General features: G+C 39.3%; 1 protein-coding gene across 1 annotated transcript; it reads right to left on the bottom strand.

Moving 5' to 3' along the window:
• Nucleotides 1-32771: 32771 nt before the first annotated feature.
• ALKAL1 (ALK and LTK ligand 1) lies at nucleotides 32772-68200 on the bottom strand. Its single transcript, XM_059836011.1, has 4 exons — nucleotides 67861-68200; nucleotides 38829-38882; nucleotides 35130-35210; nucleotides 32772-32836 (listed from the first exon to the last, which is right to left on the bottom strand). Exons 1-4 carry the CDS (start codon nucleotides 68198-68200, stop codon nucleotides 32772-32774), a joined length of 540 nt encoding a protein of 179 aa, XP_059691994.1.
• Between the last annotated feature and the right edge of the window lie 3889 nt (nucleotides 68201-72089).

Here is a 72089-nt window from a genome sequence, read left to right as displayed (position 1 = left end):
TGTGGGTGCCTGGATTGCCCCTAATGCCAATTGTGTTACTTAGGACTGCAGATATGGAGCTTAAGCCAGATGATAGTTTCTATTTTTCCTCAATTAAACTTGCCAGGCAGGCTTCATTCCAGCTCTTGTCTTACAACAAGAAGCTTAGAATGTAGCATTTTGGGGTTCCAGGAGTTAATATGTTTTTTCAAAAATTTGTTTTATTGGAATACGCTGGCTGGATCTCCTTGATCCTTCAAGAGCAGACAGCCAGCACACACTATGAAAGAAAAGAAAAACTCACTATCTTCTAACCAGGACTCTTCAAGTTCTTCTTGCAGATTTTCTGCTTTAACAGACACTTAATTCCAAATACATTTTATAAACACTGTATGGTGGTCTTGCAGAGTCATGTCTGCTTAGCGTAAATAGATGACTCTCTCATGTCTAAAAAGCTATAAATGTATGTCATAGGAGAAGAGGACTGCATGGATTCATGCCAGTGGAAAAAGAATTTTTATTCAAGCTGAAAAATGTGAAGGTATACAATTTTTGTTTTAATAATACTTCCCCTTCCTTCAGGTGTAAGTGTGCAACTATGGGCAGGTAAATCCTTTTGTCTGAGATACTTCTATATCACTTTGCAACACTACCTTAGGTCTGTGATCAAATGGCACCTGAGAGCATTTTTTATGTGAAACTATGGTTCTTTTTTTCTTTTTCAACACCAAACCAAAAGGAAATATTTCTTTTCCTCCAAGTGCGTTCAATGTTCACTGTTCTATTTAGGTGCAATCTGTTGTGTGTTTCAAAGCTGCATTTGAAACTTGTGAATTAGCCACACTACCATGTGAAGGCCAGTTTCCTAACGGTGGGAAAGAGATTAAAAGAATGACAGCTCTCAAGATTTAAGTGGTGCTGCGGGGTATTAAGCTCCATAGAAGACTTTGAACATGTCAGAAGTGTCAGGTACTTTATATTCATGGACAATTTCACAAAAGAGTCAATCGTGCTGTCCTTACGTTATGGAAGCCAATAGGAATGGCATGGTTACCAGTTTAAAGACTTTGTAGAACTGGGCCTGTCACGCTGGCTGCTAGAGAGCTCTTTGTATTGAAGTGTTTCAAGGCAAACATTCTTGTAGGTATTTGCTATTAATTTGTTTAATAAAGAACACATTGAGCTTTTAATCAAGCCCCGTAATGTTCTGAAAATGCTGAAAATTTGCATGAAAGCCTTGGGGCAAAACGTTAAGCTGATATAAGTTAAAACATCTATTGCAGGATCTAACCCTGGGTAATTAACTAGAGTTGGCATAATGGAAAGAAATAGATTTACCACTCAGCTATATAAACCTGTGGCAGGGAAATAACTGCTGAACTTTTCTTCTTCTTAATATTTTCCCTAAAATCATATGCAGTATTTTGTTTCATTAAAATGAAGAGGAACATGGGTATCCTGTATACTAACACAGAAAATTACAGGTGGGTTTCTAGTATCTTTTTATTTCAAATTCCTGTTTGCAACTCTTGCATGTCATATGAGGAAATGTGCAGATTATTAAAAACTACGAGTTATTCCAGGTTGGGTCTTACTCGTTATCTCTAAGTGAAGCTGTCCCACTTCATGTGAAACACTTAACACACCACACCAGCAACCCTGGATGTTACATCACTCAGTTAATTTGTTTTCCCTCTGTGCAGTTGGCCTATCCCTGAATGGAACAGTTTAAAGCAAAAGAGCTGAGAGACCCTGTCCACACACAACTTTACCCTCTAACTTGGCAGTGAGGAGTATGTATCATCCCAAGAAATTGAGGGATTTCAGGCTGGATCTTAGAGTGATCAGAACTGACCTAAGAGGTTATATTTTTCTCCCCTGCTGTGTTTTATTTGGGGATAAGCATTATACACTTATCTAACAGAATGCCTCACTTCTCCGCAGGGTCTGGAGAAACATATATAAATCTACCCCACACATTTGCCTAAGACATCCGAGAGTTCTTCTGCCAGCTCTCTGAGCTCACAGACACAGGCCAGCTGTGGCCTGGAAGCTATAGATCCATTTTAGCATGGCTCTGTGCCCAAACTAAAACATCTTGCCTCAGCAGAGCTGTGTTAACGCCTAGATGGCAGCTGGTAAAATTGACCAGTTGCAGTACACTTGCTGTGTGTTTCCTTGAGACATACCTCTGTCTGCAAGTCCCTCAGCTATTTAGGCTAAAGGAGTTCACCAGTTCTGTCAAGGTTTCAGTGGTGCTGTACATGCCAAGCAATAGATGGGCAGGCACCCCTGGGAATTGTCTGCTGGAAACTCTAACACCTAGAGAAATTTAGTCTTCCCCAGGCATCACAAAGGTTTTGGGTGCCAGGTAAGTGCTCAGGACAAGAGCATCTTTGCCCCCTTTGTGCATGTAGTCCATAGTCTTGTGAAGCAGCTGATTAACCCTAAATTTAAGGCACATGTGGTGGGTTGACCCTGGCTAGACATCAGGTGCCCAACAAAGCCACTCTATCACTCCCCTTCCTCAGCTGGACAGGGGAGAGAAAATATAACCAAAGGCTCATGGGTCGAGATAAGGACAGGGAGATTCCCTCACCATTACCGTCACAGGCAAAACAGACTCGACTTGGGGAAATCAGTTTAATTTATTACCAATCAAAATCAGAGTAGGATAATGAGAAATAAAAACTAAATCTTAAACACACCTTCCCCCCAACCCTCTCCTTCTTCCCAGTCTCAGTTTCACTCCTGATTTCTCTACCTCCTCCCCCTGAGTGGCACAGGGGGACAGGGAATAGGCGTTGCGGTCAGTTCATCACACGTTGTTTCTGCCGCTCCTTCCTCCTCACACACTTCCCCTGCTCCAGCATGGGGTCCCTCCCATGGGATAGAGTTCTTCATGAACTACTCCAGCATGGGTCCTTTCCATGGGGTGCAGTCCTTCAGGTGTGTTTAAGATTTTCCCCAAGTCGAGTCCGTTTTGCCCGTGACAGTAATGGTGAGGGATCTCCCTGTCCTTATCTTGACCCATAAGCCTTTGGTTATATTTTCTCTCCCCTGTCCAGCTGAGGGAGGGGAGTGATTTAGTGGCTTTATTGGGCACTTGGCATCTAGCCAGGGTCAAAGCATCACAGCACATTAATGCATTATAAACTTGAATAGCATTTAGACTATATATTCTGTCTATACAGTATATAAACTAGTGTATTCTGCTCAGCCTAATTAGGTTGTTAATGATGCAAATTTAGAGAAAATATCAAATTGTTAGACAAAACAAAAACTGTTTTATTTCTGCCCAGTTTGTGCACAACTACTGCATATACTTCAGTGACTCCATATGGTAGAAATGCTCTTGGTTTTCAGAATCTTCCCAGACAAGAAAAGTTGACATTTCCAATATACTGTGTGAATAATTCTGAATACGGAGTCAGCTAGGGGGGACATTTATTTGCTTTTGATCTTAAAAAAATTGCATGAAACCAACACCCTATCCTAGTGACATGACTGACAAGAATTTAATGTTTAATTTTTCTGGTTGGGACAGTTCTACTGAGTATTCTGGGATTCTAATTGCAAGTTGCAGATTCAAATCTGTCAGTGATCAGATTAAGCAGTAATTAATTTGTTCACAATTTAGGTGGATTAATGAAAACAAAGAACAATGCCTGCAGATACTTGCATGATAGTGTAATTGCTTAGTAGATCACAAGCATTTCATATAGGCCTTAGATTACTGCTGGAATGCTATTTGCCTATACGGAGGTGTTGCAGCCCTGATATATATTAGGAATGTGTTCAAACACTCTCACTTGGTGCATTATATCAACCAGATAGTAACGAAATAAATAACAGAAGTATATTATTTTATTCAGTAGCAACAGTGTAGCATGACTGAAGTTTACATAGGTACCAGAAAATCTCAGATGTCTGAGTAGACAGCATTAGTAATCAAAACTGTGCACATGCCATTCTTAGTGCTGTGCTTGAGGAAAAAAACAGACTAATTGCTACGACACCGTGACTGATATATTAGCTATTGCTGTCATTATCACTTTGTTATTTTGAACAACCTCTAAGGATGTTATTGCAAAGAATTCAGACACTTTATATTTCATGTATGATGAGGCATGCAGATCAGATGGGTCAGAATGGTAATAAATTTTTAAATGTCTATGAATACTCAAACACTATTTGGGTAACACCATAAATATCTGAAAATTCAATTATTAGATTGCTCAGTGGAGTTCACTGGTCTTTTTCCAACATTTTCTATATTCCTATGTCTCATAAATGGTCATATGCATATAAGCAGCATATCTGCAGATACTGCCTGAAATAGACACAGCATAAGTTTTCAACAGATGTTTATCTTTGTTTTAGTCTGTTCTCTAATCCAAGACAAGTTGTGTTTTTCCTTACACTACCAAGTGAGAAGAAAATATTACCATCCATAATCATTTGTTCATTCCCTGAAGACAAAATGATTAAAAATATAAATTAAATGTCAAAACATGACTAGTCAGCCAACAACAACCTAACTTCCTGTGCAAAGGAATTTTGTTAAATGTTATGTAGACACCTGAGATTCCAGTTCTATACACTTGCAAAAAAACCCCAAACATAAAACTCAGTACTACTCTACTAGTAACCTACTCAAATATGAAATATTATTTCTGTTTATAAAATAATTTTTAATAACTGGAGAATAAGTATGGTTTTGTTTTAGCTATGCAACATAATTTCATTAGAACTTGACAAGCTGCAATCAATATAGTGGGCCAAAACTGATCTTGATTTTGTGAAGGTGTTCAAGTCATACCACTAAACTAAATCTATGTAAATGAATCAGATTTTGATCCAAACTTGGTACGACTAACAAGGAAGTGTTTTAACAATAGGAGGAGCAGTATCATTTTAGACTCCCACAGGTATGTGGTATGCATTGGGCTAGCAAGTATGAAAGAGGACCTATGAGGAACCTCATGTTTCTGGATTTGGGACCAAGTAGGATAACCAAGGGCATCTAGAATGATATGAGATTCCTATCTTTGAGTCACCTCCTTCATGGTCTGCAAGAGGAATCATGCTTAAATAAATCACTATAGAAATCACTACACCTCAGTATTTAAGAGATTGCTCCAAATACTTCAATACTGTTGATGAAATAAAAATTGAAAAGCTAGTTAGAACATGCCAGTTGCTTTTAAGTTACAACTGTAGGTTTGGTAAGATATCATTTGAAAAAAAAAATGGAGGAAATACAGACAAAATCCGTAGCAATTTTTCTTTACTTCAGCAGAAACAAAAACTTACACAATCCCTCTGAGAGTTCTTTTTAAGCATTGTTGCTTTCTTCTTTTCTCATACATGGAAGTGCATGAATATTTTGTTGCCCCTGATCACATGCATGAAAACACACTTTAATCAGGAAACTTTAGACCAGTTTGTACTTAGTTTAACTTCAGCTTTGCCACTGCTTGTGTTTGAGTCTCTGTCACAATCTCAACTCAGGTATTAATTCTTATTTGATTTTAATAATCCTTAATTTTAGATGTGCTGCAAATATTACAAACACATTATTCTGTGACTATCTGCTGCCAGCCTTCTAACCAACTGGTGTCCTTCCATCAACATATACCCAAACATAATAATATACCTTAATTTCCACTGGCGCTTTACCACTGCTACTCTACTGTCATATTTCTCTCATATTAGTGGCTAAGTTTCTGGAGTACAGATTGTTTTATGCTAGACAAATAAGCTTAATACAATATAAACATTTGTGGATGCAAATACAGTTCCAACATTTTATCAAGCTGGCCAAAAGCTACTCATTGATCTGGTCCCAGGGATTTGACTACTGGACTTTGAAATGTTAAAATGATTGAGTTGATCGGCAGTCTAAGAAGGTAGACATGACAATGACTTTGCAGGACATTGTCACAGAGATACAACTGAAAATAAACTGCTACTCAGACTCAGGAACATAACCCTATGTGAGGTGGTTTAGAGAAAGAAACAGATTATTGAGCAATATCTTAAAGAATGGATTCCTACTGAACCACAGAAAGCATTGCTCGCCTACTGCTTCTTATGTTCCCGTGCTATTATGAGCTTAAAAGGATAAATTCTGAAAGATACAAATGTAGAGATATTTTCAGTGTTTGTTCTACTGTTGAGGACTGCAGAGAGTATGCTTGTGAGCCTAGAACAAAAGCAGTGACTACAACTCTTGGCAAAGCACAGGCCTTATTACAGAACAGAAACCAAACAAAGTGCTCCAAGGACAGAAACAAGATCCTGGAGCAGCCAGCAGCAGTTTCTCCTTCCTTCTCTGAATTGCCTCTGTGGGTTTGCAGCTTGGGCAGGGAAGAAAGCATGGCCAGGAAATCTTGGGAAAATCCTGTGATCCCATCAGCCTGCCCTTAGGCAAGAGAATGCAAGTGCAGTCACTCTTTAGCTCCAATTTCTGCTGCAGATTGGGAAGAGGGACTAGAGGAGATTGGGAGAGGGATTGGGAAGAGGGCTTGGGCCAGGGAAGAGAGCAGGACATCTATCTCCAGGCCTCTGTGGAGACAGCTGAGGAATGAGTCCAGTTCATGCAAAAGCTTAACCTTACCCATCTTCTACATTTCTTATGTAATCAAACTGAGCTCTGCAATAGCATGTGCAATCTTGAATGTCTTATTAACGAAATTAAAGAGAGACATTGTTTGCCAGCTGTGTTTCTGCAATCTCCCTCAGCTCAACTCTGCAGCATCTGTCTTTAAATCATAAATATACTAATAACATTTATCCTTTCAAATTCTAATCATCTAGGCTCGCTGATCTCTATGTTATTGTTGATTATTTTTTGACATTGCATGTCACCCACTCATGGGCTGCTGTTGGACTATCACAAAGAAAATGAAGACACTTAAATGAAATTAATGCACAGTCATTGGACCCCTTAAAAACTCACATACAGACCTTTTCATATATAACACATTGTATTGATACCCCACTATTTTGAATAGCCCTCAGATCATAGACTCATACCCAGCGCAAGCCCACTGCACAGACCAGGTGCAGCAAACAGAGATAAGCTCTTCAAGATTTTGTTGGTGATGAGAGCTTCTGAGAGCAGAATCTAATTCAGAAGCAATGGCTTTTAGGTCATGGTATCCAGTTTTTGGTAGCAGGACTGATCCCAACAATATATTTTTCTAGGTATTTGTTCAATTAACATTTAAATATTCAAGCAGTAAGGCTTCCACTGTTTTTCCTGGGACATTATTCTACAGAAATCTCTACAAAATGAAAACTTAAATGAACTCAGTTCATGATTTTACTTTAGTTTTTATGGTTTTCCTCATTCCCCAATTTGAAGTAAAAAATGCCTATACAAATGCTAAAAAATTTAGGAGGCAGCTGTATCACTCAACTGTTTTAACACTGTATTGTTTTTAAAACACTTCACTGTCTACTGTAGCTCCAAGTCAGCTTCTGAAGAGAGAAGCAAAGCAGGAAAAATAAGAGGCGGAAGAATGCCAAACAGAGAAAATTATCTCAGCCTCTTTATACCTTCCTGTCAGTACTTCTAAGGCTAGATTTAGCTCCTAGAAAGTCTGCTTCTGACATGGTAATATTTCCTGTGCAGACACACGTGTAGGGATATACACATCTGCATAAGACAGGAGAAACAAAGTAGCTATCCTAAAGTAGAAAGGATACACAACAAGCAGAAAAGCTGTGAAGCTGAAAAAAGACTGAAATAAAAGGCCTGAAGAAAAGTTAGCCTCAGCAGAATGTACCCAAATATTTATATTCACTCCCTATGGAAAAACACACGTTGCATCCTCCTTATTGACAGTGAAGCAAGTGTGCCTTTTTCAGTATATGTGACCACTTATGATAGTGTAAGCAAAAAGATAGCTATGTAAAAACAGAAAAGGAAGAGTAAACTCAGTGTAATTCTCTCCCTACTTTTCAAGTAATATTCCTTGCACCTGGTAAAGTTGCAATTTCAGCTGTCTTCCCCAGTCCCTAAGCTTGCTTTTGATGGCAAACATAGCTTATTCTGCAAAGAGCACTACCAGAGCTGCTGGCTTGTATTCTTCTACTCTTCTTCATAGTTAGTATTTTTAAATTGTTTTAGAAATTTTCATAAGCAAAATCCCTCATCAGTCACATACAAAAGACCTATTTAGAAGATCCTGTTACATGAACTGGTGACACAATATGAAAGGCAACGAATGAAGAAAAGCACTGATGGGTAAACATCCATAGATGAGATGGAAAATGAAAGACAGACCATTGCCTCTTCTGTGTGAAGGTTTGCTCAGATTTACTGTATTTGTTTTGAATTATATCTTATTCCTTTTGAATGTTTTAAAAGGAGCACCTTTTTCCCTGAAAGAAAATTTAAAAGCTTGGGTTTATTATATTTGAAAATATTACTGTTATCCTATTTTTATATTATTAACTTATTCCATGCTCAAATGTTTATTGTGGTATAATTAATAATTACAGCACTTAGGCAGATTATAGATTTATATACTTGCCAAAGTAATTACACAATACTAATTCAAAGCCTGGTTTCCATGCCTGAATTAGAAGAGAAGACAACCAATGACTTGTGGTTCAAATCAATCTTGAGATACACACACTATATTTTGTATCAAAGTCTATATTGTTTTCCTCTGTACAAAATTTAAAATCATGTATTGATATATTATTTTTTTAATGCTTCAGTTTCATTCTGAAAGCTATGGAACCGGATTCAAAATCATTTATCCTCAAAGTTAAAAAAAACCCATTTTTAAACATCCTTTCAGTACTGAAATTTTAACTGCTGTTTCCCAGACCTAAAATGCTTTTCCGTTTCAGTTTTTCCAGCTCTCAACAGCTAATTAGGGCCTGGCTGATCTGGGCCTCCCTGACCTGGCCAGAACAAACTTTCACATGGCTTTCAGGAAAGGTCTGATTTGACACAGTCCTACACAAGGCCTGGGAAAGTGCTGACTCAACACAAAACTTCTTCCCTCACCAGAAACTATTCCAAACTTGATATCTGAGATTCAGGTCTACACTTTTGAAATTTGTCAGAGAAAATGGTCTTTCCAACAAATAATAATCTTCTTTAAAAACATCACAGAAGACAAGAGGGCTTCACAAACAAAGCTGGCACTACCAGCTCTGCAAATCTCTTTCCATCACATAAAATGGTTATGATAATAGCATGGAAGTTTTTTTCTTCCGTGTAATGCATGCTGAAATGTTGACCTATACAGATTTCTCTTGAGATTTACCATATTGTTAACAGCACTGAAAAAATATTCTGTGTCAGTTCTAAAATATAATGTAAACTGAAAGGTTAAAGTTATGTGATTTCTTCCTCTGCCTAGTAATTGAAACAAAGCTCAAATATCAGGAGCTCAAAAAAAGCTCAAATACCTGGAGTGGCTGACCAACCTTTTTAGATAGGAATAGGGATTTCTAGTTCAGTTAGAGAAAAGAAATGCACAGCCAAGGAAAAAAATCTGAAAAGGCAGAAAAAAATGTGTTTTCCTCATGAAACAAAGTAGTACATGTCCAAAACCAAACATGTCAAAAACACAAAGTAGAGATGTGTTGTCGAGGGCAGTGTTTACCAATGACAACTACGTTCTCTCTCCTTCTTCCCTCTTCTCCCTTGTGCAGCATGGGGGATGGCTCAGTTTGTGTGAGAGGAGCAATTTCATGGCTCCGTGGCCACCCATCCATACAGTGGCACCCAGTTCTGCAGAAAATGGGAGCTTCAGACAGTCTCCATCCTGGGAGCTGAACTGCAAGTGTTTCATATCTTTATTTGAGCAGGGCTCTGTCTCCATTTCCTGTAAAGCCTCATGCTTTTCCTCCTCACTGACCCGCTGAAATTCATCATAGAAAGCCATATGTGCAAAGTTTAAATAAATTTGTTGGTTTTATCCCTGAACTGTTAAATTTACATATTTTTTTAAAACGTATTTTTACAATAGGAGTTTCTAAACTCTCCCCAATATGTATTTTTTTCAAAATATTATCTGAGTAAAAGTTCAAGTAGCATGAGTCATCGCTGCTTTGTAGCAAATTTCCTGATGCCTCTCAAGTGAAGTCATTGAGATGCACAAGTGATTTACTTCACAAGTGATTTACTTCGTAACTTTAGGCAGAGAATGTAATAAGCCAGTCTCCTCACAATTCCTTTACAGCAAATGGAGCGAAACTGTGATCTAAAACAACATTCGGTGGAACTCCCTTTACTACTAAGAGAACCTAAGGTAGGTATGAAAGGTTAGGAAGCAGAAAAACTCCCCATAGACTTCCTACAAAACAGTGGTAAAGCTAAGGGCTGAAGAACTGGATTTCATTAAAAAACAAGTAAAGGCAAACAAACAAAACAGCGGCCCCACACACATACATGCACACTGAGGAGGGTGACTTAGGCACAACCCTGCAATTGTGACTCGAAAACACATGCCCTTTCCTGGAGTCAGATTTTGCCACCAGCCTATTCGTTTCCATTACAAAGCACAAGGTGATAAGAAAAGGATGCAATTTTATCAAGCTCCAGTAGATAAAAATGCTTTATCTTACACACAATCCCCCAAAAAATCAATATTACTGCTTCACTTTTTCATACTAGATTTGAATCCATATCTATTACTTACAGGGATCCTTCAGTATGGGTAGCTTTCTCTCTATATGTGAAGTTATTTCACTACACAATAAACCAAAATAGTTCCTCAGGATACAGAAAGGCAACTATGAGAAGAGCCAATAGTCCAGGCACTTGCATTGGGTAGACAGCAGAGATTAGTCCTCCCATTAATGAAAATTTCATACCCAAGGTATAGCAGAGCCTAGAGACAAAAGCACGGTCCAGGGAGATGGGAAAGGTTGCTTCAAGTCTGTTTTCCAGATCAGCTCCATGTTTGAGCTACGGGCGTACAGCATTAGTGGAGCAGTAGTATCATTGCTTGCTACAGGTATTGCGTTAGGATTTTGGCCTTTTCCAGGCTTAGCAGATTCATTATAAATACCATGTGGTTTAGTTCATGGGACAGATGCTGTAGGGTCTTGGTGGCTATGGAAATACTGTGAGGGGAGGTTTTATGTACCTCAGAAATATAGTCATTTTCAGGGCTGGCAGCAGCTAAAAAGTGACTCTGAGGACCTAAGGATCAAATATACATCCCTAAGTCCTCATTATCTCTGCATTTCCATTTCTTAGAATTATAATACAGTTAAAACAGATTTTCTAACTCCAAAATTTAATTGTGAGGATGAATAAATTAAAAACTGAGAAGTACTCAGATGCCACAGTAAAAAATAAATGTTTCAATGTACTACAGACAGGCTCAGTTTGTCTTCTCCATTTAACTTGTTTTGTAATGAATAAGCACCTTGAGTAAGAAAGCTGGATTGTTCACATGAAAAATATTAACTGCATTTCTGTGTAAGCAGAACTTTCCTGGACTTTCTGACAGGAAATACTGTACAAAGTGATACCTGCAAGATGAAAACTGAGTATAGTGATGTACATATAACAATGTAAAAATGGCAGAAATATTAGCTGGAAGGAACTTCTGTAGGTCTAGTCCAATCTCTCAGAGCTGGGCTATTGCCAACACTAAATCAGGTCTGGAAATACAGAGGTCAGATCTACACCATAGAGGTGTGCATACATATGCATATACATTTGTACATATATCTGCATGATTACTGATGGATAAGTATGCAGAAAACAAGTAGAGAAGAAAGGGGTAGGATATGAGGCATGCTAAGAATACAAAGTGAACCTGTAGGCCCAAGTATTCTGGAAGGCTGTTGCTGCAGTGAGATGGCATGACTGGTTTTTCAGCTGTTTCCTATGCAGCTCCCATGCAGACAATGTGCTGACCTGGCAAAGGGGAGCATCCCTCAGTTCTGTGGAGGGGCATTTCTGCAGCTTCATGGTAAGCTGAGATCGGCTGATGTGGTGGGACAGGATGGGCTGCTGGTGGCCTTGCCAGCTGCTGTCACCAACAGGTCCCCAGCACTTCCCTTGCTTTATCCGTAGGTTCAGATGGCTCTCACATCACCCTGCTCACCACCTTTGAAAAACAGCCTTCCCTCATGGTGCCATCAGCAGGTTTTCCTGGCTTCTCACCTTGTCTGTCATGGCCAGTAGTTTCTCATGTTCTGTTCAACTGGCTCTGCTTCTAGCAACCTAGCCACTGCCCTGCATCCCCAATACAGCAGTTTGAAAGAGGATGTAGCGGTGTTCTGCTAGTCGGAAGAGACCCCAGAAACTTTTACACTAACCAGCCACAGCAGATTGTCAAAATTTCAGTAAGACCAAATGTGACCAAGGTTGTCTGCAGTGTTCTCGCTTCAAAATCCTGAAAGATGGAAGACCCAGGTGCTTGACTTCAGGAGACAGTAAAGCCAATTGTTTGGTTGAGGAAGCTAAAACCAAACTTTTCATTTTATATATATTTTTTTTTAAATTAAGTTATATAAAAAAAGATGGACACTAATGAATACTATGACAGAAAGAAATACTAAATTTCAGACAGCCACAAGAATGACATTTACATCTTCTGGTGGTACAGATAGGAATAAAACCCACCAACAGCATTTATTTTTAAGCTACTCCATCCTTAAGGAATAATTAACCTTCTGGCTTGGACAGTCTTTCCCAGACCAGCTGGGCTTGGAGTTTCCAGGCTAAAATGGCATTAAGACACATTATGCAACTTTGCTTGGCTGCTAGAAACATCAAATTCTGTGTAATTCTGTGAGCTTTACTTACCCACTTAGCCAATGCAGCCATCCATTATAATTTATTTCCATTTTACCAATTGACCTAGAACACATTGATTCTGTCAATGCCAACTCAAATCTAGCAAAGTGTTGTATTTTGCCAATATCATTATATGTCAGCCAGAAATTTTTCACTTAGCAGTTAGGAGTTTTGCCTGGGTACAGCTAGTGAATCCTTTTCTGAGGTGTTCACCCAAAAGTATACATTGAGAGTGCCTCTTTACCATAAATAGTGAAACTATCTTCTGTCTTACAGGTTGGCCTCCCAGGTGGGTTCAGCAAGTTCCATGGCCATGGTCCTCTGCTCCTTTTTCCCCCTCCTTGTGCTATGCCCTAGTCTCATTCCTGTCCCAAACAGTTTCTGTTTGCCCCATCTCCCACCCCACCGGCAATGCACTCTTTTGACACATTTGTCCCTTCCTCACCTGCTTGAAAGCTGCTGTTCTACTCAGGAAAAAAAAAAAAAAAGAAACCCCATGAATACCAAAATAGAACATACCTTACGCATACACCCACTGTATCAAAAGGCAGCATTAATATAATCTTATCCTTACAAATGGAAACCATCTGCTCCATTGCTCTATATTTTACAACATTCGATATTGTCCCCTACTTCCTTCACTTAGGAGGGAGCACTTTCACAGCAGCACACAAAATCCTCTATCCTCCTTCCTCCTCCTTTTTTATCTTCCTCATGATACCATTAATTTCTCATATCTTTCTACACACCAACAACAGGATTTATCTATCCAACTTCACCAGTTTGAAAGAATAATGTTTTCATTATAAACTCCCTACATATCAGTGGAAAGAACAAGCTCCTCCAGTGAGAGTTAGATTGTAGATCTTGGTTTTATGTGGACTCATGAAGTGTCTCCACCTCTCTCCCTTCTTTTACTATATAGGAAAATTGGGCAAATTTACTCTTTATTTAGATGGGATGCATTCAGCCCTAAACACATGAACAAATCCCAGGAGAAAACTCAACAACTCCAGCAATGCTGCTACTTAGAGAATGTTTATGAATATCTCTGTGTATAGAATTTGAAGCATTGCTTTTGAGGATAGAAATAGAAACAAAAGAAGCACTGCTCAAATTATTTTTCCAGCCTTGCTAATTGATTTCGGGCAAAGCAGCCAGTGACAAAAGTAACGAAGTGCTGTCAGAATTTACAGCTTTCTCAAGATGGGCAACAAGTTAGGCGACACTACTGAAAGCTTAACCTAAACCATCTAGGGACTTTGGAAAGAGTAATTTTACTGTCTTACAAATCATCATGAATTATTCAACAAGTAACACGTAAGAGTACAAGAAAAAGCACTCAAATTGCATAAGGTTTTTACTTCTGTAGCCCAGAGCACAGAAAAAGTAAGTTGTGATTTCAAAGATTGTCTATAGCTAGAGAACTATCAAACAGATAAAATAAATGATACAGAGTAGTATAAACACAAGAAACAAATGCTACCACTTCATTTTCACAGTAATACAAAGGATTTTCAAGAAAACTAGTTACAAAAGAATTGGTTTCCTTTTGAGCACCCACAGCATGGACTACACTGGCAATAATTTCTAGGTACACTGGCAGATTAAAGAAATTTTCGGACCGTGTTCAGGTACCTTTTTGATACTGAACAGTAACTCTTCTACACAGATATATATGACTCAGTTCTCCTATACTTAATTAAAGATATCTGGAGACAAAGTCTCAGGGTGTTAAGTTCTGTCTACTGTACAAGTTAATTTCCTAAACTTCCTTACCATTTTCAAAGTAGACTCTAATCTTTCCATCTCTGCTAAGATACAGCAGGAAAGTACTGTGAGCTGACCAGATAAATTCAGACCACTTTGAAAGACAAGTGGTGCCTGATGACAAAATTTTGTTTGGAAATAGCAGCTAGAACATTTAGCATTGCCTGGTCACACCAGAAGAAAAAAATCCTTCCTATAAAAATAAGGGGGAATAGCTAAGCAAACACAGGATTTCAATTTATGTGCTATATATTCTTTCTAGCAGCTCACTAGCATTTCATTGATCTATTCTGAGGAAGCAAACAATTTACATCATATGAACTGTTGGTAGCAAAAGGTCAGTGGTGATCCTTAAATGAGAGTATAACTGTGCATTGTGCTCAGATAGTTCTGGTTGACAATAGCACACAAGACACAAGTACAACAGAAAAGCACAAGTTCTGTGCAGCTTACCAAGAGGTGTATGGAACTACTCATATATTACACACAAGTTTGTTTAATGATATACTAAAATCCACACTATGCTATTGTTTCCAGACCGTCTACCTGTTCTTGCAGTTTTCTGACATGTCAGAATATCCTTCATAAGGCAATGCAGTCAACCCTGATGATCCAGAGCACTGGAGTAATCTGTATAATCAGAGTAATTGGTTTTCAAATCACATCTGTGCTACAGAATAGATCATTTTCCTAAGTGATGATCTATATAATTATCCTTAAGGTCAAAGGGTCAAGATATGTGTGCTGCTACTGCAGAATAGGTCTGGCACAGTGAACGTTGTGGACAAGTGCTGCTGAGTGCCAGATGGCATAAATGTAGTGTTAATGTGATCTTCTTCTTCTGCATATAACCGCAGCTTGACATTCTTTGAAGACACACACCACTGATGTGAATTAGTGCAAATCTGCCCCCTGCAGTCACAAGGTTCTTGCGAACATGGCTGTCATGTCTCTCCTCATGTTTTATATCAGCTGATCCTTGTCATGATTCAGATATACAAAGGATATATGGCACAGATCTCTGGCATGCAGGGACTCAGATTTGGCCAAATGGGAAGCAGGCCATGCAGGACACAGAGAGAGGGCCACTTTCATCACAAGCCAAGACTGTGGGAACTGTTCTAGACATTAGCAGACCTTTATGTAGAAGTTGTTCAGCATGGAAGAAGATGCATAGCCTATTCCATTACAGCCAAAGTAAACAGTGCTAGCAGGACTCCCTTACTTCTCTATTTTTGTACTAGACATCAGAAACATTTGCCCATCTGATGGTGACATATATAAATTCAGTGCATAAAATACCACCTTGCTATTCATTGGCAATACTTTAATGCTGTCAGTGATCCTCTCTGGTAGTGACCAGTTAGGCCAAAGACTGTTCTATGTTTCTTTTTTAGGTATGTCGTATTAGGGGATGGCAGGCAGAGAAAAAAAAATAATCAGAAAACATTTTTAAAATACCAGAAGACTTTATTTTTTTACAAAATTATTGGGTTGGTATTTTTAATCATAGCCTGGTTTTCATCCTCAGACAATTTAATGTCACAGTACAGCAAGGATTCCTGGGTGGTTTGTAGTTTGGATCACTCCGGAGAGACATTGCCTTTTCCATTTCTCTCTCTGTAGCAATTGTACAGGGCTCACATAGCTGCTCATAGTCAGCCACAAAACACACACATCAAGTATAGCATTAGAATAATGTTGGGAAAGCATGGAAGTGTTTTAAATATTTTTGAATAAAAAAGAAACATTCACTGTGTTCTGTCAACTTCAGAAAAAGTAAAGTTACACAGAACAGTTGTTTTCTCTATCTGATCTCCTGTCACATACACAGCCACTAAGAGGGAAAGCCAAAACTATATGATGTGTCATTACCTATTAACTCAGTCATGTAACAGGGATATTTGGCTTGTTCATGTCTGTTCTGTGCCTAGAACAAAGCTGTCAAGAAAGAACCTTAATTGTAATAGTTTAGGGAATAGGGGAGGAGATGTGTCAATCAAAATAGTTTTTATCCTTTACCGTGCAATAACAAAGTGGTTTCTGATAGAAGTGCCTTTGCATCTGAAATTATAGATACATCAAGGCTATTTGTAGGGGATAAGTACAGTATCAATAAACCTGCATTTTCTTGTGGAAAAGGGAAGGCCTACATGTTTTACAGAACTACCTAATTATAGAGTATAGCTGTTGCCAGTCTCCTCCTGAAGTCCTATTTAGAAAGAAACAGGCAGAGTGAAAAGCATAGGGTTTAAGGCCAGAAAGGATCATTAGATTATCCAACTTTTTATGCGTTTCAGGACAAGACATCTTAATATGTTTAGCTACTTACCAGGACTAATAATTTATGATTTAACCTAGTATGTTTTTTAGAAAAACCTGTGTCTTTAATTCTTTCCTGACGTTTTGAGAGAATCCAACATACCTCGACAGATTAACTTTTTGAACAGATGATAAGTGATTTAGGGCCATTCCAAATTTGAATCTGCATAACACCACCTTCCAGCTTTTAGTCTTTATTGTACCTCTCAATACAAATTTATTAAGTCCCTTTGTGCCTTTGCCTTGGGAAAGTAATTAAACATGGAAATCTATTCATTACTTGGTAGCCTTTAAAAATCAACGAGGCAGACTGAGCCCTTTGATTCTGTCATTCTAACATATACTTTCCAACTCCCAGACATTTGTATTCCTTCCCAGCTCTCTCTCCACTTATGCAAAAAATCTGCATACCTTGGAGCTGTACAAATAAGATACAGATACGGAGCTATAAAGATAAGATAAACACTGTGATGAAACATATTACAAAGGTAGTGCCACTTTTGTCTTTTGGTAAAAAGCTTCTTAGCACACCTAATATGAACCTAGAACTCTTCCCAGAATTTTCAGGATGTAATCCTTTATTCTGTATATATGGCCTGTATTCTATATTTCTAGATGTGTAGCCTTACACATCTAGCAATATTAAAGCAATATTAAAGCAGGCCTGTCTTATAAATCAGTCTGGTCATCAAATAACCCATATGATTACCACAGTTTTGTGATTAGTTTACATGACTGCTAGCAGCAATAACTTCATACTTTGAAATCATAAATCAAAAATATTTAACAGGCTTTAAAAGCATTAATTTCTGCGTAGACCCTTTTCAACAGCTCTCCCAATTAATAATGAGTTGTCACTGACAATCCCTTTAAGATCAGTCTGTTAGCTATTTGTAATACGTCCAAATGTGCCTTTGGATTCTACATAGACAAAATATAGAATATATAGAACACAGAAAAAAAATGTAAGTGATAAAGTTTATTAAAATAAGAAAAGAGCACATACTGCCTTCTTCAAGAACAGCTGCTTGAATTCACCCAATCTAATCTAGCACATAAAACCTATATGGATAAATGTGTCTAGAAATTGGGGAAAAAAAACAGTAAGAGTCCTTACTTCATGTTGTGCCCCTAATACAGTCATTGTCAGTTAGGATTTCATAGACTGTGATGCAATGAAGTGAATAGACATGTTCTCTTCCCACTTCTAATCTCCTGTTTTTCCAGACTGGCAGCCTATTAAAACAAACTGCACTTCTCTCCTTATTCACATACCCGAGTTTACACTGGGAGATGTAAAAAATGTAGAGAGCATATGTTTTTTAGCAAAGACTACAGCCACAGAAACACAGTGCAGCCTGATACCAGAATGCACTTTCCAAGACATGTGGTGGGACTGGAATATCTTGGTTAAAAGCAGTGATGTTACTGATCTTGTTGTGCCTAGGCAAGTCTCATCCTTTTCTCCCCATTCTCCAGGTCCCTTCTTTCCTATGATTAGATGCCAGAAGGTAAAACAAATTAATCTAACTTTTATCAGTGAGGGAGAGTGCTAAATCTTGTAGAGAGTGAGTCAAGTCTCAAGGTCACTTCCAAGTCTTTTTATTACCATTGCATTTTCTTTAGTTAACAAGTGACGGGAATTCTATTTAGGAATGACACGTTTAGCATACAGACAGCTTCTTCTGGTGGAAGTTTTGACTAGATCTCCTCTTCCTTGAAACATTTTGCAAATATCATGTTGCAAGCTATTATTAGACCTTATGTTGATTTAAAAATAAAAATTCCACATAACAAAAATATTATCATACATGTGCCTCCTCTGGCTCAAAGCTAGCAATCATCCTGATGGAGTAGGCATAAGTTATGAGATTTCCATGGAGGAAAGAATACTGGACCAGTGAGAGAATGTTATAATCCAGCTGTAGCAATAATTCCAAGTAGCTTTCAGACAGTGAAGTCTTAATAAACTTAAACACTTGTGTAAGCTAGATTTATTGAAGCAGCTTCACATATTGTGGTTCTGGTTTAGGGTTTTCTATTCTGGGCAGAGCACCAGCTGGAAAGATGCCTTGGAATATGCACTCCCTAGTCCACCAGAAAGTCTACTGAAATCATCACATGCCTTTTCCTGTGCTCTTCCCTGTCCCCCCACCACATGTATCAACAATGTTAAATAATAACGTAGTTCACTATTTTATGCTGGAAAAGTTAAAATTAAAACAAACCAAAAAGGCTGTGTTTTATTCACCGAAATAGGATGCATGTTACCAAGCTTACATCTGAGACAGCAGCTTTCTGACAGCTCACATGTGGGCTTGCCTTGAATATCTGGAAAAGCTTTTACAGTCCTGTTTATTTCCTTTTTTAATCAGGAAAGAGATAAGTATGCTCTAAATTTTGTATCTCCATACATCGTGATAAATTTTGTCACTCATTCATGCCATCTTGGACTCCCCTCTTTTTGGTTTAATGTAACTTGCCCTATATTTCTCCCTCCAAAGCTCTAGGATGGCTTCTACTTAGATTTTATGTTTTAGCCATTTCCAGTAGCTTTTGTCATTTCCATGATCACTTGTTCTGTCAAGAATATAGGTTTCTTTCCTCAACCTTGACTTATGCAGAGAAGTTTTTCCATTGGCAACTGCATTTCATTTCTGTTTACAAATTTAAAAGCATATAATTTAATTTTGGGAGTTCTAATCATTGTTCCCTCCTTTCAAACATAAACCAGTCTGGAATTCATCTCTATTCTTTCCAATAATAATTTACACATATGAAAACAAAGCTTTCTTCTCCTTCAAAGCACATTAGTCTTCACCATAATGTGAGGTCTCCAGGATCTCTTGAGTCCAGGGGGATTCTAGCTCAGTTCTAGTCTAATGAAGTAGAAGCCATGCCTGAACTACACTGCTTTGTCTCATGCTAATAAGACTCTGAGTTCCTTGCTTCTTCTCCAAAAATCAGTATTGTGATGAAAAGATAAAAAGTGTGACTCAATCAGTGCTTCTTGTTATTATTCAAAGTGGATGATAATTAAAATTGAAAAGAAAATTCTCTCAGATTGTTACTATTAGCGATGCCTTCAGGTCTTAATGAAAAATGACTAGAAAAATCTTTCAATCCAAAGCCGCCTTTGAGCGAAGTAGTGACAATGACTCTGCCACTCTCCATTAATTTGCATTGGGCCTGAAGAACTGCTCTCCATCCCGGCCTGAGGATATCAGACAGTGGAGAACAAACCAGTTCCCTCAGCAGGTTGCCACTCAGTTTGGTGTCACCCTTCAGCTGTGAGCCTGTGTAAGGATTAACTGCAAGAATTCAAGCAACATCACAGTTACACTTGTTTTTCTTGGGAAAATGCAATATCATTCCATAAACTGACAAAGTCCAGTCTCACAAAGGACAGTTTAGCCCTATATAAACTTAAAAGCACATTCCTGTTATTCAGGTGGCAACTAAATATAAGATGGTGACTTAAGCACTCTGCCAGTCTGCTATGTACCCTGGGTCTGTGCGTGATTGGGCATGTTCAAACCTCTAGTGTTCAGAACCAGTGTTTATATGCTTTGTGCCTGGTTTTCACCTGTAAATACACCGAGAGCCTGTTTGATGTGCCCTGGCAGCTGCACAATTCGTGTAAGACAGGTGCAAGTTAATCGCAGGGTGTGAAATGATGAAAGAGCTCTTCAAGAGCAGGTGAAGTTTAAGACCCTTTTTCCCCCCATCTTGCAAACCTCAATCTCTGATGTCAGGACTTTCATTTGTTGCCTTTCTTTGTGGCATAGGAATGGGAGAGACCTCTTGAGACACAGAATTTGGCTAGAATAAAGCTATAACAAAGGCATCTTATAATCTTTTCATTCATAAACATATTGAGTCTCATCATAAAAGTGTTAAAAACTGCCATTAGAAGGCTGTTTCAGAATCTGACAGTTAAATTAATTAGGGTCTAAACATCATCCTGAAGTCTGTCCATAGCCAACTCCTATAGAGTACATCACCATACAGACTTTTCAGACAGTGAATTATTCCAGGGAGTTAGTGATTTACACTATATAGGAACTGCAATAAAGATGTCGAGATCATGTGTGATATGATGACAACTATGAGATACATTTTTGAAAGTGAAAGTCTAGTCGACTATACTCACTGCTCTGTCCCTTAAAATGTCTTCACCTATTTAGTCCAGAAAACCTCAATAGTTAATCGAAGTTGCTTGGACCTGCTGGTTCAACTGTACAATACTATCCATAAGTTAAATAAGCCCTGAAGGGCTGTAGAATTAAAGTACATGGAATTATTTGGTTGTTTTTGATGGCATACTTTAAAACATCAATGCTAAAATAAAATTCTACTATAAATAGAAGAAAAGGTGTTCAGAGGATGAAGAAATTCTGCATGGCTGAAAGACAGATTATTATATAGAACCATAGTTAAGAAAGAAAAATAATAGCTTTGGAGTATTAAAACTGTTCAAGAGAGTGATTAATGAAGAGCTTCCTCATTTTTATAGAACTGATTTAGCTGTTGTTCTGTTCTTTCTAAGAAAAAAGACAAATTCAGTTCAACTCAACACTTCAAAATTTTCAATGCTATCAAATGACTAGTATGAACACAAGTAAAGATTAATAAGGAGCGCAGTCCAAAGCACTCCAGAGAAGATACATCCATTTTAGTACAATGAACTCCATTTTCATCCCAGTTACACTGAATGGAAAGGGGCAGTTTGGTTCTGTTTTGACTAAAACAGATATAAAACCCCAGACTTCCAATAGATTTGATGTAATTGATACACGTTAGGAAGTTTCCTTTCTGAATAGCTTAGTTCATGATGTTCATGATATATTTTCTTATAAGTTCCTATGAAGTATCCATTAGTCTTGGTGAAAACCTCAGGAAGCAAATTGTGATTTCCTCTAGCTATCTGTATTTGGCTATATAGTTACACTATCTAGCTAGTGTATTTGGCTCCAACCTCTCAACCTGATGAAAGAATACTCGGGATATACCTGCATACTTGCAAGTTCAAGCATTTTGTATTTCACAGGCTAGGATACAGAAAACAAGATGACTGGCAATCATGGAAAAGGACTTGAACATCTTAATCCAGACTGTCTTTACCTGCAAAGTATTTCCTCTCAGTATTCGGAAACAAGATATTCAGCTGTATTTAGCAGAGCTATTTGGGAAAGGCAGACGGCTAACACATTAAGAAAAATCCCTGAAATAAGCAGTCCCATTTTTTAATTAAAGTGTTATAAAACAGATACTGCCAATTTTGCTGCTAAAGCATAGTTTAGATGGAAATGATAAAATATATGAATGGGGATAGCTTTTGTTTTACTGTGACTGGAAACATTCTTGACTGTGAAGTAATGCTGATGGATCCAGACAGAGAGATAGCTGTGTCTGTCTCTGTGTATCAGACATACAGAAGCTCTGAGAGAGGGTTAACTCCCAGAAAACTTTTGCACCTTTAGGTTTGCAATGATTATATACAACTGACAGAGCCACAAAACATTACCCAGCCCAGCCTTATGAGGTGCAGTAAAAGTTTTACCCCTACATTTGTCTGCTTCAAATCTTTTGGGGTTTTTGCATCATGAATGTTCAATAAAATGTTTCAATCCTCCAATTAAAAAAAAAAAAATCAAAGTAAATTAAACTTTGCTATTAGGCACTGCCACAGTAGGAAGTTCCACTAGACACATGTATCAGCTTTGCTTATGAGTCTCCAGGGCCAGGTCGTGAGAACTTGCAGCTTTCAACATTTAACCCATAGGAACACAAACTCTTAATTGTGCAAATAGCAGTTGATAATTTAAATGAAGAAAGATGAGACATGAAAAAAGGATCACAGTAGGAACCTAGTAAAGCATAGTGAAGATGTACATTCTTCTGCTGGACCGATTATTCTTTTCACAGTATGGGATGCAATGGACAGACATGAGAGCTTACTGTTAGAGTGATATGGCAGAATTACTCATGAGGGATATTTCAGTTTTATCCTTCCAGTACATTATTTAGGTTAGTTCAGATGCTCTTTGTTTCATAAAGACCAAGCTGACTTCTTTAGTGACATAAATTAATGCATCTTTGTATAACAAACAGGGTATGACAGACTGTTTAAAAATCATTTACTTATAGACTCAAAAAATTTTAAACAATTGAAATGATATATTGTCCAGAAAAAGTACCTATTCTATACTTTGAATTCCTGCATTGCAACCTTCAGGATAAAACTCCAAGTATCCCAAAGTGATGATTCTCCTTCTTTTTTGAGCTTTTCAATAAGAAACTACAAAATTTTTAAAAAATCCTCTGTCATTACCATCTGCTGAGATTCTCAGTCTGAGCCCTTCCCTTTCAAGCCAAGAACTGGCAGAACACCTACAGCTTTATGGGTGTCTTCATCAGCAAAAGGCAAAGATAGCAGGAAAAAAAGACTGAAGAGCAGAACTGAATTGCATACTGCTCCCTGCAGGGTATGAAGACTGTCCTCTGGGTAGTTCCCACCGTGGTCAGGGAGAGACCACCTGTGGCTCTACTTCTGCCTTACACTTAGTGTTTCTATATGAGGTGCAAATTTCCTGTCTCTTTACAGCTCAGCAGAGTCTCACTGCCTAAGCTGGGATGCTGTAGCTCTCAGGAATCCAAATGCTCAGTGCCTGTGTCTCTTTTAGCACCTTGTTTCTCATCCTGTGCTCGGTAGCTATCTCCCCTGCACGTGCTATACATCAGCATCATGCTATTTTCAGTAGCAGCTTTGATCTTCCCATAGGAATTTCCCACGCAAGCTATTTTCCCCAAACCATTATTCAAATTAAACCTTGCCAGTTCCTAATTTCCATAGGTCCTAAAGGATCAGAGAGACAGCTTCTATTTTGGTGCGTTGCTACTTTTGTTCTTGCACTGTCTCACTCTGGGTATCAGGAACGATACCAAAGAGCACTGAGTGCCAGTTCTACAACATTCCCAGGAAATTAGACCTACAGTAAGAACTACTGAGGTCCAGACCCCCTGATAGAGGGAATGCCATAGCACTGAGGCCAGTGGCACAATGGAGCTCTATCAGCAGTGTAGGCAGAGCTGGTATATGTCCTGTTGAGTTCCCTATGCAGCCAGCTGCAAGCAGTTTTCACAGTTTAATTCGAACTCCAGTTTTTAGGCATTGGTACAGTCCTATCTGTGCACAGAATGAAGGTGAATGGCAAATGTGGAAGCTTGGACGCTGGACTTACTAGTTTTGAAAATTTGGGTGGGCAAATGTCAACTTGTCCTATGTAACCAAAAGCATGTTTAGAAGAAATTAATATTTACGTCCCTATCCCTTCATCTGAGCAATCTGCAAAGGAACTATGGACGGTAGGCTCACCCATACTTCTGCCTAAGCATTCAAGATGCCATGCAGAAAATGCCTGAGTTATATGGCTCTTCATATCTTCTAGATGGAGCAGGGAGAACACTGTAAGGCAGAGGCATATTTACTGGGAGAAGTAGGCTTCAAAAGGGATAAGAAAGGAAAGACTGCAGTTTGTTGTCTCTCTCAGCCCTCTCTTATCACCAAATACAAAATACACCCCTCTCTTATGAAGCAAGATCAAAAATTGATCAATCATAAATATTTTTGTTGCTGATAAGAAGTCACTCTGGGTATCAAAGATGAAAGGTGACCTGTAAAAGGTTGCTAACAGACCTTAAGGTATTGAGCGACAGGGCAATGACTAGAAAATTAAATTCAGTCTGGATAATCATAAAGTAATCCATATGAGAAAAGTCATATTACATAACTTATGCACACATATAATGATGGGCTTTGAGCCAACATTTTCTACCAAAGGGTAAGATCTGGAAATGAAATATTTCCATGAAAACATGAGTTCATGGCTCGGCAGTAATCAAAGTAAATGTTACTAGGGAAGGAATATCAGTTACATAAACTGGAAATATTTAATGTATATACTATTTAGACAATGTGTTCTAAGGGAGGCAAATAGGATAAATGGAGTCCATATTGCAGAGAACAGAAGGCTACTCTAAAATGTGCTTCGTAAGTAAAAGTGTATGACCATGAAGGAACATTTCAGATAAAATATACCAGTTTTGTTCGTAGTAATCGAGGCAGTAATCATTCCTTGAACTTGTTGCTTTACACAAAAAATGCAAAGATTACCATATTCAGTGTAAAACTGGTCAGCAATTTCAATGACAGGACTATTCTTTTTAGCAGAAATGTCTTTAATAAGAGGGCACAGGAATTTTCTGATACTGCAAGTAAGCAAATGAATCAGATACCAAAGCAAAGGGCAGGATTACGGCACTTCCATAGAATTATGGGAGTGATAAGGACAAATGAGCACTAAATTAATTACACTCATTACATTATGTAATGTAATTACATTAATAACACTCCACATGGATGGTAAAGTGATGCTGACATGGATGAAAATAATGCATAACCTTAGGTCAAAAAGCAAGACGCACGCTATCAAATGGTATAAACTTATCTGTCAAAATATTTAAGGATTATTCTCTTACAGTGAAGCTCCATGAAAGCTTCACAAAATTTTTGCACCCTGTTATTCCTCTGAAGTCATCTTTGTTATGCCCTCATAAATCTTGACCTGGTGGATTTTTAATAATCATAGCTTATATCTGACTTTTTTGAACACCTGCCTGTGAGCAGGTAATAGGACTTTTGTGTTCATGGAGACAACGAGGAGACCATGAGCACTGGGTAGTAAGCTCAGCTGTTAGATCATTAATGGAGGAGGAAAGAAATTAAATGTAGACCAGCAGCAAATATTAGCATAGGGAATTCAATCCCATACTCCAGTGCAATAGGTGCTGCCTACCCTCATTCCTTTTATTTGCACCTCTCCTTTATTTCTTCTTAGCAATCTTTCCAGCTCAGGTCCAACGCAGGTAGTACTTGGCCATAGGATGGTGAGAGCAGTGGGGCATATGTCAGGCAGATACTTTCTTTCCCAGCATGGCAGCCACTCATCCGAGCCTTCTGCACCAGCCAGATATTGCAGCTCAGAGTCTCTCATGCAAAATCACCTTGTGCTGGGTTGCTCTGACATGTCTGGGAGCAGTGTCTCTATTTCTGCTGACCAGTGCAAGCTTCTGACCCAGGTGAGTTAGGGATCTCACGGTGGAACAGGAGGATCAGGTAGGATGTCTGTGAGGTGCTGGTTTCTTTGGCCAGGTTGAAATAATTAGGGTCTCTACATCAGGGGTTTCCTGTGCCCACTGTATTCATCTATCTGGTAACCAAGTCTCAATTTCATCCTTCTCCACCCGCTCCCCCCAGCTGAAAAACACTATAGCCATTTATATAATCTTTAAGATATGATCTGAGCATATATTCATGTTGTTATTTGAGATCTCAGTTACTACACCATCACTTTTACTGGTCTTCACCAAAGGTGAGCAGGTGCCTGTGTCCAAGGTGATTCTGCAAGTTTTTGCTTTCTATATTTTTGCTTGTCCTCATTTTCAAGGTCTTCCATGGTTATTATTTTCTTTTTTAAACTAATGTCTCATTCCATGTTGAAAGTTCACTTTCTGACCCTTACAAAGTTTTTATACCATCACTTATTGCCTATGTGGGTTTAGAGGAGTTTTTTTGGTTTTTAGAAAAGCTACCAATAATTCCCTCTCCCATCAGAGACCTCATCATGGGAAGACTTCCTTGTAAAACTCTACTTGGCTGTCTTGCTGTCTGCTGTCAAATCTCTGAGTGCTGCATTTAGACAGCTCACAATGGAGCCATTATTCACCTCACCGATCATCACAAGGTCATTGTTTTCATATACACTTTCCTTGAACTGTTTTACTCTATGGCTTTAACCTCTTTGAGATAAGAATAAGGTCTTTGTCCTGCATTTGCATAGCACCCAAAACACAGACTAGGACACCTTCTACAGTGTTGTGATAAAAAATAAGATGGTCTCAGCAATAAAGAAAGAAAATTGAACTTTGTTTTATAGTCTCCATTCACCCAGATCCAGGTTAAATTGCTGGTGGCCTTGTGAATCCCTCTACAATATGCTGGAGGAACAACCTTATTTGCCTACAGTGATTTTCTTTACAAATTCAGAAGTCTACAACAATGAAGTTCTTTGAGAAAGGTGATGAGTTAACTGGAGTGAAGTATCGGGATGAGACACTACTGTAGCTGCTGGCCCTGTCCCTACCCAATATTCTCCATCAGGACAGAAATCAGACAGAACCTTTTGAACATGCAAGGACAACATGGTTATGGGAAAAGTCACAAGCAGACCTTATTTCTGAAGCCAAAATATTATTTAGATTTAATCATATGGAAAAAATTAAAGGAAAGCTGGAAGAGAAAACAATCACATGTGAAATTGTTTTAACCCAGAAAAAAACACAGCTTACTTCAAAGTGTATCATCTCCTCTCAGCTTCTATGGCACTTGGTTCTTTACTGTGTTTCCAAATAACTACCCTCTAGACTTGATTCCTAAAATGCAGGCCCATTAACAAATTTTAGAACAGAAGGAATACATGGAATACATACAGAATGTTTCAGGTTACATAGTAAAGTGACTATACTATGCTACCTTGCGATTTTTACACTACTAACTTTAGTAGCTTTGCATCTAAAAACTATGATAAAGAATGTTGACAAATGAATGTATAGAGGGAGGGTACAGAAAAGCTGGGTTTAATTCCAGCCATTCAGAGCATTCTGAGCATCAAAAAGTCTCTAGGGCCAAACAGAAAGAAGGAATCCATACCACAGCTATCTCAAAGAATAACTTGCCTCCACAAAAAATCTAAGCCATATGACTTCTGGGATATTAGAACAGGGGGTTTTTATCCTCTTATTCATTTCCTGCACTTTTTTTTTCCTTCATCAACATTTTAACTTGCCATACTAATCTCTGCTTAGTATCTTTGTAACATCTGTGAATCTTCTCAAATATAGGGAGTTGATCTCTTTTCTACTCAATAGGAAGAGGATGTATTTATTTCAACAAAGGTAAAGCTCTTGATTTAGCACATTAGATTTGAGCCCCAAAATTACATTAAATAACCCAAATTAGGTCTTCTTATTGGAATTCACATATCACAAAAAGTCATTGTCAGAAAAAACACTTTTTCTGCTTCTCCTTTCATTGTTTTCAGTCCCTTGAGGAGAGAAAGGAGGGACTTTTTTAAAAATTGAGAAGAAAACAAACCAGCACAGAAATACAAAAGCAGGACTAAAGACAGATGCTTTTCTCAGAGCCTCTGATTTCTATTCTGGGCATCTTCCTTTCTCCTCTGGCTGAAGTGTTTTGGGCGATAATTGTTCTATGAAGTATGTAGCTCACAGAGAAACACAGTTATCCGTCTCACCATTCAGCTACTAGGATTTCCCATAGGCTACTGTATCTTCAGTATGAATACTGCCTCCAACATGGATTAGAATGAGGCTTGAAAACTGCTCTTATCAAAAGAACATGATGGCAAAAAGTTTGAGAAACAACCGTGTTAAGCATAAATACAAATGGCACAGGACAACCTTCTAGCCAGGTCTACAGAGGGAGTAACTACTTCAACACCTGTGACTAAGGAGCTGGTTAGAAACAGCGGCTGTAATATATTGTTACCCAAACAGAACATGATAGTACCTGCAGAAGCTGTGGGCTGGACTGACCGGTGTGTCATAGGACACTGCACAACTTTGGTGCTGAAACACACTGAACAATGTAGAAAGAAGAAACAAACCCCTTTTGGATAATAAGGCAGCTGTTTGACAAGGAGTCCCAGGGCAGAGCTTCCCTGCTGTTCTGTAGAGGGAAAAGTGCTGGCTGTAGACGTTAAGGGGTTCATGAAGCCCACACTGAGAGAAAGGATAAAGACAACATCTAATCTGAGGGGATTAGTTTGAATGGCCATCACAAGAACTGCAATTTGGGCACAGTAATCAATGTGTGTTGTCAATTACTCTAGGCCTGACCATAAGCGCCTCACTTCATACTAGGTTCTTTATAAAGTAGTCGTATAAGCTTGCAATAAAAAAGCTAAGACAAATGGGTAGCAAATGTTATCATCGCAATTTGATTTTAAATAAGAAAGATGCAGCAATTGTGCTTTGGATTCTTCCCAAATAGTTAAGCTTGATGTGTTACCAGCCAAATTCATTCATTATACCCCTTGGTTTTATGATACTATAAAGTATTTTCTCTTCTACTGGGCTATTTTATTTTGCTCTCTTCATCCTCACAGAAGGTTTCTGTTGTTCACAGTGGGTGCATGATGCATTTTTGTTTGCACCCTATTCAGATGAAGAATAAATGTCTGAATAAAATTTACCACTTGAAAATGAAATGCTGTAAAAAACTAAACCCACAAGTTTGAAGTTGTCAGTGGAAAATTATTTCAAGTTCACCAGATAAATTAAATTTATATATTAAATACGTAACCTCTTAATAAATTTAAATAACCCCTCCTGGGAAATAGTTTATTTTTATGTTCTTTATTCCACCAAAACTGCATTGCAGTTTTCCAGTCTTTATATTTACATTATTTGCAACTCTTTCCATAAGTGCCAGTACAAATGTAACTGATGAAAATCCAGAATAGTCATACAAATGTTCCTGAAAGCAAGGTGCATTTCCGAGCAATTTTTTTCTGATGCGCAATAATATATATGTATATATTAACAAAGCTTCATAATATAAAATATCTTCCATGGCAAGTAAAACTTCCCCACTTAGAGCTTATTCAGGTTTCAGTTACATAGACTTCTGCATTTCAAGTTAGTGCAAATAATGAAAGTAAGAGCCTGAGCAGAATGATGTAAATACAATGGAACAAGAGAAACAGCAAAATTTTACCAACTCCCTGCATATGGTTATAACATTTAATCAGTATATCATTAGTATTCTTTATATACAATGTATTTAAATAATTGGCTTGTCTGAACTATAGGCAACAAATTTACAAATTAAAATAAAATAATGTTTCACACAAATATGGAATGTCCGACAAATATATGAAAATAAAATGCATCTAGTAACAAAATGTTATAAATCAAAAAGGTAAAAGATGTCTTTGTCTTGGAAGATTTCAAGGCACTTTCTTGGCAAATCAGAATTCTCTCCTTAGTAGAAAGTCTGCAAGAGAAAAGGACATGCCATTTTATAACTAGTTTCAGAACACAGAGGCAGACTGCTTACTGTAATTCTGTTTATAAATCACAGTTTCCTGTGGATTACATAAATCTTAACTCCAGAACGGCAGTGGGTCTTGCCCTCCTGTGAACACCAATGAGTTTTGCCGTGGCAAATCCTCAGCATTGATGCTAAGAGGTTTAACATACAGTGGTCCATGCTGCTGCACCTTACAAGGACGATTCCCATGCATAAAATCATGTGCACTTCTAGATTCTGGGTTTGATCAAATGGTTTACTTCCATTTGCAAGGATCTGAATTAGGGAAGAAAAAAAAAAAAAAAAAAAAAAAAAAAAGAACCCGTAACGGTGAGCAACGGCTGCGAAGTGTGTGCTCAGTTCACCAGCTCGGGAGCCGCGCCGCCGACCCTGCGAGCGTCCGGCAGCTCCCCGGGGCGCGGCGCCGAACCCCCTCGGCGGCCTTCTCCATGGTCCTGAAACAGCCCGCGGCCGCTCCCCTCCAGCTCCCACTACAGCTATTTTAGTACACGCAGGAGAAATGCTTAAAAATAGTTGTTAATCCTTCGACTGGGAGAGCTTCCCTCTTCAAGGCAACCGAGAATCTCCAAGACTCTCTCACAGGTTAAAGCAAAGGCAAATTCCCTTACAGTAAACAGAAAGTATGACCCTGTCCTCTCTAAGCTAGTGTGAGGGTGGTGAGGAAAACAGATCCTCTGTGCCGAAAGATGGAGTAGAAGCAATCAGAGAATCATGCTAGAAATGCGCTGTTATTGAGGCATGAACATCTATAAAACCTGTGCTGCCCTGTCTATTTGGAGGGAAGAGAGAGCGATTCCTGCCACCCTTCATCCTTCTCAGGAAAAAGTTTCCATTTCAAGAAGACATTGGATATGAGTAAACACGAAGACCTGAGCTGTCTTATCTCTAGTGGAAACTAGCCACTCTGTTTGGCAAGGGAACAGGGTGAGGGAGCACAGAGGCAGCTGGGAAACACTCAGATCATAGCTCTACTTTTTCCTATAATGTTTTCTCTATTTTTAACAAAGCAGAGAGAAAGTCAGCCTAGATATAACTTTAAGTGAACACAGTGCACACAAGCTGCTAACATTGCTTACCATTTAAACCCTCCCTTCCCAACATGTCATCTCTTTGAGTGTATTTTTGACAGGCAAATTAGAACACCTGGATTTGAAAATCATAGCAACTTTTGATCCTTTTGTATTTTGAAGATGGAAATAGGATGAGATAGATGCTTCTGTACTGTGGATATGGAGGCAGATCTTTGACTCATTTTCTTGAAAGAAAAGGAAAAAAAAGTTTTGGAACACCCAGAAATCTTTCTGGAAGCCCTGAGCCATGAACCCAGAGGTACAGATGAGGGAAAAACACAGACTAAATAGGTGAAAGTGCAGAAAATGAGAGACTGCTGGGATATTTTAGAAAGCTGAGATTTGAAAGAGAACACTAATAAACAAAGAGGAATTTAGGCACCTCTAAAAAAAATTTATAAAAAAAGGGCATTCAGAAAAGGATTCCTGCCCTTAGTCATGAAAGGAGATCCTGGCAAAGTAAGGAGATCCCTAGTGAGTCTCTGGTTCAGTGTCCCTGATATATTCAAAACCATCTGCAAGACCTGGAAGGCAAGAGGCCGAAGGGACTGAAAATAGTTAAGAAAATAGTTAAGAAAAAAATGAAGAGGAGAAAGAAATTATGTGATTCCTTCTCAGCACTGAAATATTGCCATAGTCTTTAAAGCATTTTCTCACAGCCACCAAAATGAATCCCACCTCCACTTAGAAATCAAATCAGCTAACACTGACTCATATCCTACTCTTCCTTTCTTATTCCTGATTAGTATGAACTGAAGTCTTGATACAGGAAGAAATGACATACACAACTCCCCCAAATTCCAAGCTTGCAGTATTTGTCAGGAGGAGGTGGTGAAAGGAAACCATCTTTGAAGGAATTTAAACAAATTAAATTCACTGATTTTATATTTTTATTAGTCAATAATAACCAGTGCAGTTTTTCAAATTACTGTTAGAAGTGCAATCATCTTATTGATATTCAAACAACTGGAGAAAACAGCTCACTTGAACATGTTCCTTTTATCAGTGACAATGCTGTTTAATTAACACATTTAACATGCTATTCATAAACAAGAATGAACTAGCTCCTTCCACAGCCTGTTACTTGAAGCCTTTAGCTTTGTCACATCTATATGTTTACTTCCATCACCATGAAGTGGTATTAACTTTAGAGAAATTCTCAGGAGACAATCTGGGAAAGAAAAGTGGTCCCAAAGATGAAAAAAGTGACAGGATATCTATGAAGGTTGGATTGGCAGACCTGAGACCAAGACATTCTACTTCTTCCATGGTTTACCAACAAAGCCCCCTCTTCTGAAAGGCCTGAAATAAATGTGTGGATGAAGTCCTCATGCATTCTTCTTTCACCAACCAGACTCCTCCTTAAAATTTTGAACAGTAAGAGGTCACCCAGTGCATAATTATGGACTATGTGACTGGTAGGAAATTACTGTGGGGCTTATCAGAGGTATCTGAGCTTCTGTATATTTCCATGAGGAACCAGTCAGTCCTTACAGCAATGCCAGAGCTGCATGTTGATGCACTCTGTTAATATCACATTTCAGTATGCACATCTGATAACAAGGTACAGGCGTGAAGTAAATCACTAGACCATTCAACAAATAAGAAAATGAGTGGGAAAAATGATACTTACACAGCAAATATCCTAGGACTGTGTACACAAAGGGCTCATTGCTAATCTTGTTAGCAACCTTGCACACCTTTTGTAATCTATAAAACAAAATTACCCACAGCAATAATGAATGTCAGTTGCCAGATACCCTCAAAAAACTTCATAAAATTAAATGTAGAATTTGTACTAGAATTTCAGACACTCTACACAGTGAAACCATTCTCTGATGGAAATTCATGAAATTTTGTGTGCAAGATGCAAAATTAGATTGTACCTTATCCTAGTCAGGGCTCTAGAGGAAATGTGAGTGATGGTAGCAATTAATTTTCTACCAGGTAATTTCCTCCTAAGATGTAGAAGACCAGGTTCAACTCCAAACTTTACTTGAAAGAATTTAACTCATTAACTGGGAACCTATTCTAATCAGCAGACTGTGAGGTACTTTGAGGTTGCAATCCATATTTTCTGTGTCTAAGCACATCTCCTAATCATATGACTAGAGATATCAGTGTCCCACTTGCTATGTCTCTCTCTGGTGTCCTTGGTTCAAATGACCACTTGGTTCAAGTGGTTCCTGAGCCACTGCCGTCCTTTCTGATGGAAATATCTAACTATTTGGTAACCAGAAATACTTAAATCCGATTTTCTTCTCTTGTTTAATAAGTGTTTTAACAAAACTTGGTAGAAATTGTGCCAAACAGCAAAAGACTGAATCCTAACCTGGGTTCAGTTCTTCATGGAATGTTTGTACAGAATATAGCCATGTCAGCATGAGAGGAAGTAACTCATCCTCAGACATCCTATGGTGGCTGAGGTGTCCCTGAAAGAAAGTATCAAACCCTCTAAAGAGGTAGGAGAAGATCCTGGCTATGACCAGCCTTGATAGCTATTCTAAACCCTGAGTGCTGGATAAGGTGGCAACCGTTCTGAGGATTTAGCTCTCCTTTTTACATCAACAGAACATTTCAGGTTGAATTAAACTCATTGTCTGCTTTGGGTTTGGTTGATGTAAAGGAGAAAAAAACCACCTGCTTTGCTTTTTATTGCATTTTTTATTTTACATTTTGTTTTGATAGTTGAACTTAAAAATCAGTTCTTCACACAGTCCTAAGCATAATCTTGTTTTTAACTTTAAGAAAAGCTATTTAATTAGAAGAGAAAAATTATGACTGTGTTTCTTCATAAATAAAGTGAAGCACTCAGGCAATACAGGGGAGTCCAAATAATATTCATATACTCCGGATCCATGTATCAAGGTATGTGATATGCAACACGCATGGTATTTTTGTTATGCAGCATATAATAGATATATGTGTAGCCTACTCATACATCTACTCGCAAAGCTATACGTGTATCTTTTGAGGATCAGCCATGGATTTCTACATTCCAGCTTCTGATAAGTGTAAGTGCGGATGGAGACGAGTGCTGCTCCATCCCCTTTCAAAAGCCAGATCCTCTGAGGTGCTGAGCTTTGGTGAGAGAGCATCTCAGCTGCTCACAAAAAGTGCTTACCATCTTTCTAAGTGATGCAGACAAGAACTGTCATTATTTTTTCATGTTAAATCCTGAAAAATTTCCAAAGCACCCTGGTCCATAGTTTGTGCTTACACATCACTAATGAGATTCACCTTTTCTAATTAAATGGTATTGCTTTTTTTCCACCCACTTTATTTGAATTCTCCATTGCACTAGAGAATGCTGAAGTAACTTCTTTTTAAGGGATTTCCATTTTGCTTGTGTTTTTTTCTTTGGTTGGTTTGGGTTTTTTATCCATTTAATAACATCTTGGGACAATTTTATTTTTCAGTCTCTCTGACAAAATTACATTCAGGCTGTGTTAAAGCAAAACTTCTGTGGATCTCATACTGGAATATTGTACGCTAAGAACTGCAAGTATCAGTAACAGATGATGAATTGATTTTCTGTTCTTTAACAAGGGACATATAATAGAAAATTATCATCACAAACTGAAATATACTAAAAACCCAAGATATAACCATACTATTTAGCGTTAAGAGAAGATAGAGAATGGTTCAGATTTTATCTTATTGCACCAGTTAATAAGTAGAGCTAAAGGGAGCTGGAAGGAAACTATGGCTTCATATCTGTCCTCTGCATAGGCATGCCCAACTGTTTTTTCAGAGTGTAGTTTTAATTTCATTCATGTTAGTCTCACTTTGAAGGAACTCCGTTACATGCAGCTGAGTACAAGTGCATTAATAGACAATCTTTGTATATTAGAAAACCTTAGGTATATTTTGTAGTATAGTGCTAAAGTAAAGAACAACAGTTACAAAAGGACCAGTACATCAAACATGCAGTAGGAAAAGTAGGTTACTTTTTAAACAGGTATCACAGCTAGCATTATAAGGTACTTTAATTACTACTTACAGGCTGGCGTTGAGCAGTCCCTTGTGTTGTGATACAGTCGATGAAAGTGCTTGCTACACTCTGATGAAAATGTGACTGGCCCTGTTTGACAGTAAGCAGGAGTTAACCACAAGCTTTCGGTGTCACTTGTCATTTGCAGCTTCAATGAATGATGTCAACACATAGAATTAGGTTCAATTTTTTTTGGCTAATATTACATTTAGTCTTTTACTACACCTTAAACAATTATGATGCAACACAAGTATAACAATGCTACTGAAATAACAGAAAGAAATACTATTGCTATGCTGTTATGCTCATTGTCTGAATAACAGAAAAATAGTCCTTGGAAATGATGGACTGGCTTAGCCTTGAAATTTCAGTAATTCAAAATTAACAGTAAAATTTCTTATATGGTGAAAAATAGAACGGTGCAACTACAACAGATTTTAGCTTGCTCAGTAGTTGTCGGTAGTCTAATGTAGAAGGAATAACATAGGTGGAATGTGGATATTATTTCTAAAGAGAAATAAAAGCAACATTTTAAGCAAATATGAGTTTCTAAGGCCTGGAAAGATGAAGTAGTTTCATGTACTAATGCTTCTAATTTGCACATAGATGGTTTATGAAGTTCTTGATATACAATGTGGTTGTTGAGGAAAAAAACATGACGGCTGAATAACATCTAGCAACCTAACCCCCTGTTAAAATAGTCCTAGCAAGAAAGGATGCAGATGTGCACAGGGCAGCATGTGTTTCAACGTTTGGGTGAGACAAATCCTTTTGTGCCCAGGGTGTAGTGCATTGTGTCTTTGTTCTTCCTGCCTGTGCTCCCTTCTCTGGATATACAGTGCCATCTGCCTGCATTAATATTTGATAAGAATATATAGCTACTGGTCTCCAAGACATGGTTCAAAGGTAACAAGTTGCTGAAGAGCCCTTCCATAACCGATGATGGCTCCAGGAAGGTATTACTGATGGCATCCAAGTTGCATCATGTAACCTGCTTAGCAATACTACCACTGACAGCTGGGGATGAGTTTCCTGTGATTTGGGCAGAAAAAATTGACAGAAATTGACACTAACTGAACAAGAGTAAATTTAACTTACATCCTCTAAAGTCAGTGCAAAAAGGAATAAGAATAGCTTGTTTCAAGCAGTGCTACAAAAGCATGCATATGAAGCATGCTGTGTTGACTAACTTTCCTGTCAGAGGAAGATAGTAAGCATTTCTGGGCAAAAATAACTTCACAACTTGTAAGATGGTTTATCAGTCTGGTAAAACATAGAAAGCCAATTCTTTCTGGATAGTGGAGCCAAACTACCACAAGTTTGAGAGAAGATTCCTCTCTATGACAGTGAACACACTTGATCATTAGATATATTTAGCAGTAGCATGTGGATTTCATGAGATTTTTTAGCCACAAATAAGCTTTTCAACAAACTGACAAAGCAGCCTTTGCAACTTGGAACTGGAAGATTGTTGCCATTTTTTATCTGAAGTGAGTAATTAGGCTCAAGAGAAAGTATGTAATTTGAAATTATCCAAGATATATGGAGGTAACATCAGCTTTTGTCACTAAATAAATTCCGTGTCCCTTCAGATAATATATGGTTTTCTAGCTCTCTTCCCTGCCATCAAAATAGGCTGTTAATTTTATTTGTGCCTTACAGAGCACTCTGTGTCAGCTGGTTTTTCAAGCTGAATTGATAGATAGCTTTATGACTCACAAGATTATTTATGATTTTTCCTATAGTCAAGGACTGTTACATATGGTTCTTATTTGGCTTTAAAATGTGTCTACTATTCTTGGCATACTAGAAGCATTCAATAATTTTCTTAATGCTGAAACTGTAAAGATAATGGACTGTAAGGATGATGTTGATTTCCCCTTCTCTCCTCTTCTTCACAACTTCATTAGTTTAGGATGTTCTGACTCTTGAACTAGTAAAGACTATAACTGAACAGTTTACTTAACTAAGGTTGATAGAAAAAGGATTATGATTTGAAAAGAGTAAAGAAAAACAAAGTTAGGCTGTATTTTAAGAAAACGCCTACGGATTATAGGATCTAACAGAGCTGTGAAAAAGAAAAAAAAAACAGGCAGAAAAATCCATCACTGAAGATCTTAAGAGCATAATTTAAAAAAAAAAAAAGGAAAAAAGATGTAGGCAGAAATTCTGAGCCAACAAAGAAATAAACGTTAAGAATTTTGGAATGAACCTGCTTTCCTTATTCATTCCAGCTAATGTTAGTCAAGTAACTTCATCAATTTTGATGGCAACTACTCATGCAGAAAAGTACTATTAATTTAATGAATGGCTCCAGAAACAGACCTTCAAGTATTTTTTGCTCTTTTTCTTTTCTATGATTTAGTGTTCTCAAAATACCTCCCGTAAAACTCATGGTTGTTTTTCACTGTTGTTTTTGAGTAATGAAACTTGTTCTGTATTCATTATTTAGCTTCCCCAGATTCTTGTGTTGAGCTTTTTATCGTAGCTGAGCAGTTTCCAAAGGTAAAAATTAAAAGGAAATGGATTAAGTATTAATATAAGCTAATCTTTCTTGTCTGTCCTCCCCAGGAGAGGACTTTTCAGTATTCCTGTGCTACACAGGATAGCATAGTCGGAATCTATACATTCTTTTCATTTCTTTCTCATATGGACTGAAAATGGTAAGGTTCCTAATCACTCTGTTTACTGTAAGTGAAGGGCCAGCTGGGTGTGGCACATTTTCTGTAGATGCTGTTAGGCTGCAGTTAGCAGTTGGCAGAAAGATCCTTAAAGTTGTGCTTATCCTAAAGGTTTGAGGACATCTCCCCCCATGCAAAAGAGACAACAAATTCCTCCCTTTCTTACCAAGGACTGTCTGAAATTTCCAGCAAAAAGGAAATGTATAATTATTTCCAATTCTCTTTTTCAAGCTCCAACCGCCAACTATTTCTCTAGTTTTTAGCTTCACTAATCCCAATCACCAACAGATTTGCAGTGTCATACTCTGAGACCTTCACTTTTCTGAATTACAGAACATTTGGAACTGGAGAGTAAAGATTCAGTGCAAGCATCTTGCTATTGGCAACTCTTTTTGCATATATTCAGAGGGTACAATATTCTTCCCAGTAGTTACAAAACAGAGTCCCAAAGGTAAGTGCATTATACAATTCCACCTCAGTTTTCAAGTAAGTGCTTGACTGTAATGATAATAAACTTTCATATTGGAAATAGCAAATTATTTTTCTGTTTCATTTACACTGATTTAATCCTTCCTTGTTCTATTTGCTTCCCTTGTTAAAATAAGCATCCACATGTATACATCATGAGACAGAAGACAAAAAGTGTTTCCCTGATATAGTGAAAACTTACATGGCCACATAGGTCTGTTTCTGAAAGACACATGCAGTCCAATGAGAAGTTTTAAAACTAGTGAACTTGAAAATAAATATGGCAAGCAACAATAGGATGATAAAAATGAAACAAAAAGTTTTAAATAATGTTTTAACTTACCATGCTTTGAAAGTTATTTTAGGCTAGATCATTCAAAGAGAAACTCAAACCTCAACGTAATTACAGTTCTTTAAAAATTTATAGTCCTGAAATATGCATATTTAACTTCATAAATGTTAAACTTGGTGCAGAACCCCAAAAAAGCTAATGGTGTGACTCTTGTGGCTACTTAGAATATGCATATGTAGGAAAATTAAGAGCAAGCAGCTGCCTTACCTGTAAAATGTTTTATGAACTTGTCTTTTAGACTGGAATCTCTTGGAAAAATTTCTGAGGAGAGAAGAAAAACGATGTATCAATGTAGTATTGGAATTACAATAAAAGCTCTGAAAGCATAATATGCCAAGATGTCTGCTGTAAAGAGACTTCCCAAATTAGCTATGAAATTTATATTCATAGTTTTGTGTGTGTGTCTGTGTAAACAACATTGTGAAATGTTTCAGGTAATTCACAGATGAATACCAAATGGGCATCCCACAACATAAACTATCAGATTTTCTGACAATCATTTCCGCACAGCTTAGGTCTGAGTTGGGCTATAATTTTAAAAAGACTGTAAATTATAAAAATACATTATCATGTTATGACAAGTATTTGAGTACCTGAACAAATTATGTAAAATACCTAGATAAATAGAAACCCCATATTTTGGGTTTTGAAATAACAAGTACCTGAAGAGAATGGTCTCCTACGGAACATCTTAGATAGATATGGGCCATGCATATTTTCATTGCACTATTAGTCAAAAAATAGTACTCCTCTCCTCTGAAAACTGCCGTGAATTTTAAAATAATCCCTTTCCATATATGGTGGTTTTTCCAAAAAGTACAAGAGAAAATAGAAGTCTTAGAACAGCCACAGGAATCAGGCAGAATAGAAACTAGAGCTAACACAAAAACTATACTCACTACTTTTTTTTGCAATGGGATGCTGCCTCTGGCTTACAGCAGAAACTTCTGATGCAAGTAAACATTCTCAGAACTAGTACATTTCCCCTCAGTCTCATAAATTTTCCACTGAAAAACTGTATTAAAAATTCTTGGGTAACTGCAGTTATTACTGCAGAGAGTAACTGTATATAACAGCTGCATGTTATGTTAAATTCAAAAGAAATACCTTTCTTAGCACCAATACAAGGAACATGATTAATTATCAGCATTAGGACCTGCAGCTAAACATACTTATTCACTAAAAATATTTCCTTACAACTTATGTAATTTTAAGTCTTTTTATTCTCCTACACAGGGGAGGTCCCAGACGACTGGAAGCTTGCCCAAGTGATGCCCATCTACAAGAAGGGCCAGAAGGAAGATCTGGGGGAACTACAGGCCTGTCAGCCTGACCTTGGTGCCAGGGGAGATTATGGAGATGTTCATCTTGAGGGTGCTCACAGGGCACATGCAGGACAACCAAGGGATCAGGCCCAGCCAGCACGGGTTCATGAAGGGCAGGTCCTGCTTGACCAACCTGATCTCCTTCTATGACCAGGTGACCCACCTAGTGGGTGAGGGAAAGGCTGTGGATGTTGTCCACCTGGACTTCAGTAAAGCCTTCGACACTGTCTCCCACAGTATTCTCCTGGAGAAGCTGGCGACTCGTGGCTTAGACAGGTGCACTCTTCACTGGGCAAAAAACTGGCTGGATGGCCGAGCCCAGAGAGTTGTGGTGAATGGAGTTAAATACAGTTGGCGGCTGCTCACAAGCGGAGTCTCCCAGGGCTCATTTTTGGGGCCGGTCTTGTTTAATATATTTATCGATGATCTGGATGAGGGGATTGAGTGCACCCTCAGCAAGTTTGCAGACAACACCAAGTTGGGAGGGAGTGTTGATCTGCTCGAGGGTAGGAAGGCTCTGCAGAGGGATCTGGACAGGCTGGATCAATGGGCCAAGGCCAATTTTATGAGGTTCAACAAGGCCAAGTGCCGGGTCCTGCACTTGGGTCACAACAACCCCAGGCAACGCTACAGGCTTGGGGACGAGTGGCTGGAAAGCTCCCCCGCAGAAAAGGACCTGGGGGTGTTGATCGACACCCGGCTGAATATGAGCCAGCAGTGTGCCCAGGTGGCCAAGAAGGCCAACGGCATCCTGGCCTGTATCAGAAACAGTGTGGCCAGCAGGACCAGGGAGGTGATCGTGCCCCTGTACTTGGCACTGGTGAGGCCGCACCTCGAATACTGTGTTCAGTTTTGGGCCTCTCACTACAAGAAGGACATTGAGGTGCTGGAGCGTGTCCAGAGAAGGGCAACGAAGCTGGTGAGGGGTCTGGAGCACAAGTCTTATGAAGAGCAGCTGAGGGAACTGGGGTTGTTCAGCCTGCAGAAGAGGAGGCTGAGGGGAGACCTTATCGCTCTCTACAACTACCTGAAAGGGGGTTGCAGAGAGGTGGGTGTTGGTCTCTTCTCCCAAGTGACAAGCAATAGAACGAAAGCAAATGGCCTCAAGTTGTGCCAGGGGAGGTTTAGGCTGGATATTAGGAAAACTTTCTTTACTGAGAGAGTGGTTAAGCATTAGAATGGGCTGCCCAGGGAGGTGGTGGAGTCACCCTCACTGGAGGTGTTCAAGGAACGTGTGGACGAGGCATTGTGGGATATGGTTTAGTGGGTGGTGTTAGTTGATGGTTGGCCTTGATGATCTTATAGGTCTTTTCCAACCTTAGTGATTCTGTGATTTTGTGATACTTTTTTTTTCAATTCCCAGTGTGAATTAACATTTAGCTCAGAAGAGAGCAAGTTTCCTTTCATACTATAGGAAGATGTTGGTTATCTCCCAAAATAATTTCTTACCACTGGCTTTAGGCAGTTTCTCAAAGGTCACATGAGTGTATTTTTAGGCTGGGATTTTAAGCTAAAATGCCCAAGTCTCACTGCAACTCAGCAAGATTAGGGGACCTAATTTACTTAAGATTCCTTGAAAATCTGTTTTAACTGACATAAACTTAATTTGTTTCCTTTTTGCAAATGAAATATCACCCCTTCGACATTAAACTTTGAATTTTACTGACATGAAATGTCAGGTAGTTTAAAATTACACAGAATGAAGCGTATGAAAAGCCAAGAGAGTGAAACAAGCTGGGTGAGTTTTGAATGGGATGCCTCAATTGGACCAGTACTGACAAATAACCAACGCCTGGTGAACGTTGGGCTAGGAACAGGCCATTCTTGCTCTGACAAAGAACATTTAGACCCAGGTCCTTTCAAAGTCTCTAGTATTTGCTATGGGAACAGAAACTGCCTTTTGCCCCATAAAATTCTTAAAGAAAAGTCTGCAATACAGTGTACAGCCAAAACCCCACCCCTAAATGCACAGAAAGTAAAACGGGATAAAGGATTTGATGCTCAGGCAAGGAGCTAGGCATTGCAAGCATAAAATTGCAGCTGTAGCTGTGTCAGTAAGCCTGAGAAGGAACGCTGCAGGGTCTACTTCACACGAGTAACCTACATCAGCCCAAGGTTCACACCAATAGGGAAAACTAGGTCAGTCGTGTGTTGGAAAGTGGCTGAATGATATTGAGTGCGTGCTTTCTCCTCCCCTGCTGCGGCTGCCATCCCTCCGGGCAGCAATCAGCTTTTCAACATATGCCCACATCTCAGCTTTCTTCAAGTGTTCGTTTTCTTGACAGTACAGTGCATTTGCTTGGTAAAACACAACCAGTGAGCCCCTAACCATCCACAAAGACAACCTAAGCTCATTTGTATAAAAATCACGGGCAGCACAGGTTACTGGAACACTTCTGTCTGCTGGTTCTAATGGCAGGGGCAACTCTGCCTGAACTATGAATTGCCCAACACAAGCACAGTAATTTTCTTCTGTCTTCCAGCAGCATAGCCAAGCCTTCCCATATGTACACAACTGTGAAGCTAAGGTCTCAAAGGACTTAATATTTCAATCAAACTAATGAACAACTTTTTGGAATAGAATATGTATCACTGACTCCCAACCAGATCACACTGCAGCCAGAAGCAGAATCCCAAGTCCATACAGGATGCTTTTATAAGGCAGTGAAAAATCATCGTGACAAAAACTCTATGCTAGCTTTTCCTGGCTTCTAACAAGCTCTTAGTTGCTCCAGTCATATTTCATGTGGTATCTATCACCTATTAAGACAGAGAGCTTAATATCCATTCTCACAATGTACGCTCACATCCTCACAATGCAAGTTAAATTCCTTTGACATACTAATTTCACAAAGGAAGCACAGCAACATGTAATGTAATAAGATAGACTGGCAAACCATTACTAAAATCCAAACACTTGAAAGTCACACTGGGAAAAAAACCCAAAAGAAACACGAAAATGAAAGAATAAAATGTTTTAAGTGTGAAACCCACGTGAACAGGAAATAATGAGTGAAGTGAGTTTATTCAATCCATTCTTGCCTCAAGACCATGTTACACAAACTGGTAAAATACAGCCAGTACATATTCCATGGGGTATAGTAACTGATTGGTTTTAATCAGCTGGGAGAATATTCGGACTGTGGCATTCTTGTGCCCAGGCTTACAAAATCTGCACTGCTCAGCAGACAGAGTACATCTGAGTTAAAAGGCACTTGTGCTATTGACCCTGGGTTCATCCTGGGTATAATCTCAGTTTATAATCATAAATAATCTTAATTCAAGGATTTCTTTCTTATTTACATTAGGTCCTCTATGTGTGTCCTTAGATAATAATTCATCTGGGGCAAAATGCTGCTCATCCTACACCCCTTCCACAGACAGCAATGGCCATAAACAACTATTAAATGGTGCTAGGACAGATTTGCTACTGGATCTTCTGTCTAAAATACTGGAATATTTATGGAAAAAATCTATGGACAAGACATATTTAGAGGGTTTTCCAGCTCTGCTTCACGGAAAGAATGGCTAAGTTTATATTGCAAATTTGTTCTAAACCATCCATACTATCAATTTTCTCAAGTTGTGACACTTCACAGAAGGTCTCGTGGCTTCAGGTAAAAGGTGACTGGATCTGCCCGAGTTTTATCCCATGCTGGGATAAATGGAATGATGGGGATAGCTAGCAAGGTCTAAGCTAAGAAGCAGTGAGCAACAGCTGCTCCGGCTCCCCAGTCTTACATTTTGTTGTAAACTTTCCAAAGTTGATTTAAACCACTGTTGCTAAGAAAATTCCCTGGAAAAGTATTTTGCGCACTTTTCAGTTGTTATTCAGCACCTGGTAGCTGACATGAACGTTTAATTTTTCACTCATATGGACATGATTACAGAGAAGTAGAAGACTAAATAAGCCACAGCCCTGGGCTCAGGCATGTGCTCAACCTGCAATATAAGACATAGTTGCTTCATCTTGGATGAGGATTTTCACCTTTCTGTGCCTTCAGTTTCCCTGTGTTTTTGCCTTCAGTTTCCCTGTGTTTTGTCTGTTCAGACTGCAAAGCTGTGACAGCAGGTGCTGATTTTTACCCTGTGTTTGCACTGTCTCCAGAATGATGTCACCATAATTGTGCCTGGAAAATTCATGTCCTGCTGGAGTATAAATAACAAGACCTGTGCTCGCGGCACTGAAATAAGCCAAATCCACACAACGGTTTGTTGGCTTGGGGCATGAAAACACCACATCCTCAGGTGACATCACCTTGGTGGCAAAAATCAAGATCTTAATTTGTTTATGCTCCCAACAAGCAGCCTTTGCTTATTTTTAGCTTATTCAGAGAAGCAGTGTAAATCAGCCAGCAAAAATTACTCCTGCTCTTGGCGTAGTCTGGGCCTACACCAGGGGGATCTACAACATCTCACTGCAGGCTGTACAGTAGGCAAGCACAGAAAATGTGAACTAGCAGAGCTCAGGCTCTGCTTCGTTGGCCAAATCCCTTAATCTTTCTATGTAAGAAAAAAAAAATCTTCATCAAGAATCTCTTATTGTAAGAATATCTAGGCTTCTTAAAAAAACCTCAACAAAATCCAAAGTGATTTCTTCTCAATTACTTAAAAAAAAAAAAAGGAAGAAAAAAAATCAACTTGTAAAGCATTTGTGGAAAACTTCTCCACAGCAGGTAAATGTTTCAGGAAAACATAAGCACATCCAACAGAACATAAAAACAGAAATTACATCAGTTATCACCATACCTTTGTCTGCCACCTAAATGATATTTGTCAGATTTACATGCAGATGCTAAACTGCTCTCCACAACACACTTCAACTACAATATTTAAAGCTTAGCATTTTTAGCCGGATTTAATAATTATTCATTTTCCAGAATATCCACTGTTAATTCAGAATATCCACTGTAATGTTGCACAACATTCCTTGAAATAACATGTCACATTGTAGAATAACAGGTGTTTCTTGGGTTAATGTTGTTCTGCACTTCAAGAAGTTACTTAAAAGAGTTAGGTAATTCAAATGATTATAATCTCGCAGAAATTTGTTTAAAATATAATGCTTAGTCCAAGATATAGTCGATAGCAATGATAATATATCTTACTATATCTTACAATGGTTATATGATCTGGTTTGTTTTTTATTCACTCTGGTAAAGCCATTTTGAGTTAATGTAATTATCTGTTCTTCAGAAAAAGCAATGCTTTAGAATTACTCTTCTTTCTTTGCTTTTCATTCTTCTTTCCTAGTCATATTTTCTCTTATTTTATAATCCTTTTCAAGCCAAATTAATTTTAATACAAAGCAATACATTTCAGCAGGTCTTGCATTACCACACTTACAATAAATTTTTCCTAGTCTAATATAGATTTATCTAAATTTTGCACAACCATCACACATACAATCTTATGAAAATCTTAATTCCCACATATTTTGTTTAAAGTTATTTTATAACTAAGGCATTTATAAAACACGTCTTGTTGTGTATTTTCTTCTTTCTATCCATAAAATGGCAGAAGAAAACCGTCAGCACTAAGATGCAGCTGACTCTTCTATTATAAACCCAGATGAAGGCTTGCATGTGATTTTTAATACTTTTTAAAAAAAGATGATTTCATGTCATGAAACTGCTTACAACACAGTATGTGTTAATAAAGTTTTAAATAAAAGTGACATTTTGAAGGACAAGACTCTCCAAAGCTTTAACTTAAACAAAGGCTATATTTGTTCATAGTATAGGAATAAATCTTGTAGTGGTTGAAATATCATTTTTCTACAAATATTGTAAACACTGTCAGCAAAACTGTCTTGAGTACTTATATAGACAAGTCCATTTATTTGGGTGGAGCTTTTCTTTACTAGAAACTCTCCAGAGTGCCTAAAGACGGCAACCCTTGTCTACTGTGACAATTCCACAAGGTGAAACACTAGTAGTAGTAGGTTTGCATACAGTCACCAATGTCAAGATGGATTTAGTTCACGCAAAAATAAAATGTATGGTGATAAAAGTGATAGTAAAATCTTTCAAATGTAAATTCATAAAGAAAGTGATAAGGTGTCAGAAGAGTTTAAGCAACTGAGATGAAACTAGACCAGAACAATAGAAAAATACCCAAGTAAAGCGATATACTAGAAAGATGAGTGAATGGAATGACAGTGCAATGCCAGGATGAAAGTATCCTCAGCATGATTGTCTTAAAGATACATGAAATCTTTACAAAAGCAGTGCTTTAAAAAAAACCAACACAAAAGATATTCAGAAAACTTAATGACCCAAACCATCCTTCCTCTGTATGACCTGATTTACATATGTAATATGTAATAATTCCTACAAATGTTAGGAAAAGATGCACTGCCTCAGTTAAAAAAAACCCAAGCAAACAAGTTTTGTTCAAAATCAACAATTAAAATAGAAAACAGTGCAAAGATAAGGCATCCTAGGGGCGAAAAAAATGTTAACGTTCATTTTGATAAGAGTATGGTGTGGTGTTGAGTAAACCATAGGTGTTTGACTATAGCCTCATACATGGGAATCACATGGTAAAATACCCTGTGAATAAATGGGGCATGAAGCATGCACCTAGAGATCTGATCCAAGTATTCCTGCTACATATAGACAGAAATATGTGGTCACCACTGTGGGCAGCTGTCAGAGAGTCAATCCCACTCCCTGGCTAGGGCATTTGCAACACCGTGGTTTCACAGTGCTCAGGAGAACAGCCCTCAGCAGCAGATGAGGTTAAGCAGAGTTGAATCAATTAACATAACCTTCTTTCTTCAGTACTCATACCAATTAAAAGGTCTCAATTTCCTACTTTCATTATTATACTTTGGCTGTGACCAGATTGCACAAAACTCTTACTTCTGGGCCCATGGCTGGACAAAGTTCTTACCTGCAAAACTGAGGAATTCCAGTAGCTTTGGCTGTGCTGGAAATGCTATTTTTTAATGCTGCTATTCCATTGCTGCCAGAATGGTATTACTTTTTGTTCTGCAAACAATAGTTATATTAATATAGATTGAAAAGTTCCTCTGGATCCTCGTGTGGTATCTGATACAGCAGAGAAACAGAGTATGCAGTTCTTTGTTGAAAATGTGTGACATTTGTATTCCCTACTCAGGGACCACCAATTGATTCTGGGGTCTGCCCAAGAGTGCTCAAAATCCTTAGGACAAATTTGCGATTGTGTTACAACTCAGTTCCCAGACTGATATATTTAATGCATTTTCTATTGCAGTTTCCCATAGAGAGGCAAGAAAAAACATTGCTTTGTGCAACAGAGAGCAACTCCTTCCATCATTAACAATCATAAATCATTAAACTTTTTCTATTATTTGTGTTAGAAATAACTACCATATGAGAAAATATCTACTTAAATGATGTAATTTAATTCTCTTAACCTCCTCATCTGTGATTTCTACCACATAAACTGTATTTCTGCTTTTGTTTTGTTATTTTTCTTCCAGTTTTCCATAATTAAAAGCTTTATAATAATTTCTAATTGTCCTAGCAATTTGTTTGCTTACACACAGACACACACCCCGCTTTCCCCCAATAGGTCTGCAATTCATTCCTTCAGACAAGGGAAAATATCTACTTCTGTGCACAGTATTCCGAGACGTCACTGTGTTACTAACCCTGTTAAGTAACACACACAGTTCCCACTTACTGAATACTTTTATTTTGAGACTTTGACGTGTACATACTAAGTTGCACAGGGCATAGATGGAAAATGAGTCAATGCTCCAGACAGTTGCATTCCTTTCTGTATGTAATACCGCTGTTTGATATTCAAAACTTGCCAGATTCTTCCAAGTGCTGTGTAATGAAGATTACAATAAATTAGCAGAATTTTTTGCATTTTCTATCACTGTCCGCTCTAGCAGGTGAAAAATTATCCGGTATCTTTGTATTTTGTGGGGAAAAAAAGCCTCAAATAACCCCCCAAATTAACATTGCTTGGATTCACAGTGATGAGAGCGTCTGCTCAAGAGAAAATCCTGAATTAATCTACAACTGCATACCACTGCCATCTACTGAATGTAGAATATGCAGAATGTACTCATGCATGCCTTTCTACTCTGAGAGTGGAGTTTACTAGGCTTCCCATTTAGTCCATCTAACGGGAGCCCTTTCCGTTCTCACAACACAAAGTGTACTCTAGAGCTTAACGGTTACAAATAGAGTGCAATTAAGATTTCATAATTAATGACTTGGTCAATTTATTGTCTGCTTCTCAAAGAGTAGACATAAACAGTATTCTAACCTCTTTGGATTCATTTGCTGTCCATAAAATCTTTGTTTAGTATTTCAGCTTAATTTATAGAGAATATTTGGAATGCACATTGTGATATATGATTGTACCTCATTAGTCAAGTCCTAAAATGCTCGTTCTGCTCCCATGTCAAATAAATGCTTCTATGCTTATTTACTTGTCCAGGTTTGAAATGGTGCTTCTAAGGATACTTAAACTAGTGACTGAACATTTACTTTCCCTGGTATTCATTCCAGTAATATTTTTCTGATGTGAGCATGGCAAATACTACTCCTTTTAAATGCTGAGTAATTGATATATCCTCAAATTCGCCCAACTTTAGTTATGAATACAGTATCTGGTGTTACATATATAAAATTAAAAGTCTTCATTCTGTAACATTCATCAGGAACTTGAGCAATAAAGCAGGCTGTGACATCAACATCAGTCAGTTTAGAATTACAATGGTATGACCCCAAAGAGAAAGCCTAACAGGGTCTGCTTTCATTACAGCTCATAAAGTTTACCATGTCAGTCACCACTGGCAAGCGCACTACATCATTAAAAAAGTCAGTATAATTCTTAAATGTGTTAAAGATGGGCTTAAAAGGAAGCACCAGCTTCTAAAATCTCAGTCTGGCATTTAGTCACAATTTCCATTTTTTTTCCTCTCTTCCCTCTGCCAATCACATGTAGTACCAACAACTCATTCTTATCCCAGAGTCTCTACTCACCTATGTCACCTCTCTCTTACTCGCCTTTGTAAACTTCATCCTCATCAGTTGCTCCCTTAAGTCCAAGGGAATTAATATTCACAGGGCATTCACAGGACAGCAACTGTAATCTATTTGGTTCTACCAAAATTGCATTATTGAAAACACTGAACATTTTAAAAAATGCACAAAGTGTTGTACGAAGGGATTCCTAAAACTGACGATAAAAACAGATAAGGACACCTTCTACAAACCATAGTAAAGTGAGAAAATGAACACATTAAAAAACACATAAAGAGCAAAGACATAATGCTTTCCTAATTCAGCATGCCTTGTTTTTGTCTGTAGAACTATATGCTTATATGTCCTCACAACATTTCTTTGATGGATTGACATCTTTGCACTACAGTTTGTAGTAGATTTGAAGTATTTCAAATTTCTAGTTCTTCACCCTTCGTTTGGAATGGAATATTTATTATTTTTTTAGGATTTAAAAAAATAGTCTTGAAATAGTTTGAAGTGCTGCCTTTTTATAGTGATCAGGGTAAAATTTCACTCTCACTGATGGCTGCATAGTCCCCCTCACTCATCAACACCACATTAATGTAATTGCAAATGAATTATGGAAAGGTTTCTGGACCCAAATATTTTTCAGCTGTATTATTATTACAGAGACCTTCAGGTGGCTACCAAGAAAACAGATGATTAACTTTAGACATTTGATTTCAGATGGATGTATAGCCTTTGTTTGAGCGATGGAGCAGTAAGCTTTAGCAACACTCTGTTATAAATAGTATGGAAGATTCTGTACATACTATAATGTAATATAAATAGTAACACAAACAAGCAAGTCTAATGTGACTTGGACCTTTCTTCAAGAAGAAAGGGATATTTATTTATCTCTGCTAACTGATAAACAGGCAAGACAAGTCTTACATTAGCTAGGCACATTCCAGTTCTTCGAAAAGGTTGTGAACAAGATTCTCGGATGTGTTGCCTGAAATAGCAGATGTATGGATTTAATAAATCCAATAGGTTCCAGCTATATGATTCTAAGAGTGAAATACTAGCTTCAATTCAACAAATAACTATCATCCCAGTTATATTCTATGTGTTATTATCCCCACTGGGTCATGGCCTATGAGCACCTAAGAGGGAGGACTTTCTCCTGGAATCCCTGCTACTCCTGCCCCCATGGAGTCCTTTTGATTAAATGCTAAGTCTTACCTAAAGACTATACAAGCTTGTAAATATATGATGATGAGCTATGCAAAACATGCTCTTTTACCCCGAGAAGAAATAAATTTTCTGAGAAGAAAGTGTTTTATTGCTAACTCCCTCACTCTTTGTTTACTGCAAATCATTAAATGGAGTTCATTTCTGAATTAATTCAATTTATTTATTACTACATTGCAAAAGAGTACATAGAATTAGAAATGAAATGTCTCAATCTCCTTGCCACATTTCTAGCACAGGCTAAATCCATAAGTAACATCCTACTGATTCAGGGTTTTTTTATTAAAAGAATGCCCATTAACTAGCTCCTTTTTGCATGTTTCAGATCGTAAAACGCTGCTGGTTTTATGAAAAGTAATTAAACTTTGGTGTACATCATGAGACAGATAACTTTTAAAACAGTCCGCTTTTTTCAAGTTTCTCTTCCAAAACACCAGAACCACAATTGCGATGCTGCCTCAGAAAGCATTATGTGCTCATTTGTATTCTAAATTTGTGCTCATTTGTATTCTAAATTTTCTTCACTGCTGCCATTTTCTCTCCATTCATCTGTGGTAGAAAGTGAATGAAAGTGAAGTTTGTCCTCTTTTTTAAGAAAGCAAGACCTTTAGTCACGTAATCCTTGTACCTCTCTAATGGATCTCACAGGACATAATGAAAGCAGAGTGCCCAGGTCAAAGCTCCTGTACTATCACAGCTAGTATCATGGCACTCTTGCCAACACAGTCCCTCCCAAGCACAATCTGTGGAAGACCTGCCTTCTTTCATGCAAGTGAAGGGAGGTGAAGTGACACAAAGTCCTCTGAGACAAACTTTTGTCTCTAGGTTTTTTTATGTTTCAAGTGAAATCAGTCCTTGAACAGAAACTTTCACAAGATCAAAACAGTAAGAGCAAACAAAGCAAATACATAATAATCTTACTTGAGTTTTCTCTTTTTCATTTTATTATGCTGCTACTTGGGAAGGATATGGAAGTTCTTTCCTTTATTTTCTGACTTTCTTTCCCAATTTCTGACTTGAACTTACAGGACGATCTTTGAGACACCACAACTGCTCATGTCGTCTGTTTCCCACTCCCTGTGATCCACGTTACCGTATCGTACAAAAGTGAAAACATCTGTGACAGTACAAGAGAGGAGCCTGGAAAACACATCCTGAAGTAAGAGAACAAAAATAGGAGAAACAGGCATGGAAGCATTTGGTGTTCATCTTGTATCACTTGGAGTACCTACACAGGATACAAGGCACAGGAGAAGGACACCTACTTATCATTCCTACCTTCACCCATACCTAGGTCAATTCTTCAGAAGCTATGGAGGAAAACAACTTTTAACTAAGTCCCTCCAGTAGTCTTAGTAGCAGAAAAGGTTGACTTGCACTCATGGGAGAGTGATAAAGACCTGTTCACATCCACGGGAAGAACCCAGCCAGCCACTCTTCCCTGCCCATGTCCTACTCTTGCCCAGCCATTGCACGTTGCCTTCTCCCCTCCCTTACACTCCACTTGTCCTCCGTGCCTTGGCTGGTCTCCGCTGAGCTGCGAGTGGGAACAGAGTGACAGGAATAGTTAGCAGCGATCGTTGCTATGAAGACAACTAACAGCACGAACAGTAGTTCCAGGGAGGCCTTCTTACCTTAGCAAAGCAATGACTATTTACACCCTGAAAGGGGTTGCCAGCCTCCAGTTCAACACTCTTAAGGGCAACAGATTATCCCTAGAGTTGACTCCTCCAAGCCTGGGCACTGAACTGTGGGAAGGACATAACCTGAGGCTGGAGGGAGCTAACTCATTCGAGCTACAGAAGAAGCATTTAATCATGTCTGGAGTGTCAGGATAGGTGGACAGGGGATGGGGAGGGTAGTTTTGCCTGCTGTGAACTATTCAGGTTTTTCAACACTGGTAATATTAATATCTCAAACTTTTATTTTTCTTTGCTTAACTCACCATTTGTGAAGGGAAAGTAGTTGCTCGCTAAGTGCTCAGACGCTATACTTTCATTTCTCAGAAAAAGAAATCACACCTTGATGCTGGTTAAAAGACTGCAGTAATGGTATTAACATCATCATGAGCTTGGAGAGGCTGAACCCCGGCTGGCCAGGGAACAGAAATGCTTGCCACCCTCTGATGCCCTCTGCGGTGTGAATGCAGAAACCAGCACCTAAAAACTGCCGTACCTAAATCAGAATATTATCCACAGTGTCTTCTGAGTATGTTCAGAAACATGATACTAAGTAATTTCTCTATGCTCCACTCATTTACAATGTCATCAGTTACATGCTGTACCAACAGTCATTCATCATCCAGCCAGAATTTGTAGAAATACATGTCAGTCTGCAAATTGGCTGTAGATCTTTTCAAACATTTTTCTTTCTGTCACCTGTCTACCAATATTTCACCCTGTCAGTAGAACTATGTGAAGGCTCTTAGCCAGGTAATGAAAATGTACTTTCAATTGCACATGTGAAGCCTTCTCCCAAAATGTTTTCCTTCTTCCTGAATGTAAGACAGTCAACTCCAGGTAGTTTAAATTGGGTTATAACTAAGCAATCGTTTCAAGTTTTCAGCTGCCACTGTCTTTCTTCTGATAGTTTCCTCACTCCTGCAAATCCTTCATGATTAAACATGGGGGATTTTTTATTTAATAGATAATTTAAAAAAGCTAAAGGAAACATGCAATAGTGTAACAATAAGAGAAAAGAATGTTTTATTTCCTTTTATTCATAAAGGTAACAAACATCTCTTATATGTCCATTAAGGAAGAAAAAACCAAATTTTTGCTATAAAGTTATAAGGCTTTCAGAACTACAGTTTCTCAAGGGGATATTTATAAGCTAATGTCTTTGACTTGGGGCATAGGTCTAATTCTGAGACTGTCAGAGCTGTAATCTGAGACTGCATTAAAGGGAGGAAAATACATGTACGTCTCGATGTATCTTTTTGAAATTAGTTACTGTCAGAAATCAATATCTGAACCTGGAGTTCCAGTTTCCATGGTTAGAGTCACAAAAGCCATTGTTTGAATGTCAAATCTTGAAATAAAAACCAACAGCTACTAAGGAAACGCATTCTGTTTAGAGTCTTAGCTTATGTCTACAGAAATAAAACACAAAGCAGTTGTGTATTAGCAGCTCTCTGGATTCCCGACTGGTACAAGAAATGATTCTAGGAGCTGTCACACTCTCAAATAACACAGTTTTGAGGGCTGAAAGACACTGGAACGAGAGTATGGCCTGATTCTGTTCTCCTTGATTTCAATAGAAGCAAAAACAGGTCCTCAATCTATGTGTAATTCACATGATCTACTTAGCTAAACAATTAAGTCACAGCTCTGACATCTGATATTTATTTTAAGTTCTTTGAGCCAGATTCTCTTCTCTGAGCCAACCCTTTTTTCTATTCTGGTGGCACAAAGGCTATAACAACCATGGATTTTCCCAGCTGGAGATTCTCCCAGCATGAATAAGTCTTTACCTGTCTGACAAAACCAGCTTTCATGTTATTACCTCCTCCTTTGCACCCTGTGAACCTTCATCATCTTCTTATGTGAAAGAGTAAGAGGCCTGGCTACAGCCCTCATTACCATGCTTCAAATATTCTTAGCCTGCATACTTGCCTCTTCAAATTAAAGCTATCCGGTTAATTTTAAATAATCCAGAGGCTGTTGTAACTAAAGTGAAAACATAATCTGCTATGATGCTCCTTCTGCAGTACTTCAGAAGACATACAGTTGAGGATCTGTCCAAGGCGCGTTACTAATGAGTCATCTCAAAAGCTCTGAGCCCTTAAACTATAGGTCATTCCTATCTCTGCAGGCTATGCTTAAGAATGTAATCATACTGCAAGGTCATCCTTAAAGGAAATACCCTCAATCCAAGCAAGCCAACTTTCTAAACCCCCCTCTCCACCCCAAGAGAGCAGAGGATGTGCTAAGTGGTACCATAAAGACAGGTTCAACTGAAAAAAAACGATGCAGTTTGATTAGAGTGTTTGTCAACCATTGCCTGGGGGGGAACCTTATGGTTAATGGCTGCTCCTCTTTTACATTATTTTAGGTTTGGTACAAAATGAAAAGATCTTTAAATGAGACTAGTTTAATACAGAGATGAAAAAATCAGGATGTAGTTTATCGCTACTTTTATTTGAGTTTACTTTAGGCAATGTCCCAGTGTGAAACTGGTCGGCTGGGAAATGTGAAATCTCACAGAGGGACTGCCCTGTAACTATGCTGTGGGAAGCAGTGGAACAACGCTAAGCCACTGTGAAGACAGCACCAATTATTCAAACTTCATCCACCTCTTTGAATATGTTTACATTGTCAAGGAGTTAGTCAAGGATTTGACTCCAGCCTCAAAATGAGATGCACTCACATCCTAAAGGTTATGCCTGTGCTCATGTTTTATTACCTAAAATCTGGAGCCCTCCAGAAGAGAAAGCTCAAGTATACACTGATACATAGTGTAGGCCCAAGCTCTTAACCAGCAGCGTGCAGTGGCCTGAGTGTCACAAATCGATATTTTCACATTACAGTGTAGACTCTGCCTTGGACAGCTGGAGAGGCATTGAGTTCAGAAGAAACTGGAAGCAGGAGGCAAACAGATCTACCAAATAGAAAAAAAGTAGGGGAGTAAGTATGGAAAGTGTCTAGTCTAAGGAGAAACTAAACTTCTACTGGGGCATCCCACTTGGTTCGTTGTATCACCTTTAGCTACAATACAGTTATGCCCCACTTCTGGGCAGAATCCTATTCTAAGGTATGAGCTTCAATGAACACTTCCAATGTTCACTAAATAGCTACCTACCACATTTGACTTCCAGACATGCACTGGCGTATAATGGCCCAGCAAAGTAGGCTCACAGCTTCGCGTACCAAGATTTTTGGCCAAGGAAATAAGTTAACTTGGGAGGTAAACAACATCAAAGAGAGTAACATTCAGAATGCAGTGGCCCCTTCTGATTCAATGCTTTCTAATCAGCCACTTTCAAATAATTCATTAAGATTTGAACAAAGAGGTTGAAACATTGGCTACTCCTAGGGCTTCAGCCAACTGTAATGAAATTATAACAGGATATATTTACAAGGTTGAATATCTTGAACTCAGCTATAATGATGTTTATTAGTAATTCTTCAACAGCTGCTCAGAAAGCATATTTGTATTAGTTAATCCTTGCCTGTAGAGACCTTTATATTTGTTTGGCAAAAGAACATTAAGAAGCATGGATTTCTTCTTTTTCCTCTCTGTAAATCCCTGTTTCCATCAGAAAATGCTGTGGGATCAAGAAATAAGCCAAATATAGTGTATAGGATTACTTTTCTGCTATTACTATTAGTGATTACTCTAGAAAACTCTGTTAGAACTGGAATGGATATAGATCTAGATTAACATATTCTGAAAAGTTTTATATTTGAAAAAGAAATGTAAAAAAGAATTTAGCAACTATACTTTGCATTGCGAGCCTCTTGAACAGCACCACACACATATAGATAAGCATTACGTGCATAATTCAAAAGCACCCTTTTTCTTCTTTTCTCCTCTGTCAGAGATGTGAACATGGAAAACACTGAAATATGTATCTATTTTGAAAAGTAAAAGAAAAAATCTCAAAACAGTTACAGACCTGATGTATGAGTTTATGCAAAAGAGTTCTCTTTTTTTCTAAGAGATTCTAATAAACAGGTTAGGATATCCCTTGAGCAATTCAAATGGGAAAATGTATGACATTATAAAACCCTTGCTATTTTGAATACTAAGCTGTGAATATGTATTTCACTCTTTCCGAGGGGACAGATGTACTACAATGCTAATTGTTCATTAAACTATAAAAGAATAGTTAACTGAAAATAGTGAGACATATAGGTAAGACTGGTCAAACTATTCAAGGCGTTAATCTACTGAAGCTACCTTTTCCTATTCATAGGTTTTTTTCTGTAACAGATAACAATTTCCATTCAATCATCTATTGGCTATTTGAAATCACTAAACTATCATGGCAGATATTTCAGCTGAATCCAGAGATTCCAAATTATGTCTGGAAAGTTGTTGGAGAGCTCTTGACTGAAGGCAGAACCACTCTTAGAATGAGATATAGAGACTACACATTGATCAATACGAAGAGGAGATTCACTTCTTGCAATTCTGCAGCACTCTATGCAAGTATTCTGTTTTAGCTATCATGGCTGCTAATAAATGTAGATTCTAGAATATTTGCATAAATTAAACACAAGACCAGCTGCAATACATCAAAAGCAATATATGAACTAGTTGCATCATCTGAATGAAAGCTGATGACATGTGCTTAGCTGCTTACAAGCCAAACTCAGCACTGACAAACACAGGCAAACTCTATGGGAGTGAAAGGAAATAAAGTTGAGTTTGCCAGAGCTTAATTAGAGCCTGCTCTTTTTGAAATATGAATAGGCTCCAGGTTGATTGCTGTGTAAATGGTCATGTTTAACTGTGCTTTACATTTCCTGCGCTTATTTTAGAAACGTTTCTATTTCTTTCCAAGTTAGAACAGATTCAGAACTATCATAACAGATTAATAATCCACAGTTTCTCCCTTATAAGTACTTTATTCTAAATTGCTATCTTAAAAGGTGTTCCCAGTGAACATATGCCATGTTTATATGCAGGCTAAGTTCATTTTACCCTATCACAGTTACATAAGAAGACATCTTATAAATGATAACTGTGATCAAAATATTTTATTTGAGTGTTACATATAAATGCATCAAACGTAGTGAGCTATTTAGACATACTAATATTGGAGGTCTTATCTTTGAGGATCATAAGCAGGTGTAAAATACAGGCAAACCATACATTTCAATGGGCCAAAATGTGCTGAGCAGAAAGTGCTGACCCTAAATAAAACCAAGAAAACACTTTTCATATCCTGCGACCGAGCAAGTTCAATGTGTCCCTGTTTTTTAATACTGCTCTCACTGTTATAATACTCTGGTACTTCGAGATGGAGAGTGTAACTGCGGAGAAAAGGAACTGTTACCCTTAATATTCAAGAGGTTTTCTATCTGTACTAAGCTAACGCTTATCTTGTTAGTATTATTTAATCTTCAGATTTACTCCTTGTTCTGACAGGGGAGGAATAGCTGTCCCAGACAAAAGTAAAGAAGGAGAAGCAAGGCTTTTCTGGAGGTGCTGGTCAGTTCTGCTTCAGTGGATTTCAGTATAAATGGGCATTCTGGATCCATTTGAAAGATTTTGAAAGCCCTGACTGCAGCTTACATAAGGGATCCCCTATAGTCCCAGGCAGCTGAATCACATATGTACACAGCGAGTGAGTCCACCATGCAGGTGATGTAGAGTTACCCTGTTCATGAGCAGTACATCTGGGTGTTAAATTTGCTGTACCTGTGCAGGTCTTATCCACACAAATGATTTATTTTGTAGTAATCCCTTTTCTGAAAGTCTGAAAATTGCCTGACATCTGGAAAAGTGGTTTGTTCCTGAATAAAGGGGGGAAATCTGTGTATGTTAACTTTACATGCAAACTTGGGATTTGATCATATAATAATTGGAAGCACAAATTGTATGGAGTATCTTGCTAAATTAGTACTAACCAACAGGTCCATTCAAACTTTAGGCCCACAGAATAAAATGAAAGTGATTAACCTGCTCAGGATTGTCTTCTGACCCAGAAGATTTCTCTGGAGACTACAAAAAATCCTCATATTGGTATGTTTTGGCCATAAGTCTTTGTCCACCACATAAAGGATGAGTTCTGAAAATATTTTTCCTAAATATCCTAAATTAAAATTGCAGTGATAAAACCAAAGTCTCTCATGTGTTAGGCACGCTATGCCATTAACAGACAAGGAAGAAGTAATTACTCTATCACTATTACAGTATTAACATCACAGCTATCCCCTCAGCTATTGTAATCCAATGGGATTTAAGGGTTTTAATGATCTAGTGCATATATCCAGAACTGCCACATACACTGACAAGAATGCATTTCCTAACATTTCATTTCAAAGGTTCCTTCTACTGAAATACATCACTTACAGCTTGATATCATAAACAGTAAGGGTTAAGGAAAAAAAGGTGTCTGACTGTTTTCCAGCTGGATTTTATTTTGCTTTTCACCTTTATTTTACAGGCTCAAGCAAAAATAATTCAGCTAGCAAAGCCTTTATTAGATTTGTGCCATGTTACTCCTGAAGTTGTCCAAAATCTGTAAGGAGCATGACAATAGTTGCTGTACTGACACAACTGTTTTCTTCAAGCCAAAGACACAGATTTCAAATCATGTAGTAAGAGAACATGTACTAAAATGCAATCTAACCAATTTTCTTAATTGATAAAGAAAGACCTAATAGACTTTAAAGAAAAAAAAAACTTACAAAAAAAGTTTAAATATTCTTAGTATACAAAGTTGTGCCTTTACCATAGATGGTTTTGGTTTGATTACACAGCCATTTTAACTATATTTTTAAAAACAAAATATTAGGATTAAAAAGTAGCCACAATTTGTAACTCCAAACAGTATTTTCCATTGGTGTTAAAGCCTCTATTAAACACATTTTTATGCACTGTTCTAGTAAAATCCGTGGAGCATTGCACATCAATGATTTTTTGCCCAGCAGACATAATGAAACATAGGAGAATATAAAAATGGCAACTAACCAATGAAATGCTTGGATCCTTCATGTGTTATATCTTTTTTATACCCTAAAGATAAAGAGTTGCACCCTCAGTATGTAATCAATATTCAATCACTTCTCTCACTGGAGCAACTGTTTTCCAATTGACCGACATTAAAAATGCCCAAAACACAAATGAATAGTTGGTAGGACTTCCACTAAAGTAGTGACCTCTCATTCACAAGTGACAAAATGAAGCATTCATCCTTAAAATGAATAGAAAAGCCTAACCCTCAACTGAGGCTAACGCAGGAGATCAGCTGCACTTTTTCTAGCAAAATGCTTTCCATCATCTTTCTTCTCCTGATTTCTAGTCATTAAGCAAGTTTTGTTTTGATGTATTTTCTTCCCCAGAGTTAAGTTTCGGTTGTGGTCTCATGGGCAGGGAATATATGCAATTGCATAAGTGTCAAAACAAACAAAAAAATGTCCCAGAGAACACATTTTTTCCCAACTAAAAAAATGTGTCTCATCCCGTGTAACACTGTTCATGTGTGCACACATTCAGAAACCATTATATTCTTTTCTTATTCTTTTCTAACAGTCTGCTTTAATAGTCTCCCTCATCATCAAAACCAAATGTAAACAACAAATTATAAAAAAAAAATTATTTTTCAGTACAACATCAGCTAAATGCTTTTACCGAAAAATAAGGTATTTACTATGGCTATTAAAGTGCACTTATTTGGTATGTTTTAAAACAAGTCTTGCAAAATACTAACATAAGATTTGCCCACCTGTAAGTAATTTTTTTGTACTTTAGTGAAAACTACTAGATAAACACCACTGAAAATTTTAGTTCTCTAGAAAACAGGTAAGCGTTAATAAGGCGGATATTTACTCCCTCCTACAAAATACTTTCAGATCACTTGGAGAAATCTTCTTTAAGAATAAAACAATCCCAGTGCGGTCAGTGGCACTCCGTATACTTGAGACATGGAACCAGCCTCCCCTTTCTCTCTGCAGCCTTCCGGTGGCTATTTTCCTAGGTGGTGCATCTTCCTTGGGTCCCTCACTGATTATGACGTTTTGCTTATAGCTTTGCACAGTGACTACTACTATGCAATGATTTTTATGCTGTTTTAAGCACTTTGGAAAATACAGTCTACATTTATAAGTCACTTTCAAATGATGAGCAAGTCTGAAACACTGCATTATTCTCCCTCAAATTGCCCTCAAAACTCATTAATCAAAAGATGAGTGTGTGTGCCTATCTATATGTATGTATGTATGTATAGGTACACTTCTCATCTTTTTAAATGTTTCTCCTTGTGTACATACATATTTAAAAATCAACATCATCTCCAGACATGAAGCAGTGTAGTAGTAGCAGTGAAGAAGTGTATTTTCAAGGCTAAAGCCTACCTACCAAACAATAAATGTATTGCAAAGCCTTATACCTGCACACTACCATTCTCCCACCTCTCAGCAGTTTTCCCTAGCAGATTAACACCTGAAATAACACACCAATAAAACACAGAGACCTGCCACTCTTTCGTGATTGAAAAATCAAATCGTGTCTACAGTAAAGAAAAGAATACAAAATATATCAACTCTTCAGTTTGCTTACAGGCTTAGGGCCGAGCTAGACTAATTCAAAATGCATGTTATAGTCCCTGAGTTACAGACAGTTATGCACTTGGATGTACTTTGAAGTGAAACTGTCGTTTTATTTGTTATTCACTTCCCTGCACATTGGAGGAGTCCTGGTGTACTTCAGGCCCAATCCTGCTGTAATTCAGTGAAAATTCTGACATTCACTTTTCTGAGGTTAGAACTGTACACATTAGTAATTGTGTTTCTTGTCACGCTGAATACAATTTTTATATGAAATAGAACTAAAAGAAAAACCAGAAGATCTCCTCATATTGAATAAAGAAATAGTCACTGACTTTTTGTACACAATAGCTCGACAAAAAAAGCTTTTCCATACGCTGACATCCTATCTTGCTCCTGCATAGCATACTGCTATCCAAAATGTTTGCTGCCCAGCGTACTGCAGTTCCACAAGGTTTCTCCCTTCACATGCCAGGACAGCGTGCAACATCAGGTCGATACTGTAAGGTATCAAGCACCCTCGGTCTGCACTGTGATTAATGAAGTAAGAGCAGAGCCCCTTGAAAAGCCAGTGTTGTCATTTCATCTGAACGACTATTTAGACGGACTTCATTATACTTTAAACCTCCATGTACGTAACAACTATGTTTTGTCTTTGCCCACTCACTCATCAGCTGTCAGGGTTGGTCCATGGGCTTGACATTCTCCACCTTAATAAGGAAGGTTTCTGGCTTATCCTAGATTTCAGATGCCTTCTGTGGCCTAGCTCTATTGCCTGGCAGTCACGTTTGCCAAACACACAGTATTGCTATTACAAGGCACAATACACCTAAAAACCCAAGCAGTCAAGGAAAGAAACGTAGCAGCAGGGTTACAGGTCATAAAGACATCATATCCATGAAGGAGCTGGACACAATGATGGATCCGAGCACTTGAGCGGAACTGAAGGTTGAAGGAATATGCATTCTCTGCAGCATTTGGGACTTACCTGAATTAGAAACTAAGAAAGCCAGCAGGTAAACTAGAGGCACTGAGACAACGGACACCTTACAGTTTGGGGAACTAATACAAAGGTAACACTTTCTGGAATGAAATGCTGGCGATAAATAACAGCTGACCTGAATGAAAGGCAGTAAAGTCAAGGCTCATTCCATTAAAAATAGCAAAAATTGTGGAAAAAGCAAAATATGCTTACAAATACAAATATGCACTTGTTAGAATTAAACCTATCGCTCTGTGGAACTATATCTTTATTACAGGAAACAGTAAGTAATGGGTCATTAAAAAGTGGCCAATATCAACTTGTTTAGGAGAATTTATGAAGGAAAATTTGAGGATGGCTTTGAAATCAAAGTACTATCAATATATTTAATGAAAAGTAATTCTTTCTCCTCACCCAAATGAAATAATATGTAATTAAAACCTATCCTGCCTACTTGTATTTTTGGGGTAGAACTGACACCTAATCTTGGTACAAGTAGAGATAATGGTTATTTCCACTGAACTCATTGGGATTGTTCATATTTCTGCATCACGGTGTGGTGAGATCCTTGCAGCCCCTCTGATCCTGCCTCAGTAACCATTGGCCTGAGCAGTATATTGTCCTGTGGATCTATACTGCTCAAGCTAGTTGCGCTCTCCCATGGAGACTGCCATATAGGAATAGTATCTGATGATTCTTTCAGTTTGTTAATTTATGAGAATGTATTTTCTTTTAACTACTAGATCTTGAATATGCAGAGTTATAATTTCTTTGCCTATCATGTCCGTCTCAATAAAAATAAAGAAAAATAAGTCCTTTAACCATTTGGAATACAGATTATATTAAGCCTCTGAAAGTAGAATATATTTGCCTGGTTCTGTTCCAGAAAAGCCTACCCACCAACTTCACTGTAAAAACAATTCATTTAAAAACTTCAGAAGTGGAATCAGGAATAATTACTATAAGCCAACAAAATTTGTTTGGATTTTTTGATGTAACAGTTATTCTTCTTTTAGATCAATTTCATCCACTATTTTGCTGATTTCTGAGGTAATGTCTGTTTTGGTAGATGTGATTTTGGACAATGTCATTTTTATTAACTCTCATCTTTTTTTAAGCCTCCTGAATGCGCCCAGTAATTCCTGTTAACACAATATACTTACTTTAAAAAAAAAAAAAAAGCTATTTTATTAATAGGAATAATAATTGGACAAGACATAAGTATTACCAAGAACTCTGTGCTATGCCGTATCATACATTTTAATTTCTTAAAGACAAAATTTACATTCCTCAGTGGTCTCCTTTTCTTATTCCAGATCTGTAATTACATTCACTGAAGTAGTTTAGTATTGGGCACAGCAGGTCTTGCAGAATTAGGGACTTCCAGCTGTAACTATCACTACACTCACAGAAGATTTTTTAAGTGAGTAAAAAGAACAAAACTTTTCTTATGCCTTCTTACATAAGGTTACATGTTTTTGATTCAATCATAAACTAAAATAAACCTCAAACATATCTTTCAAATCTAACTCATTATGAATAATGGTTAAATTAGCACCATGTCACGGGACAACTTACAGTTTTCTTCTGCTGATGTGTAAGAAATTTTGGCATAAAACTGAACTCTTAAGTTTAACCTCAAAGTTTAAATAGTTTGAGGGCCAAATTCTCTTCTCTGATACATTATTCTAAATCTGAAGTAGATATGCTCAGGAGGATAATTTGAACATACGGGTAAATTGAGAGCAATATTTATCTTCATCCCTTCATGCTTGAAAAACAACTAATCAAAATGTTTTAAAATGTCTTCCTTGTCTCCCAGCACAAAGACAAATTTCAGGCCCCTACCCCTTGTAAGTTTAGGTAGCTCATTTCTCCACTATCTTGAAGAATATGTAAGGAAAGAACAGTTAATGCAGACTTTTTTTATTTCCCAAGACTTCTTTAAATCTAATTACATGGAAGCTATTTTGGTTCTGCGAAAAGTCTTTGGATAAAGGTAACAAAGAAAATCTGAGAAGAATGACGAACTAGTCTAGTTCCCCCAACATGACATTCAAAAATAATTTGATGTTGAATCTTCTCTTTGTGAAAATACATATTTGGGTCCTTCATAAAAAAACTGACCACAGTTACGTGTCAGAAACAGGGGATAGTTATGAAAAAGATTGCCCATTGAGGAGCTTTCATAACTAAGCTTAAAAACTTTGAGACACTTCTTAGTGAAAAAACCCACACACTCAAGCACTTCATGGAAATCAGGCAAGTAAAGGATGTTGTGACAGAAAATTTAATCCCACTAGATATAATAATTCGAAGGAACAACTTGTATTTTTAGTGACATCCTACCAGAAATCCTAGCAAAAGATGAAGATGGAATACACTATTTCTTCTGACTATACTCTTCAGAGTAAGTACTCATTAATCAGGTCACCAAGAAAAACAGGGACAGATCTGTGTGAGATAAGACTTTTGAACATGCAGGGATAAAAGAGGTAAGTCGCTAAGACAGCTAAAGTGATGGTGAAACTAGTATCTTTATTGTATATGTGGGTGTCCTTCTGGGTCCTACAAGATACAGGATACAAATCTTCATATGGCCAAGCAGCTCACTACACGGAATATATCCCTATTATTAAGAGGGAAAAAAAGACCTAGAGTCACTTCCAGGCAGGTCACAGCAGCTCACTGCCCCAACAGGGCAGGGAAGGTCTGAGTGTCCATCCTATTTCAGTGCTGTCGTGCCCCTTTGCTGCCCAACAAACCTGCATGAAGTAGAGCACAGCTGTTATTCCCATGACACAGCTCTAGCCCAGGACCTGCCCTTGAATCACCTGCAAGCCACATTCTGACGGGGCATCACAGACTAACCACTCTTGCTTTTACATCTTATTTACATATCTATAACTGAGTGGTACATGAGGGATATCTGACAGTTAGTGTCTCACCTTTCTTTTTCCAGCCTCATTGAAGACACCCTATGATGTTGTGTTTTTCAGTTATGGTCTGAGCTAAATGAACAGGTGTCATCGAAGTAAGGAGGAGGTCCCATCCACTCTCAAACCTCGCCCCTGGTCATGTGCTCCAGCCACTTGCCTTGTGCTGCTCCTAAAATTCACCCGGTGGCACTCCAGGCCAGCTCTCCTCACTATGCAAACAGCTAACCAAGACCTCACAATGAAAGGAGAAGGAAAAAAAGGAAGAAAAGGGAAAAGGAAGAAAAGGGAAAAGGAAGAAAAGGGAAAAGGAAGAAAAGGGAAAAGGAAGAAAAGGGAAAAGGAAGAAAAGGGAAAAGGAAGAAAAGGGAAAAGGAAGAAAAGGGAAAAGGAAGAAAAGGGAAAAGGAAGAAAAGGGAAAAGGAAGAAAAGGGAAAAGGAAGAAAAGGGAAAAGGAAGAAAAGGGAAAAGGAAGAAAAGGGAAAAGGAAGAAAAGGGAAAAGGAAGAAAAGGAAAAAGGAAGAAAAGGAAAAAGGAAGAAAAGGAAAAAGGAAGAAAGAAAAAGGAAAAAGAAAAAAGAAAAAAGGTGTGTGGGGAGGTGTGGCTCAGTGAGTTGAATTAGCTCATCCTGTGTTTAGACTAAAGCTGGAACGATCTTCAGAGTGAGGGAAAGGCAGAAGAACAGGAGGGGAAGCACATTTCAGCCCTCTTCCTATTCAGCTCGATGATAATACAGAGAGGGAAGGGAAGGGAAGGGAAGGGAAGGGAAGGGAAGGGAAGGGAAGGGAAGGGAAGGGAAGGGAAGGGAAGGGAAGGGAAGGGAAGGGAAGGGAAGGGAAGGGAAGGGAAGGGAAGGGAAGGGAAGGGAAGGGAAGGGAAGGGAAGGGAAGGGAAGGGAAGGGAAGGGAAGGGAAGGGAAGGGAAGGGAAGGGAAGGGAAGGGAAGGGAAGGGAAGGGAAGGGAAGGGAAGGGAAGGGAAGGGAAGGGAAGGGAAGGGAAGGGAAGGGAAGGGAAGGGAAGGGGAAAACACAGAAATGATGCTTCTTGCGTGCTCTGTTCTGTATATGGCACTGTTCTGGATGCTTTTTGTTTCAAACGGAAGAAGCAATTGAGCTGCTCAATTTTCTTTTAAGTCAGAAACTTGGGTTTGATTTTCAGCAATAACAGACAATCCAAATATCTAACTCCCATTTTAAAAGCTTGGCTGGGTACTCAGCTGAATGTAACACCTTTCCTGACTGATGGGACAATGAGCCATTCTCTTCGGCTGACATTCAGGTACTACCAGCCAAAGTAAAAAGCTGCTGTTAATGTGCTGGGGACAGGAGTTATAAGAAAAGGGTTGCTGACTCTTAAGAAAAGCTGTGTTACAGTTCTCTGCCACAAAAAACAAGCACACATCATCACAACAGGTACTAATTTGTATCCTTGCTGTTTGTTATAGAAACTGGAATGAATATGAAAACTTGACTATTTAAACTGTAGATCTGCCCATTCTAGACTGGAGAGAAAGTTACCTTTGTGGCTACCCATAGGACACTGCACCTATGTCAGGGACAACTGGAGAACTTCTCGAAGAATGTTCAGCAGTTCCACCCCTTCTGTATACAATACAGTTACTAAATCTAACAATTAATAGAAAACAAAGCGTTATTATGATTAATACTGATTAATTCAAGAAAATTCCCCTTCAAAGTTATGTAAGTATTATGAAATATCTATGCTTTCTATTTTATAGCTCAATACAATTATTTAGTTAGGAGTAAACATCTCAAATGGGAGATACTGTTGTCCACAATAGACTTTTTCCTCAAGCTGCCTGATACTAGTAAATATTGCTCTTGGGTTTATACTTTTCTATCTTTCATTCTCTTGAAAAGAAGACACACATATAAGGCTTCAGGTATTCTGCCTTGAAAAGAGCCTTTTACATTTTTTTCCTGGAAAAGTGTTCACTGAGGGTTTGCTCACAGCACGTAAAGAATTCAAGCCACAGCAAGTAATCACTCATGACCAGTCATGTTGATAACCAGCAGCATCTTTTCCAGTCAGCATACAAATCTATAGCAATCTGTTTTGGGATGGCTTTCCGTTAACTGACAGAGACTTAATGCTCTGAAAAAGCAAGAGTATCTAGAAATTCACTAGGGCACTACAACCCCCTACTGATGAACTGCTCAGTACCTGGGGTGGATCACACTCAGCAGAAGCTTCCAAGGCCAGAACTTCTTTTACTTTTTGATTGATTTGTCTTTTTTTGGTCCAGTTTCCTTAGACTGTGCAGCAATTGCACCGTGCAAGTGCCTGCCTTCCAATCAGTTACTCACCTACTAAGTTCTGAAGTTGTTACCAACTTCAAGTTTTTCCCAAATGGGGAGTTTAATTTGCTTTAAAATAGACCACTGGACAGAGAAGAGCGACTCTACCGGTGCGACTTGGGGAGGGCTGCATCTCGACTTCACCTATTACCAGCCATCAGCCACAAGGGTGCTCTCCAGGGGCACAAATCCCTAAGAAACCAAACCTCCCTTGTTTCCCTCATCTTGGTTTCTCTCCAGCAGGGTCTCTGGCAGGCAACAAGAGAAAAATGTTAGTGGGCTACAGCCAAGAGACAGTCACTACAATCTCCTTCTTGCTGAACTACACCATCCTAACCCACACAAACCCCTCAGGCAGCTCCACTCTGGTCGGAAATGTTTTCTGTGGCTCTGCATCAAAACTAGCTGTGGCAGAGGTGACCCACTGCCTGGTCTCCTGGCCAAGCACAGTTTGTGAACATCACCAGGCAGCTGTGCTTGGCCCTGAAATGCCCCCACTTGTCACGGCCAGGCTTGATCTGTGCCAGCACTGGGGATGGCTCCCTGCCCCAGCCTGAGCATCCTCCCGAAGTTGAAACAAGCCCCCATGCCCAGCACAACCCTGATCCCCGGCACCTGCTCCAGCAAAACTGGAAAAATGCATCACACGAGAACCAGTCTAGGTGAAGAGGAAGTTTAAAGGAGTAAGTCCAGACATCGATCTCTCACATCAGTCACTTTTCCTCTTTGTGCAAATCACAGGAGCAGCCCTAAGTTTGGGGAGAAACGGAGCTCCTTCAGTGCTGGCTGCGTTGCAACATAGGGAAGTTGGGAGGCCTGCTCAGAGGGACTGTAGATCAACTGTGGCCGCAACTGACCCCCCAGCAGAAGGTGTTGAAGCCCGAGTGACCCCCTCCTCCCTTGTGTCGCGGATACCCCCCATAGCTGAACTCCTGCCAGGGAGCAGGGCCGGGGCACCAGGCTGCTTCCCCTCCACGTCCCCTGCGATGCCGTGTCCCACACGGGAGCGGGGCTGGGCTGCGCTGCCCTCAGCGGGGCTCGACTGCTGCAAAGGCAGAAACCTCCGCGGGTGCTGCCGCCTCGGAGATGGGGAGAGCACCCCTCACTCCGCTCTCCGCTCGCCCCCTCCCGCCTGCAGCGGGCTGCCCCGCCGGAGGCGCCGTCGGGCTCGGCTGCTGGAGGAGGCGGCAGGGACGGCACCCGGAGGGGCTGTATCCCGGGCTCCCTGCGCGGGGCAGCGCGGTGGCTCTTACCTCCGTGGCGAGCAGCGGCGAAAAGCCGGGGCGGCGGCGGAGCGGCGGCGATGGCTGGGGGCGGCCGGGGGGCCGCAGCGGCGGCGATGGCGCGGGGGTCGGGCGGCGGCGCGCCGCCGCCGCTGTACCGCCGGGCGATCACCCGGTCCCGCCGCGGCGGGCGGGGCGGCAGCGGGCGGCCGCCGTCGCCCAGGGCTTGGAGGAGGAGGTCGAGGAGCGCCCCCCGCTCGGCTCCGGCGGAGGGCACGTCCCTGCCCTCGGCGCCCGGCGGCGGCGGGGCCGAGGCCAGCAGCAGGAGCACGATGGCGGGCAGCGCCTGGCGTTTCTTCGCCCCTCGCATCTCTGCGGCTCTGGGAGGAGGCAGAGAGCGAACGCGGTCAGTGCTGGGCCCGGCCCGCACCCCGCCCGCCCACCCGCCCCTCATGCCGCGCCCGGGGGCACCCCCGCGGGCGCGGAGGCGGTGCGCCCCCGCCCGCCGCTCCGCACAACCGGGCCGGGCGCAGCCCCGCGGAGCGCCGGAAGAGACGGCGCGGTGCGGAGAGCCGACGGGTCGCCCCCGGCTGGCCCCGCCGCGCCTCCCCGCCAGCTCCCGAGCAGCCTCGCCGCGCTCGCCCGGCTCCCCGGAGGGCGCATTTATAGACGCGGATTAGGGGAAGGGTATTAACCCCGCCGCACATATTTGCGGTCCAGGGCTTTGAGGGGGATTTGCTCGGCTCCCCTTGCCCCAGGCGTTCCCGCGCCTGCGGTTGCCTGTTCCTCCGCCGGCGGAGCGGGGCGGCGGGGGAGCGCCCGCGGGCCATCCCGCCCGCCCGTCACCGGCCCGGGCAGTGCCGCACGGCTGCTGTCGGGCGAGAGCGTACGGACGGGCAGCTGGACGGAGTTCAGTTAGGGGTTACATCGGGAACAGCTGCAAATCAGGGTGTAAAGGGCAAAAAAGCTGAGGCTTCGACAGCAGTGCTTAATGCCCCTAAGTAAGCTATTCTAATTATAGCAAACGGTTAGGATTAAGGGGGAGGGAGGAAAATTCTGTTATTTACAAACTGTTTTATACGTGCCCTCCCTCGCAAATCCTCTTGGGCGAAAGAGGGAATCGGAGCCGCAAGGGAGCCGGCTCTCCCCGACGGCCCCGGGCTCTCACTCCCTCCGCCGCCGCCGGGGCGCACGGCAAACCCGGGGAGTAACCGGGGAAGGACGCGGGCTTCGCTCAAGGGCAGCGACACCCCCTCTCTGCACGCAAAGGCCCCCTCCGGAGAGCCGGCGGGCGGCTGCTTACCTTCAGGCGGAGGCAAGTCTCGCTGAGTGCGTGTGGGCTGGGGAGGGCTGTCCTCTGCCGTCGCCGCAACCCCGCGGAGGCTCCGCCGGGCGCGGAGCGGTCGGTGCTGCGCCCGGAGAGGGGGGGATGCGCCCTCCAGGGCCATGCGCTTCTCTTATATAGTCCGCATCGGCGTACTCATTTGAGTCCTATCGACTTTAGGTGGGTGGCAGTCGATGGAGACACTTCTGGTAATCACTCTCGGGCTCAGAGAAGGTCTTTTCTGACAAACTTCCTCCTCCCCGTTTGTCCCCCGGTGGATGGCAACTGAAAGCTGCGTTTGAAGTGGCTCTGATCTATTTGTGCAATTAGATTTCCCTGAAGATTGGGAAATGCTTACTAATAAAGCTGCCGGCTCAAGAGATTAAAATGTGCTTTAACTTAGCGGGATTCCCTTGGGAATACAGCAAGAGAACTATTTTTTCCCCCTTTTCTTATTGAACAAAGAAGCCGTGAGCAAAGTCTGAAGTGTGTATAAATTTGGTTCTGTTTTGATGGTAAGGAAAGTGGTCGACTGTCTTTGGCGGGTGAATTCACAAACTAGGGGCCTTGTAAAAGTTTCCTGCTCCAAAACAGCTTTTTAAATTTTTGACAATGAGACTTAATGAAAAGCTGGCAAAAAAGGTACTGACCTAGTGAAACCATTAATCCCACAGGTTGAAAAACTTGCCTCCTAGAGCCATAAATATGTAAGTAAATAATTAGTGAATGAGATCTCAACTTTCAGAGAGCAGTGCCTACAGGTTGTCTGGGTGTAGACTGAAAAGCAATACAAGTTTTTAAAATTATACTGGACAATATTTCACATTATGACAGAATTTGCAAGCATAACTCTTTGTCAGAAGGTACCACTGAGATATTTACGTAATAAGAGTGGGAGAAAAAGCAAAAGGATTTGAGATATCCTTGAATATGTGAAAATGGGGAATTTAGATTTGAAAGAGATTTAAATTACTCTGCACCTGTCTGACATATGACATTTCGCTATAAACTCTGTCTCTTTCCCAAAACGCTGTCATTTATACCCTTCTCTGGTTATCTCAGGCAGAGCACACTTAGGGCTGTATCTCACAGGGGCTGCGTCATTGCCAGTGGTGGGAAGCCAGTTTCTTTCCCACATCCTCCTAGTCTTGTGCCATCCTCACTCACCTTTGAGGAGGTGATGCCACAGACATAGGAGATCAAATTAAATTTAACTAATGAAGGGTTACAAAGGGTTTTATCACACAATTTTTTTAGAGGTCAGTGTACTGCACTAGATAAACTGGTCTGACCCGTGGATTCCCAGCGTAACAGAAGGGAAGTGGCAGTCTCTTTCTCGCTACATGATTTCCTGCTTTGACCTTTTTATTGGGGGCATATAAGGAGGTTTTTTTGGTCAAGCTGATGGTTAGGTTGGATGAATAGGAAAAGGGAGAGCAGTGATAAGCTGAGAAATAAAGCAGCATATTAATTTACCAGGTCCAAAAACAAATCTCAAAGCTTCTCTCCATTTGCTTTTTGTTTCTTTGCTTTTATTTTGTCCCCAGAAACACATATTGCCACTGCAGAATGGGACTGACTTCTCCACTAGAAATGACCAAAATATTACCTTGACTCAAGCTCCTCTGCCCACCTTCATAACTAGTCATGCATCAGATTTACATCTTCTTCAGCCCTGGGAGCAGGTCATGTGGGAAGGAAATCTATGTGGCACTGTTAAGACAGAATATTTTTTCTGCTGATAAAAAACCCCAAAGTCTTTATTGGGTGTCTGTTCAAGGCAGATAACAGTATACTCATAAGAATTAAAAGCAATATTGCAAAAGGCAAGTGAATAGCCCCTCTTCTCTCCCCCACATCCCCAAAAAAGATCTAAGAGGTCTGCAAACTGCTAAAGCTGACTGCAGTCTTGATGGACAACATCCCTGAGCTGCTAGTTTGGGAAAGTTTGTGACTCCTTGAGCAAAGGCTATCATATGTCACCCACATTCAGCAGGTTTCTAAGATACAAATACCATTACAAATACTAAGGCCCCTAAATTTTGTTCTTTAACTTATATGTTGAGGATTTAGGGTTTTAAAGCTTTGTATCGAAACCCAGCTAGGCCCTTTACCATTATGAGCCACCCACTTTTACCCTTCTCCTTTATATCTGCTGTCACTTGTTTCCCTCCTTTGGAAGAGCTGCATCCTTCTTTCCTTGCATTGACATTATACCCATCCAGAGGGCAATAAACTGTTTTTTCTAATTACTGGTTTAAATTAAACTATACTGACAGGTTGGTTGCTTCATTTGTTACCAGGACTTTTTCTTTTATGTTTCCTCTTTTTTTTAATGTTATCCTTTGTGTATTTTTGAAAGAATAAACAAGAAGTCAAGGAAACAAGAGAGTGGGTGTCCCTGCAGAGCAGCTTGAGAGGCAGATCTATCAGGCCCTGAAGTTGCTGCAATGATTCCCATTCACTGCTGTGGGAGTTGGAGCAAGCCTTAAAATGAAAAGAACTAATTAGAGCCACAGCACATCTAAATCACAAGTTTTAAGTAGCTTTTTCAGATTCTTTCCATGCCCAAGAACCTTAAAGACTTATTTGAAAACAAAACAAACAAAGCCTTGTTTCTTTTTAAATTGTTTTGATATTTGAATTCTTCAGAGAGCACTTTAAAGAATGGCAACCAGAGTGCAACCAGAGGAAGATGGCTGCTTCACTAATCCCAGGCAATTCTGGCAGGTTGAAAACCCATTCTCAGGTCACAGTTACATTGTCCCTTTTGTTAGTAGCTCTAACGTGCCTCCTCATCATTGTATGGAGAAAGAAGCTCAGCATGAGATTTACATCAAAGAGAGCATCTTAAGACTGCACTCAGTATGTTATTTAGGAACTGAAAACCTGTTCATAGTGAGCCTGAATAAGTCTGGTTATTTGCTTCTTGTAG

The sequence above is a fragment of the Gavia stellata genome, chromosome 3 (genome assembly GCF_030936135.1).
Source record: "Gavia stellata isolate bGavSte3 chromosome 3, bGavSte3.hap2, whole genome shotgun sequence".
Lineage (NCBI taxonomy): Eukaryota > Metazoa > Chordata > Aves > Gaviiformes > Gaviidae > Gavia > Gavia stellata.
Note: the sequence above shows the minus strand (reverse complement) of the source record. Positions and strands in the feature narration are given on the sequence as shown.

What these genes read in the sequence shown, in the direction of transcription:
- ALKAL1 (XM_059836011.1), bottom strand. Translation starts at nt 68,200, where the DNA reads ATGCGAGGGGCGAAGAAACGCCAGGCGCTGCCCGCCATCGTGCTCCTG. An exon ending in GTTCATAAAACATTTTACAG is followed by an intron (nt 35,211 to 38,828) that starts GTAAGGCAGCTG and finishes ACTGTCAAACAG; the next exon opens with GGCCAGTCACATTTTCATCA. An exon ending in GGACTGCTCAACGCCAGCCT is followed by an intron (nt 32,837 to 35,129) that starts GTAAGTAGTAAT and finishes TTTGTTTTATAG; the next exon opens with ATTACAAAAGGTGTGCAAGG.